Source organism: Hordeum vulgare, chromosome 7H (genome assembly GCF_904849725.1).
Source record: "Hordeum vulgare subsp. vulgare chromosome 7H, MorexV3_pseudomolecules_assembly, whole genome shotgun sequence".
Classification (NCBI taxonomy): domain Eukaryota; kingdom Viridiplantae; phylum Streptophyta; class Magnoliopsida; order Poales; family Poaceae; genus Hordeum; species Hordeum vulgare.
In genome coordinates this window covers 278,631,273-278,703,361 of record NC_058524.1, presented here as the reverse complement: position 1 = coordinate 278,703,361, position 72,089 = coordinate 278,631,273, and positions in this window count along the sequence as shown.

The following is a 72,089-nucleotide window of genomic DNA, read 5'->3' as shown; positions in this document are numbered from 1 at the left end:
AAGTGGATTCATATACAGCCCCTCCATAAGTAGGTTTGACACGCGAAAACAAAGATTCAAGAGGAGACACACCAAGCACTTTAAGATCTTCGCGATTTGCATCACTAGAACGCACCCTTTTAAACCATTCATGTCTAGCGCGAATTTGGGCGGTTCTTTCTTTGCTCTCATTGATGGAGATACACATAGCTTTCAAAGTTTCATCCAAGTTGATCTTGGGAGGAGCGCATCTAACTTTCAAAGCATCAATATCACAAGACATCCTATCGACGCTCTTAGCCAAATTGTCTATTTTGAGTAGTTTTTCCTCTATGGACGCATTGAAAATCTTTTGAGAGTTGATAAACTCTTTGATATTACTCTCTATATCAGAGGGTAATTTGTTACGATTTCCATAAGTGCTGCCGTAGGAATTGCCATAATTGTTAGAGGAGTTACTAGGAAAAGGCCTAGGAACATAGTTTCCTCTAAAAGCATTGTTGTTTCCAAAATTGTTCCTACCAAAAAAATTCACGTCCAAACTAGCTTTGCTACTCTCAATCAAAGAAGATAGTGGCATGTCATTAGGATCTACGGTAGCATTTCTACTAGCAACCAAATTCGCCAACTCGTCCATCTTAGCACTAAGTGAGTTAATCTCTTCTATAGCGTGCACCTTTTTGCTAGCAGGCAACCTTTCAGTGTGCCACTGATAGTAGTTGGTCATGATATTGTCTAGGAGTTTTGTAGCGTCTCCTAACGTGATTTCCATGAGTGTTCCAACTGAGGTGGAGTCCAAGATATTGCGAGAAGTGAAATTCAAGCCAGCGTAAAAGATTTGTATAATCATCGACAAACTCAAGCCATGAACAGGACAATTTCTAATCATAAGCTTCATTCTCTCCCAAGATTGTGCAACGTGTTCATGATCAAGTTGCTTGAAATTCATGATATCATTACGTAAGGAGATGATCTTAGCCGGCGGAAAATACTTGGATATGTAAGCATCTTTGCACCTATTCCAAGAATCGATACTATTTTTAGGCAAAGAAGAAAACCAAGTTTTTGCGCGATCTCGCAATGAGAAAGGAAAACGTTTCAACTTAATCACATCATTATCCACATCTATTTTCTTTTGCATATCATGAAGCTCAATGAAGGTATTGAGATGGGATGCGGCATCTTCGCTAGGAAGGCCAAAGAATTGCTCTTTCGTAACAAGATTCAGCAAAGCTGCGTTGATTTCATACGATTCCGCACTAGTAGCGGGAGCAATCGGATTACTAATAAAATCATTATTATTAGTGCTCGAGAAGTCGCAAAGTTTGGTGTTTTCAGACATGATGAATTCAACAACCAAACAAGCACACAAGCAAGCAAGAAAATGGCAAAGCAAAACGGCGAAGGAGAAAGGCGAATGGAAACGGCAAAAGTGAAGTGGGGGAGAGGAAAACGAGAGGCAACTGGCAACAAAAGTAAATGCAAGAGAAGAGTTTGTGAGACCTACTTGGATAGATCTTGATTTCTCCTCCCCGGCAACGGCGCCAGAAATACTTCTGATGGCTGCTGTGTATCCCTTGCAACAGCGCCAGAAATAGTTGTGGCGACGGCACGAGGAATCCTTCAGCTGCGGCTACGCCTTAAGGGACTTCCTACGCAAGTATGCAAAGGATTTCCCCGGTGGCCTTGGAGCCTTGCGTTGGTGTTCCCTCGAAGCGGAAAGGGTGATGTAGCACAGCGACGGTAAGTATTTCCCTCAGTTTGAGAATCAAGGTATTAATCAGGTGGAAGAGTATCTCAAGATCCTGCACAAACACAAAATCTTGCATCCAACGCTATGAAGGGGTTGTCAATCCCTTCTAGATTGTTTTCCAAGTGAGAACAGAAAGCGACAAAGTAACAAAGCAAAGTAAATGCGGAGTTGTAAATGATGGATGTGAATAGATCCAGGGGCCGTAGTTTTTACTAGTGGCTTCTCTCATGAAAGCAAGTAGACGGTGGGTGAACAAATTACTGTCGAGCAATTGACAGAACTGTGCAGAGTCGTGACGATATCTATGCATTGATTATTTCTATAGGTATCACGTCCGAAACAAGTAGACCGATACTTTCTGCATCTACTACTATTACTCCACACGTCGACCGCTATCCAACATGCATCTAGAGTATTAAGTCCATAAGAATAGAGTAACGCCTTAAGCAAGATGACATGATGTAGAGGGATAATCTCAAACCAATGATAAAAACCCCTTCTTTTTACCCTTGATGGTAACTGCTTGATGTGTGCCTTGCTGCCCCTACTGTCACTGGGAAAGGTCACCACATGGCAGAACCCAAAACCAAGCACTTCTCCCATTGCAAGACTCATAGATCTAGTTAGCCAAACAAAACCCAAGACTCGGAGAGACTTACAAGGATATAAAATCATGCATATAAGAAATCAACAAAGACTCAAATATATATCATAGATAATCTGATCACAAGTCCACAATTCATCGGATCTCAACAAGAACACCGCCAAAGAAGATTACATCGGATAGATCTCCATGAAGATCATGGAGAACTTTGTATTCAAGATCCAAGAGAGAGAAGAAGCCATCTAGCTACTAACTACGGACCCGTAGGTATGAAGTGAACTACTCACGAGTCATTGGAGGGGCGATGATGATGATGAAGAAGCCCTCTAGCTCGAAAGTCCCCTCCGGCAGGGTGCCGGGAAGGGTCTCCAGATGAGATCTCGCGGAAAAGGAAGCTTGCGGCGGTTGAAAAGTATTTTCGATTTTTTGCGGAATATTTGGGAATTTATAGGCCAAAGATGTAGGTCAGGGGGCGGCCAGGGAGGCCACAAGCCTGCCCATTGCCGCCTCCCCCTGGTGGCGGAGTGTGGGCTTGTGGGATCCCTGGAGCCCACCTGGCTTGGCCCAAAAGCCCCCTCGACTTCTTCCTTTCGGGAAAAAATCATTTTGGGGTTTTTCTTCTGTTTGGACTCCGTTCCAAAATCAGATCTGAAAAGAGTCAAAAACACACAAAAAACAGGAACTAGCACTTGGCTCTGAATTAGTAAGTTAGTCCCATAAAGATATAAAAAGGTACATAAAACAGACAAAGAAGGCAAGATAACATCGTGAAACCATCAAAAATTATAGATACGTTTGAGACGTATCAGTGCCCCAAGCTGACGTTTGGGGCATACCTTTTTTATTCCTTCAATCGTGTTTTTTCTTGAGCAAACACCCCAATCCGGCTCCTCGGGCCTAGGGGCTCGCAGGCCGGTCCGAGTCCTCTCTCCACTTTGTAGCTGGCCAAGTAGTGTGGGCCAAGCAGAAACCTACCACCCTGCCTAGCTATAGACTGGCTCCTGGCTGTCCGGCTAGCGGGACTGAGGGACGAAAAAACTTGCCACACACCAACACCGACTACGAAGGAGTAGTCGACTCGGGGTAGTCGAACCCTCTGCGGTTATTTTCAACCGGCCTCTGTCGCATTCGCCCCAATTTGAATTGTTCTCGCGGCTCCAAAGTTCCACGACCAACCCCACGAAGGCAGAATCCCCGTCCCTGCACAGGCCGGCTCCCGGCTGTCGGGCTGGCGGGGCGGAAGCCGGAGGAGCGCAAGGTCTTTGGTAAACACAAGCTATTGGAACAAAAAACCAAAGATGAGTTGGCAAGCACGGTTCCGCCATAGTTCCGGGTGCTCACTGATCTGCCTCGGAGACACCTATCGAAGACCCCGGGGCTCCGGCTCCCCCGGTCCCTCAGCTCAAGCCGGCTCTGGGTCCAATCTCAGCCCCAACTTGTGCCAAATCCATCGTCGCCTATCTCATAATTAGCAAGATCCCTCCAAACAAGGCCGGAGCCCGACAGATCCAGCGCCGATCCACAACCTACACCATCGTTAACCGCGACCTGATTTTTTGCAGCACGACTTGTGTTTTTATGTGCTGCATCGAATCAGAGAAGGGACATGAGATCATCAGGGACATCCACCAAGGCGAGTGCGGGCACCATGCCGTCTCGAGAACCCTGGTGGCCATGGCCTTTCGCCGCGGTTTCTACTTGACAACAGTCTTGGAACAGGCAAAGCAGCTCATCGACGACTGCAAGGGCTGCCAACGCTTTAGCACGGAGAGCCCCCTGCCGGCTATGACCCTTAAGACCATTCCCCTCTCATGGCCTTTTGCCGTTTGGGGGCTCGACATGGTGGGGCCATTCAAGATCGTCAGAGGCGGCATGACACAACTCTTGGTAGCCATCGACAAGTTCACAAAGTGGATGGAGGCAAGACCAATCAAGAAGCTGGACAGACCCACGGGCGTCTAAATTATCAAGGACATCATCGTCCGCAATGGGGTCCCCATAGCATCATCACCGAAAACGACACCAACTTAGCCAAGGCTGCGATGGCACTTTTCTGCTCCAAGGAAGGCATCCGTCTCGACCTCGCATCAATGGCCTATCCATAGTCGATTGGCTAGGATGAAAGAGCAAACGGCTTAATCCTAGCCGGGATCAAGCCGTGGATCGTGACGCCACTGGTCCGGTCGGCCGGTTGCTGGATTAAAGAGTCATCAGCCGTCGTGTGGAGTCTTCGCACCACGCCCAATCGATCAACTGGTTTCACTCCGTTCTTCCTTGTGTATGGGTCCGAGGCGGTCATCCCCACAAACATCGAATTTGACTCGCCTCGGGTCACCCTGCATATAGAGATGGAAGCAAAAGAAGCAAGAGAAGACGGTGTCGACCTGCTCAAGGAAGCACGTGAGCTAGCTCTGAGCCGGACGGTCATCTACGAGCAGAAGCTTCGCCACTACCACGACAAGCGCATTTGACCCCTTTCCTTCCGTGAAGGGGAACTGGTACTCATGCGAATCAAAAGAACCACAAGCCAGCACAAGATGTCCTCCCCATGGGAAGGGCCCTTCATCATCAGCAAGGCGCTGCAAAACATCGCATACTACCTAATAGATGCCCAAAAGCCGTAGAAGCGCAAGCGAGACGCCTATAGCGAGGAGTTAGAGTGTCCATGGAACGCAACACTGCTTCGCCAGTTCTACTGCAAAGAGAGAAAGAACAAGTGTACATATGTACCCCCTACAGTTTTGGGCTTAATGAACACAACAGGTTCCCCAAGCCGATGTTTGGGGCATACCTTTTTGATTCCTTCAATCGTGTTGTTTCAGGAGAAAACACCCTGGTTCGGCTCCTCGGACCCGAGGGCTCGCTGGTCGGTACAAGTCCTCTCTCCACTTCATAGTCGGCCAAGTAGTGCGGGCCAAGCAAAAACCTACCACCCTACCTAGATATATCATGGCTCCCGGCTGTCCGGCTAGCGGGAATCTAGGACGGAAAAGCTTGCCACACACCAACACAGACTACAAAGGAGCAGCCGACTCGGGCTAGTCAAACCGTGTGCGGTTATTTTCACCCGGCCTCTTCTGCACTCGCCCCAATTTGAATTGTTCCTACGGCTCCAAAGATCCACGACGAACCCCCCAAAAGCAGAAGCCCCGTAGGTCGAATTTTGGGCTCTCTAAAACCCTAAGGATTCGAACCCATGGGCGTGTACGAAGATCTCTCGTGGGATCGCCTCACCTAACTCACTACTCGACGGGGATGGCAAAGAACTCACTCGATGATGAGGAAGAAACAGAACACGGCAGTTTACCCAGGTTTGTGCCGCTGAGAAGCGTAATAACCTACTCCTGCTTTGGTGGATTGCTTCTAGTGGAGGTTGGTGGATGAACTAGTACATCGTTCAGGAGCCTCCGGAGGCTGGATGGCCTTTGCGTGGCGCAGGTGGGTGAATGAATGCATCTCTCCTCCCCTATGGAGAAACCTATCCTCTATATGTAGTGGCGGCCCCGGTCCTTTCCCCTTATCATTTCGGCAGGAAGCTATACCACAACCACTACTAAGAAACACCTTATAGGCAGGACCTCAGTAATAGCGCTGGAAAAAATAAAACGCTGCTGCTAATTAGCAATAGCGCTGATCCAGTTAATCGCTACTACTAACACCTTAGCAGTAGCACTGCTTATTAAAAACACGCTACTACTATGTGGGACCAGATAATGCCACCGACGGTAGCTGTAGTAGCAGTGTTGCCCAAAACCCAGCGCTACTGCTAAGTGTTTAGCGGTAGCGCTTTGTTTTGTAGCACCGCTGCTGCTAGTTGGCCCCACTTAGTAGTAGCGCTCGCTAGTATGCAGCGCTACTACTAATAGCATAGCAGCACTCTCTGGTATCCAGCGCTACTGCTAGTTGCGGCTGCTACCTTTTTACCCCTTCCCCCTCCTCTCCCCCACTTTGACCTCTCTCCCCTTCCTCTCCCCTCTCCACACTCTCCACACCATTGCTGCTCTTCTTCTCTCTTCCTCCTACTTTCTTCTCTCCTCATTAATGTCCCCCTCCACCATAACTCTCCTTCATAAATGGCTTCTCTCACATCTCTCTTTTTCCTACCTCGCTTCCTCTCTCCATTATATTAATTCCCCCTCCACCATAACTCCCTATCTATTAGTTAGATAGCTTGATTTACCTCTCCTCCCCAACACCTAGATCTAGCTAGCTATTTATTCATCCATGCGTGTTCTTTTGATCGGTCTCTCTTATTGAAAGTGCATTATATCGGCTAGAGGGGGTGAATAGGAGATTCTTAGAATTTCATCACTGAGGAAATTCCTATTGAGGAAATTCCTCACTTATGACTAACTTACATCGGAAACAGTAAAGGTTCAGGAGTGCAAAGTTTCACTACAGCAGTTTTTCAGGATGAAGAATATGAAAACAGTTTGCACAGTATGCAGGCACGCGGAAAACAGATGAGGATTAACTTGTGTGAAGAATTTGGGGTTAAGGAATTTCAGAGAAAGTCTTCAGCAAATTCTTCAAACAGTGACAGTGAAAATCATCAACACACAATGTGAGGAATACAAAGAGCTGAGGAAATAGAACCCGTTTCACAGTGAAGACAGTGGTTGATGACCCAGTTCCAATTGATGTGACAGTTGTACATCCGGTTTGGAGCGGCTTGGTATTGAAACCAAAGGACACAGAGTCCCTACCGTATTCTCCTTGGACTAAGAACACACAGTCCTCGCCCAACACTCGTGGTAAGTCTTCAGGGCAGACTTCCAAACCTGGATTGGTCACCTGGCGATCCACAATTGACTGCTGGATTGCTCTAGACCATGACGCCTAACCGGCTGGAGGATGCACAGTCCTCAAAGGTAAAACGCTTCAATCCCACACAGGAACAACTTCTTCAGTGATGTTCAATCACTTGGTTTCGGTGTGTGGTTTGGTGTTTGGGGTATTTCCTCACTGATGAATTACTCTCGAAGACTTTGAGGAATTTGGGTTGCTCTTATGACAAGTGCCAGTTTCTAACGGAGCAGCCAACCAGCTAATGGTTGTGGGGGCGGCTATTTATAGCCTCGGAGCTTCCCGACATGATTTGACATTAATGCCCTTAAATAATGTGACCGTTGGTGTGGATAAGACCAATGATGTGGCGTGGCGATCGATAACGGTCGGGACCCTCAACTGTGAGAGTCCTCTTGTCTCTCATATTCCTCACTTGAGGCTTTTGGTAGGATTAGGCTTGGGTTGAGCATCATGAGGAAATTCATTCCAATGTGTTACCTCGACCCCCTTTAACAGTACGGTGTTCCTATTACTCAATTTTCAAGAAAACAAAATAGAAAGAATAAATCTTCATGCTTCAAAGTCTTCAGATTGATTTTCTTCAGGACACACCGAATTCCTCAATTTCAATATCTTCATGAGGAATATCAATTTCAACGAAAATTCATCGCGATTCAAATCTTCAGCTTCAGACCAATTTCTTCAACCGAAGATATACATTTTTAGGGGTCGATATTCATCGAATATTTCAAACTCCTCAGCGACTTATAGATCCTGTGTACACGCAAGAACACATTAGATACTTAACCTATATGTCTTCAAACCACCAAAACCACTAAGGGGAACTAGATGCACTTACAATCTCCCCCTTTTTGGTGGTTGATGACATTTAGGTTAAGTCTTCAATGGGAATAAACATATGAAGTGTAAATACTCATTTGAGGAATTTGAAATCAAGATTCGGAGAGACCCCCCTGAAGATGTGCATATCTTGAGGATTTTGCTTTTCAAAGCAAATGCACATTGATGATTTATATCATGGAGTTCTCCCCCAGATTCTTGTAAATCATGCATACATACGACATATAGTATGAAGAAATTGAGGATGCATGATGACAAATAGTATCTGACGAATTCCAGCATGCACGCATTAAAATTTTGAGGAATAAGCATGCGAAGAAAAACGTTCAAAAGCATCAGAGTACAATCGGGCTTAAGTTACAACTCATTACATAAAACACTTCAGAAGAGCAAAGAGTTTGTAACTTAAATAAAGCTTATAAGCCCCCAGAATATCCCGCGTGGAGACTAACTCTCAAGTTTCTCCCCCTTTGTCATCAAGTGATAAAAAAGGACAAACTGAGGACTAACGCCCGTGAAGACTTTCACTCCCTGGCAGTTGATGAAGACGCGTGAGGATTCTTGGGAGCAGTCTTCCTTCATGGACCGGTGGAAGTGTCTTGTTGTTCTTCATCAGATTCGGCAGTGCGGAATGAAGGAAACGAACTGTCCTCAAGGTCTGGGACTGGGATTGGCCTGAATTTCTTCTTTGGTGGCCACGACCAGACGAAGTCGTGCGCAAACTCCAATTATTCAAGTTTTGTCGGAGTCTTCAGATGAGCTAGTGTAGCCCTGGTGCGATCAAAAACCTCATGAAGTTAATAATGGTTAAGCTTCACAGCATTCTGCGTTTCATTGAGGGTTTTCACAATGGCGCCGAACTAGCGTTTGACCCACTTGTGATTCCGATCCACCTTCTAGTGAAGACTGAGAAGAAGCTCTCTGGTATTCATCACCCGAGGAGCAACAGGACTTGGAGGATGGGTCTCAGTGTCATCCCATGAAGAATAAGCTTCGGGCTCTCTAAACTGGCCATCTAGGGGCCGACTGCCTTCATCAATGACGGACTTGCCTTTTCCTTCAACGGGCTCGAAAGTCCTCTTGTTGACCCTTATAGGAGGCATATAACCGACATGGTTGTTGAAATCAGCGTGATAATTGATGCCTGACCTTGTTCTGATGAATCTTATGATCCATGGAGCATATATTTTGTGGTCAAAAGGAGACATTGCATTCTCGGCCAATGTACTCAAGAAGAAATCATGAATGTTGATGGGAATACAATGTATGATGTTGAAGAGGATATTCTTCATGATGCCTACGACATCTTCTTCATCATCATGGCCCTTGATTGGCGTAAGAACGCTGCAGAGGATTCTGTAAACCGTCCTGGGTTCATATTTGAGCTCATGGATCAGGGAGGTTGTTCTTGGTGGTTGCCCCTTAGCCAAAGGCTTCATGAGGACATCCATCAGCTTGTTAGGCATCTCACGTTCATTATAAAACTTCACGGCCTGCTCTGAGGGAATTGATACTGGTAGTTCACGCAGTAGCTCAATGGCAGGAGCCTTGAAGTGTGTGGTTTGCGTCATCCAGTCTAGCACCCATGTTTTGATGTCTCTTAGATCTCCTCAGATGTGAAGAGTTGCATAAAATTGAAGAATAAGCTCACTCTTCCAATCACAGATATTCGAGCACATTGCGAGACGTCCAGCTTCAAAAAGGACGTTGAGGACTGGAGCAAAGCATGGTATTACTTCAAGCTCAACGTGAGGAATATGCTTGTGCTGGAAAATCTTGTTTCTTCCACACACCACAGAGGCATAGTAGTTGAGCTGTGTCCTTGTACAAAACTTCAGATGCCTGATGCGAGGCTTGTCACAGGGATTTTCTCCTATGAAGAACATGCGTTCTTCAAAGAAGGACTCCTTTTGAAACTTCGGCCGCTTGGAGAACGGCTGACGCTACATTGGCTGAAGATTTTGCGGCTGGACTTGAGGGGAGACAACTATTGCAGACTCTAGGTTGAGTACGACGAAGGCATTGTCTAGGTCTGGTGCATTTTCCTCATCATGGTCCCCAGGGTGAGGGATTTCATCAGTTTGAGCTTCAGGCTGAGGAACATGCTCTGGTTGAGCTTCAGGCGGAGGAACATGCTCTGGTTGAGCTTCAGGCTGAGGAATGTCGTCAACCGGAGCATCCTGTTGGGGGTTTTGCTCAGGAGGAGGAATAGGTTCATCCTGAGCCTCAGCTTGAGGGTTTTGCTCAGGAGGAGGGGGAGTTTGGTTAGCCTGATCCTCAGGTTGAGGATTTTGCTTAGGAATGTGGTTTTCATCAGGCTGAGGATTTTCACTTTGTTCTTACTCAGCTTGCTTGATGATGGAGCCTGATTCATCAGGTGGTGCAGCTGATCCTTGTGCAGTTTCTTCATGAGGAATGGAGGGCTCAGGACTGTTATCAATGCGAATTTTCTCATCAGTATGCTCCTCAGATTCAGCATTCTTCATTTCCTCATCTGCCCCTTGCTTTTGGTCTTCGCTTGCGAAGGCAATCATCTCATAAGAATGATCGCTGTTAAGAGCCACAGGATCCAGAGGAGCATTTTCTTCAAGTGCTTTGAGGCGCTTGGCCTCAGTGTGTTCTTCTGCTGATGAAGCTTTTCTCTTCTTGGCTTCCTTTTCAGCAGCCCTGGTCTTTTTCACGTCTAATGGAGACGGAGTCATTTTGTTCACCTTTGAAGCTTTTGGTGAAGGTGTTTTCTCAGCAGAGACATTTTCATCAGCTGGCTTTGAGGCACCAGCTGGATCAGGGTCAGTCTCACCAGCTGTAGCAAAGTCATCAGCTGGATTTTCCTTGGTGATTTCCTCGATCGCCAGTTCATCCACATGGCTTCCTTCAGGGATTTCCTCAGCATGAGCAGCTTCATCAGCTGGTTCTTCAATCAGAGGCTGAGGAGTTGGTACAGGAGGGGCAGCCTTCTTGTTGTAGTTGTCAACAGCTTTAGTGGAAAATTTGATGAAGTTGCTTTTGAGACTCTGACGTCCAGAGAGTTTGGAGTACTTATCTATCAAAGTCTTCAACTTAGCGTGTATTGACACAAGTGCATCAGGCGTTAGGTTGAGGAGATTCTGCCTGAGGAATTTCTCCTTTTTGAGGTTGGCAACCTTGGCCTGTTTGGCTTGCTGCTCCTTCCACTTGGCCTCGTTGATGAATGTGGCCACCATGTGGCTGATGCCTCGGGGAAGCTTCAAATCATCAAGTGGAGTGTTGGGGTCCTCATACCATATGTTGATGTAGTCGAGGAGGACTTTTGGGTCCATGGCCAGAGGAATGGAGCTGCCAGAAGCTTGAGCTACCCTCTCTTGCTTGTTTCTGATGATGGCTTGCAGAGTATCATCATCAAATTCATCACTACCTTCTGATGCAGAAGGGACCTTGATGATTTTGCTAAGGCTTGGTCTTGTTCCTCTCCCAGCACTCACTTTAGTCTTCAGAGGAGTTGGTGAAGACTTTGTCTCCGAGCTTGTTGCAGATGGGACTGATGAGCAGGAGACAGCGGGCAGTGGCTTCACTATCGGCTTCTGGTCAGGCTTTGAAGCCTTTGGAGCTGAGGGTTTTGGTGTTGAAGGTTTTGGTGCTGATGCTGGTGCAGTTTTCTCTTGAGGCTTTGAAGCCTTTGGTTTTGGTGGCACAGACATCAGTTGAGGAATTGCCGTACCAGAAGTCTCAGCTGCAGAGGAAGTAGCGGCCGTTGCAGCAGCACCAGATTCTTCACTGAACTTCCTCACAGCAGCCTCTGCTTGCTTCTGAAGCTTTGACAAGTGTTTAGACTTTTCCTCAGGATAGTCATCAATTGTCTTGAGGGTTGAGGGATGTGCTTCATGATAGTCCTCAATTGGAATCCGTTTGCCCGGAGGCTTCAGAGCGAATTTCTTCGCGTATTTGGGACTGATGAATCCGTACTCCTTCCACTCCTTAGCCCATTGGCATTCTATCTTTTGAAACCTGATCTTTCTCTTGGGCATAGTTTCATGTTCATCAGGAGTGCAGTAATCCAGGTATATATCCTCTGGGATATCTGCGGCAGTGTTCTGCTCAAGTTTCTTGTCTCCCTTTTGCTTCCTTTCATCCTCCATTTTCTTCAGCTGAGGCTTTTGCTGATGAGATTGAACTCTTGATGATTCTGATGAGACTTGCAGATTTTCTTCAAGAAATGCTGCAAATGAGTTAATTTGATGAGAACTGAGAGATTCATCAGCTGACATGTGTGTACGTGTGAACAGAGTATAGTTGCGAGGAATTTGGAGAGGTCATATGCGTTCTCAGATTTGATGAAATGAAAAAATTTGACAGTTGAGGAATTGGACTAGTGGTTGAGGAATTCGTCTAAGCATACTATTCTTGGGTGCAGAGTTGTACAGATCCGAAAATTCGCACAACTGAGGAATCTCGTGAAATTCATAGATGCTTAGTGAAGTTCATCAATAGTTTGGTGATAGGCAATGTTTGAGGAAAAGAAACTGATGGATTGTTGAGGAAAAATAGATTTCACATCTCAAAGGTAAAATAGTAGATCAAACTGGCTGTAAAAACAGGGTTTTTATTTACCCTAGATGGTGCGCACGAAGAACAACGAAGAGCTAGCAGTAGATGCTATTTCGGTGCCAGTCCAATGCGCCCTAACTCGACAGCAGAGGACGGCTACGACGGCGGCAGACGAAGATGGTCCGGTTCCGGCGTGGTTTCGACGACGCAGAGGTTAAGGCAGTCAAGCTCTTCTTCGCCGGCGTCGAGACTTCTAGCGGTGGCGCTAGGGCTTGGACCTTTGCTATAGCAGGAGGGCGATGGAACGAAGAAGATTTTACCGAGGGAGATGGGGACATATTTATAGCCAGGTGGTAACTGTTGGCGTGAAAATTTCGGACCAAATAGCCCCTGTCTCTACGTCTCCGCAGGACACGTGTAGCTCACGAGAGAAGCGGTGGGGTTCGTGGAGATCGTGGTTATCCGAACGAGGAAAGTGTGGTTCAGTTACTGTGTAATTTTTGTTTTGAAGATTTGAGGATTTTGTTACAAAATCATCAGCTGACAAGGACGCAGTGAGGATTTCAAACAAAGTTTCAAGTAGAACGCATATGAAGAATTGAATAGACTGGGTCAGAGTAGCATAGAGGGAAAGTAGGATCCGATCACATTCACTTAGATGAAATATCAAATTGAAGAAATAGCTATAAGTGAATGATGTTGAGGACTTGAAATCACAGTCTATCTAGGTAATTGAAAATCATCAAGTGTTTTTGAAGATTTGAATGACTTGAGGATTTTGTGATAAAGCGTCATGATGATGAATTTCAGTTTTGAAGAAAAACTATTTTGAAGAGCAACTGTTTTGAAGAAAATCAAATTTTGAAGAAATGCAACTTTCAAGAAATTCAACTTGAGGAATTTCACGTTGGGCGGTGGCGTGACCCACCATATAAGAATGTTGATTATATACGCCGCGTACAATTGTCGTAGGATCCTGAGAATCAATTTCTTCGTTGATTTCTTCACACTCAGAGTGATATTCTTCATTAGTTGAAGAAAATTGAATCATCGTGTGTTGCACATCTAAGTCATCAATTTTGTATAAGTGTTAGGATGTGTGCATGTTTTTACAAAACATTTTAAGATTCTAAGATATTTAGCTCACACCACAACTTGCAAAACCTTTTCTCGTCCAAGGGCTTGGTGAAGATATCCACCAGTTGATCATCAGTCTTCACATGGTCGATGAGGATATTGCCCTTGAGGACATGGTCCCGAAGAAAATGATGATGAATCCGGATGTGCTTGGTCTTGGAGTGATGTACTGGGTTGTATGCAATCTTGATTGCACTCTCATTGTCAAAGTAGAGAGGCACATTCTTCATGTTGATGTCGTAGTCCTTGAGGGTTTGCTTCATCCATAGTAACTGAGCACAACACGAACTAGCAGTAATGTACTCAGCTTCGGCAGTGGAGAGTGATACGCAGTTCGGCTTCTTGGAGGACCAACAGATTAGTGATCTTCCGAGGATATGACATGTGCCAGTTGTTGACTTGTGATCCACACGGTCACCAGCATAGTCAGAATCAGAATATCCCACAAGATGAAGATTTGAGCCCTTGGGGTACCATAATCTTAGTGTTGGTGTGTGAGCAAAGTATCGAAGAATATGCTTCACAACCTTATGGTGTGATTCCTTCGGTTTTGCTTGAAAACGTGCACACATGCAAACAGTAAGCATTATATCTGGCCTAGATGCACATAAATACAATAAAGAGCCAATCATCGAACGATATACCTGCTAATTGAATTCTTTACCATTTTCGTCAGTGCAGAGGTGGTCGTTGGTAGGCATTGGAGTCTTGGCACCTTTACATTCACGCATGTCGAATTTCCTCAGAACATCCTTGAGGTATTTCTCCTATGATATGAAGATTCCATTACGTTGTTCCCGAATTTGAAGACCTAAGAAGAATTTCAGCTCCCCCATCATAGACATCTGATATTTTTCACTCATCATGTAAGCAAATTCATCACTGTATCGTTTATCAGTACAGCCAAATATGATGTCATCGACATATATCTGGCACACAAATAGTTCATTATCATAGGATTTATTGAAAAGAGTCGGATCGAGTGAACCAGGTTTGCAGCCTTTCTTCATGAGGAATTCCTTCAATGTATCATACCATGCCCGAGGGGCTTGCTTGAGACCATAGATCGCCTTTTTGAGTCTGAAGACTTTGTCTGGATTCTTTGGATCCTCAAAACCTGGGGGCTGAGCAACATATAGTTCTTCCTCAAGCTTACCATTGAGGAATGCACTTTTCACATTCATTTGATATAAGATGATGTTATGATGATTAGCATAAGCAAGTAGTATTCGAATAGCTTCAAGTCTAGCAACAGGTGCAAAAGTTTCATCGAAATCTATTCCTTCAACCTGTGTGTAGCCTTGGACTACAAGTCGTGCCTTATTCCTCACCACTTGACCATCCTCATCTTGCTTGTTTCGGAAAATCCACTTGGTTCTGATGATATTGTGCTTGCGAGGATTTGGTCGTTTGACGAGCTCCCAGACGTCATTCAGCTTGAATCGAAGAAGTTCGTCTTGCATAGCTTGGATCCACTCCGGTTCCAGGAAAGCCTCAGCAACTTTTGAAGGTTCTGTGATAGATACAAAGGAGATATTCCCACAAAAGATAACTAAGTGTGAAACTTTTGAGCGAGTGAGAGGACCTAGCTCGTTGATGTCATTGAGGATTTTGTCAAGTTCCACTTCATTTGCAATTCTCGGATGAGCTGGTTGAGGATTTCGTCTGGGCTGAGGAATTGGTTCTGGAACAATTTCCTCAGGAGCATCTTCTTGATTTTCATCAGTGATGGGAATGATTTCTTCATCAATTTCCTCAGTGGGAACAATGTCTTCAATAGCTTTGAGCTTTATTGCTTCCTCGGGAGACAACTTATCTAGATCAGAAGGAAATTGCTCTCTTTGCGACCCATTAGTTTCATCGAACCGCACATCTACAGTCTCAACAACCTTGTTTTCATAGTTGTTGAAGACTTTGTAGGTGTGCGGGTCTGTTCCATAACCGAGCATAAAACCCTCATGTGGCTTAGGTGCAAATTTTGAGCTATGGTGAGGATCTCTAATCCAACATTTTGCACCGGAGATTTTGAAATAACTTACATTGGGTTTCTTGTTAGTCAGGAGTTCATATGAGGTTTACTGGAGGAATTTGTGAAGATATACCCTGTTGATGATATTGCATGCAGTGTTGATTGCTTCAGGCCAAAAGCGACGAGGAGTCTGATATTCTTCAAGCATGGTTCTTGCCATCTCAACCAGAGTCCTGTTCTTCCTTTCGACAACACCATTCTGTTGAGGAGTATAAGGAACATACAATTCGTGAGTAATACCAAGATCAACAAGATAATTATCAAGTCCAGTGTTTTTGAACTATGTTCCATTATCACTCCCGGTGTGTTTGATCTTGATGCTGAAGTTCGTCGAGGCCCTTGAAGAAAATCGTTTGAAGACTTCCTGCACTTCAGTTTTATAAAAGATGATATGCACCCATGCATATATGGAATAATCATCAACTATGATGAAGCCATATAAAGATGCTGCATTTGTTAGTTTGGCATAATGAGTAGGTCCAAATAGATCCATGTGAAGCAATTCAAATGGACGAGTAGTGGTCATGATAGTCTTCGAGGGATGCTTGGATCTGGTCATTTTCCCAGATTCACAGGCACCCCAGAGATGATCCCTGAGGAATTTGACTGATTCGATGCCAATGACATGCTTCTTCTTCGCGAGCGTGTGCAAGTTCCTCATGGCTGCATGACTGAGTCTTCGATGCCACAGCCACCCTTCTGAGGTTTTTGCTAGTAAGCAAGTGGTTGGTTGAGGACCTGTGGAGAAATCAACAATGTACAAATCCCCTCTTTTGACACCTTCAAAGACTTTGGATCTGTCAGATTCAATGACGACAACACATCTATATCTACCAAAGATAACAATCATATCAAGATCACAAAGCATCAAGACTGACATGAGGTTAAATCCAAGGGACTCAACAAGCATCACTTTGTCCATATGCCTATCCTTGGAAATAGCGAGTTTGCCAAGTCCCAATACCTTGCTTTTACCTTTGTCACCATATGTGATTTGCTTCAGGGGTGATGGAGTTAGTGGCATATTCATCAGCAAGTTTTTATCACTAGTCATGTGATGTGTGCAGCCACTATCAAGAACCCACTCAGTACTCTTGGGTTTGTCATATTGTAGATGAATTAGTACAACTTACCATCTCATATGCTTCAGACTTGAAGAATATGATATCAATTTCATCAGATAGGAATTTCATCATAACAGAATTATAAGGACGTGTGGAATATTTATATTTCTTCAATATTAGCTTGCGTCTTATCAAGAATTTTCCTTAGGTCTCCAGCAAATTCTTCAGCTGATGATTTTCATCTAGAGACCTGACCTGCAGAAGTGATTAGTTCAATTTCTTCACCATCCACATTTGAAGGGGTGGTAAAGCATTCATCATCCTGCGAGCACCATATGAGAAAGGGGGCATTGAAGCTAATGCACTTCTCTTAACAGTAGGGTGTTAAAGTACTCATATGAATATGCAGAGAACTGGTTTGAGGATTTGTGAACATAATGATTTGAAGAATAACGCTCATATTCATATTCCTTGTAGTTTCCCTGCATGTTAGAAGCATTAGCACGAGTACGAGCATAGTTTTGACAAGTTGAGGATTTTGATCCTCTTGAAGACTTTGGTCCTCGTGAGGAATTTGATCTGGGGTTCAAATTCTTCATCGGTGGTTTCATGAGGACATTCACGTGACGATTATCAAGACAACTTTTGGGAACCCAGATTTTCCTCAGGGGAGGGCCATTCGTGCAGTTAGTTCCAACATATCGAGCAAATACTTCACCAGATTGATTTTTGAACAGTTTATAGTTGGATTCAAATGACTCATCTGAGGAATAAGATAATTCACATGAAAAGCATGTTAGATTGGATGGATCAAAAGGAGTCCCAGTAGCACCAACCCATGAGGTTTTGGGATACTGCTCAAGTTTCCAATAAGATCCATCAGCATTCAATTTCCGCTCAAAGGCAATTCCTTCTTTCCTCGGGTTCCCATTCAAGATCTGCTTTTTGAGCACATCACAAAGGGTTTGATGTCCTTTGAGACTTTTGTATATTTCTGTCACATACAATTCCTTCAGGCCTACGTTTTCATCAGTGACATTTGTGTTTTCCTCAAGTGAGGAATTTGACACTACAGGAGCAGTTGAAGAATTTGTAGCAATTGAAGCATTTGATGATTCTGGTGAAGAATTAGCAGTTTCACGTTCAATGCATTTAAGGCATGGAGGAATGAATTCAGCTTGAGCAGCGCTGATCTGTTGAGCTAGTAATGAGTCATTCTTCATACAAAGATCATCATGAGAAATCCTCAACTTCTCTATATCAAGCTTCCTTTGAAGAAATTCATAGGAAAGTTTCTCATGATCAGTGAGGAGTGTATCATGACGATCTTGAAGATTATCAAATCTATACTAAAGACTTTTCATATCTTTAGTGAGGATTTGGGTAAGATTCATTTCATCATTCTACAGATCATCGCTTCTATCTAGCAGTTTCTGAAGCTTTTCCAAGGCAGTTTGTTATTTATTTGCAATGAGAGCAAGTTTACTGTAACTGAGTTTTTTATAATCATCAGGTTCACAGTCACTTGAATAGGAGGAGGAAGCATCATTCGGTACCTTTGAACCTTTTGCCATGAAGCAATAGGTTGGAGCGAAGTCATTAACATAGTCATCAGTGTGGATGGTGTTATCATTTTCTTCAAGGTTCAAGATTGACTTGCTGAGGAATGTGGTTGCAAGCACAAGACTAGCTTGTCCGGATTCTGAGTATTCATCAGAACCCTCCTCTTCATCACATTCCTCAGATTCTGCCTCGGAATCCATTTCTTTGCCAATAAGTGCCCGAGCCTTTCTGAAACTAGTCTTCTTGTGCGATGAGGACTTTGATGATGAGGATTTTGAAGGTTTCTTCTTTTTCTTTGAGTCATCAGAACTTTCATCCTTGTATTTCATCTTCTTTGATTCCTTTCCCCAACGAGGACAATTAGCAAAGTAGTGACCTGACTTCTTGCATTTGTGGCAGGTGCTTTTCTTGTAGTCCTCAGATGAAGATTCTGATTTCCTCATATCTCTTCTTGAAGATTTACCGAACTGGCCACGTCGTGTAAACCTGTGGAATTTCCTCATGAGCATTGCAAGCTCCTATCCAAATTCTTCAGAATCACCAATGTTACCATCCGAGTATTCTTCTTCAGATGAGGAAATTGCTTTGGCCTTGAGTGCACGTGGTCTAGAATAGCTTGGTCCATATAGATCTCTCTTTTCTTCTTGTTGGAATCCATGAGTATTGAGTCTTTCAAGTATATCAGCTGGATCAAGCATCTTGTAGTATGGTCTTTCTTGAATCATCAGAACTAAAGTATCAAATGAAGAATCCAAACATCTTAGCAGTTTCTTCACAACTTCGTGATCTGTAATGTCTCGACCTCCTAGTGCTTGTAGTTCATTTGATATGTCAGTTAGGCGATCAAAGGGATCTTGGCAGCTTTCATTTTCAAACCTCTTGGAGCGATTGAAGAGATTGCGAAGAACATCATAATGAGAATCACGCTGGGTTGATACTCCTTCATGAACTTTGGACAGCCTTTGCCAGATAAGTTTCGCTGAGCCCAAAGCACTCACTCTGCCATACTGGCCTTTGCTCAGATGGCCAGAGATGATATTCTTTGCTTGAGAATCAAGTTGCTTGAATTTCTTCACATCAGCAGCAGAGATGGAAGCAGAGATGATGGGGACGCCATGTTCCACAATATACCAGATGTCATTGTCAATAGCTTGTAGATGCATCTGCATCTTGGTCTTCCCAAAGGGAAAGTCCTTTCCTTCGAAAGTAGGACATGTTGCAGTAAGCTTAATCATGCCTGCAGTCGACATAACTAAAACTCCAGGTGGTTAAGCCAAAATCACACAGAACAAGGGAGTACCTCACTCTGATACCAATTGAAAGTGCGTTATATCGACTAGAGGGGGGGGGTGAATAGGAGATTTTTAGAATTTCATCACTGAGGAAATTCCTATTGAGGAAATTCCTCACTTATGAATAACTTACACCGGAAACAGTAAAGGATCAGGAGTGCAAAGTTTCACTATAGCAGTTTTTCAGGATGAAGAATATGAAAACAGTTTGCATAGTATGCAGGCACGCGGAAATCAGATGAGGATTAACTTGTGTGAAGAATTTGGGCTTGAGGAATTTCAGAGAAAGTCTTCAGCAAATTCTTCAAACAGTGACAGTTAAAATCATCAACACACAATTTGAGGAATATAAAGAGTTGAGGAAATAGAACCCGTTTCACAGTGAAGACAGTGGTTGATGACCCAGTTCCAATTGCCGTGACAGTTGTACATCTCGTTTGGAGCGGCTTGGTATTGAAACCAAAGGACACACAGTCCCTGGACACACAGTCCCTATCATATTCTCCTTGGACTAAGAACACACAGTCCTCGCCCAACACTCATGGTAAGTCTTTAGGGCAGACTTCGAAACCCTCACAAACATGGTCACCTGGCGATCCACAATTGATTGCTGGATTGCTCTAGACCATGACGCCTAACCTTCTGGAGGACGCAAAGTCCTCAAAGGTAAAAGGCTTCAGTCCCACACAGGAACAACTACTTCAGTGATGCTCAATTACTTGGTTTTGGTTTGTGGTTTGGTGTTTGGGGAATTTCCTCACTGATGAATTACTCTCGAAGACTATGAGGAATTTGGGCTGCTCTTATGACAAGTGTTAGTTTCTAACGGAGCAACCAACCAGCTAATGGTTGTGGGGGGGGCTATTTATAGCCTGAGAGCATCCCGACATGATTTGATATTAATGCCCTTAAATAATGTTACCGTTGGTGTGGATAAGACCAATGATGTGGCGTGGCTATCGATAACGGTCGGGACCCTCAACTGTGAGAGTCCTCATGTCTCTCATATTCCTCACTTGAAGCTTTTGGTAGGATTAGGATTGGGTTGAGCATCATGAGGAAATTCATTCCAATGTGTTACCTCGACCCCCTTTAATAGTACGGTGTTCCTATTAATCAAGTGTGAAGAAAACAAAACAGAAAGAATATATCTTCATGCTTCAGAGTCTTCAGATTGATTTTATTCGGGACACACCGAATTCCTCGATTTCAATATCTTCATGAGGAATATCAATTTCAACGCAAATTCTTCGCGATTCAAATCTTCAGCTTCAGACCAATTTCTTCAACCGGAGATATACATTTTTAGGGGTCGATATTCATCGAATATTTCAAACTCCTCAGCGACTTATAGATCCTCTGTACACTCAAGAACACATTAGATACTTAACCTATAAGTCTTCAAACCACCAAAATCTCTAAGGGGCACTAGATGCACTTACACTTATCATCTCTCCCGATCGGTCTCTCTCGGGAGATATATAGGTGAGTAAAAAGTTGTTCATTTGAAGAATGAGAATATGTGTGTGAATGAGAATATGTGTGTTTGGGATATATATGGAGATATTTGTGCGAGTGTGACATGCCCTCCGATCGAGTTGCTTATGTTTTGCCAAAATGTCAATTTATTTCCGTTTCGGTGAATTATGAGCAAACTCAATATGTCATATTCATAGGTAAGGTCATGCCAAAATTTTATATGACTTTGAAGCATGCATGCATTATTTATTTTATAACCCTTTTGCTTGATATACCGTGCAACCGGTCATGAAGGTGAGTTTATGGAAGGTGGAGCGGTACATGCAATCTGCGGTGATGGACATGCATGCAAATAATCGGACTAATATTAGATGTCCATGCGCAAGATGCAAGGTAGGAGTCCTTTTGGACCCTTTTGATCGTGGTACTTTGATGGCGCACCTGCTGATGAATGGTTTCATGAATGGCTATACTCGGTGGATAAATGAAGAAGATGATGATGATGAGGACTTCCAAATGGCGGGGAATAACGACATGGGACTAGACGAAGAGATGACCGACCGACACGAAGATGATGGTGCCGGACATGGCGGCGGGGAAGAGTCCAGAAATGACGGCGGCAGAGAAGATTCCTGCACGGCGAAGAAGAGTCCAGACATGGCGGAGAAGAGGCGGTGGTCACGCCGCTGTCTTTGATGCTACTAAGTGCAGTCATGCAAGACCCTCAAGTTCAAGTGCATAGGTACCCGGGTGCACAGGTACCCGGGTGCTAGCCACAGAGGGTTCAACACAAGAGCCGAAGCGGAAAGTAGTTACTTGAGGTGGATACTCCAGTATGAGCTGGGGCGGGACCGCCGGTACTACATAGTCGCGCTCTTCCTCATGTTGATCGCTCTTGTCTTGTACATCATGTTGTAGATAGAGATGATGAAATTTGTGGGTGTGCCATGACCATGCAGTTGCACTTATTCGAGACATGACATGATCACACTTATGTATCTCTCTTTTCGAGATAATGTGATGATATGTTGTGTTGAATGATGATGATGATGGTATGACGAGACTATTGTATGTCTATGATATGTGAGAATGGTGTATGTTTAATATCATGTGCGGAAACTATTGTATAGAATCTGTATAAATAAATCACAAATACGTCGAGGGTGCAAATTTGTGAAAGCAGTAAAAGTTAGCAGTAGCGCTGGTAAATACTTACCAGTAGCCCTACTTAGCAGCAACGCTTACTATGGGAAAGTGCTACTACTATAGTTACAAGTAGCACTTGGCAGTGAAGCGCTGCTGCTAATACTACTTACAAGTAGCGCTGCCCATACCAGTGCTACTACTAGGGTTTAGTTGTAGCGCAATAGTAGTAAAACTTGGCCCAGCGCTACTGGTACGCATATTTCGAGCGCTACTACTAGGGTTTTCCCTAGTAGTGAACAACCAGTTTTGAAGGGGAACAAGGGAACATGCTCCCCTCCCAAAGATGGTCTTTACATGCAAAGTGGCTCCCAACGCTGCAGGGACGGGCCCAGGGATGAAGTTTGTCCTGCTGGCGGGCTGCGATGGCCTGGTTGCACTAGAATGGAAACCTTTGGAAGACGCCTTGGGAACCCCCGGTACGTCCTTGCCCCCTTTGCACTAAAGGGAAAACTGCTCCGCCCTGCTGTCCACTGCTTGCCTATCCTTCCCCTGCGTCATCCTTGACTTGTGAGGCCGGGCCTCGCCTCGGAATATCCGCCGCTTTGGAGGGGTCCTGAGGAGGTCGCCTGCGGGTCTTGATGCTGTTCTTCCTCGTGAGGCTTGGCCGCTCGCGAGGGCCTTGCCTTGAGTGGTGCCGCGCTCGGTTGTGTTCGCTTGATGAAGTGGGCCAGCCCTGGGCCACAGGCAGGCACGTCTAGTTACCCTCGGGGGGCGGCCTGAGTCGTTGCGGGCACTAAATGCCTGCGGGCCAGGCCTGTGCGCGTAATGCGGCTATTGTTGGGTCTTCCTTGTCTTCTGTCTTTACCCGAGTTATTAGGAGCCTTGCTTGTTGCGTCGGTGCATTACTGCTTTCCCTTCTCCCACACTCGCTCTTCCTCCTCGATCTCCTACTCCAACTGGCGTCTCCCAGATCCAGCGCCGCGCCGCTCCCTTCCCAGTCCCGCCGGAAGGCGCAAGGTCATGCCCTGTCTCCTCCGCTCTTGGAGTGCCCCCTTTCCAAGGATGTGGATCTCGTTCCCGTGCTTCCATGGAATGCGGCCGAGTCCAACGAGCACGGGCGGACCCCAATCTGGCCTGGAACCCTAGAAAAGCGGCCCGCATCGAAGGCGGTATACCCCATCTTCCTCCACAGCGTCTTCGCCAGGCAGGTGCCTCCTTTCTCCCGGTTCTTCACCCCCATCTTGAACCACTATGGGATCTTGGATCTTCACCTCTAGCCCAACTCTGTCTTGCTCATGTCTGTCTTTGCTTTCTACTGCGAGTCCTTTGTAGGCGTGCAACCTCTAGTAGCCCTCTTGCACCATTTCTTCAGCCAACGCGTGCATGACAGCGCCCATTTGTCGGCATGTGTTTCCTTCATGGCGGCCCAGAGTGACAATCTGCTCCTTAAGGCTGGAAAGAAGGTGGAAAACTTCAGGCACCGTTGGGTTTTCATGAGCCTCAAGGACCCCAACCCTCGGCTGGGGGAGCCGAAGGGGTTGCCGGAGAAGACTTCCGCATGGAGCTCAGCGAAGCTCTCCGAACCTCGGCCTATGCCCATATTGGAGCGCTTCTCCTGCGACATCAGCGCCAAGAAGATGACCGGTGGGATGATAGTGAAGGAATTCGTGGCGCAGCGCCTGGCGCCCCTTCAGGCCCATTCGAGGCCCGTGTGGGACTGCTGGGCTTGTGACGATGAGCTCAGGCTCCGGTCCCTGGACCTGCCCGCCGAGGAGCTGAGCAGGATCGTGGCGATCCTGCTGGGCGGCGACCCTGATGACCTTCGCGAGCCTGTGGGCCCATTGTACCGTCTTGACGACTGGCCAACCTGGTTGCCGCGATGTCTGTCTTCGATGAGCCGGGGCTCCTCCCGGCCGATGGCTCCGGTCCGGTAGAGGTGTCATGTGGCGACACCTCCGGTGAGGGGGAGTCGGAGAACACAGTCGACGATTGCCTAGCGAGTGAGCCTATCCCGTCACAGGTTGTCCTCCTACATGAGCTTGAAGATGATGATGCCACTGGCAAGGCCTCCGCGGGGATCCCCTCGCGCCCGACCAGGACCTTTAGGGGATCCTCGTCGACCCCATGCAATTTGCGGTGTGTGTGCATGCTCGCCTCCATGAAGCTCGGGGTGGAGCCGTCCCCGGCGCGTCCCGCCTTTGCCGGTGGAAACTCCGAGGCGCCGGGCTCGCCCCCCTCCGTGGGGGTCCCGTTGCCTCTGCCATCGCCGGGGCAGAGAGGAAGAAGAGATGGTGCGATGTCGAAGAGTAAGTTACTTGTCTTGGAACGCCTTGCGCGTCCATCGTCCACGCTCGGCTGATTCCCTTTTTTGCCTGATGTCCAAGTGCATCATCTTGCCGGGGGCGAATGGGAAGAAGACACGCATCAAGCCAAAGGCAACTCCTCATGCACGGCCGGCCCTCTCCAACACGTCGCAGCCTGACGATGGAGAAGGGGAGGCTTGCGGGGCGACCTCTAAGGCCTTGGTCGCCGAGCCCCCTGAGCCCCCGGAGAGTCTTGAGGAGGTTGTGGTGGCGCTATTGCCCGAGGGGCAGGCTCTTGAGGGATCTCGGCCCGCCGATGCGCTAATGCTCGGAACCTCCGGGAAGCAATCGGAGCCCTCGTCCTTCGCGAGGATGCCGCCCTAATGGCACCGCCCACCATAGCGCTAGGGGCTTCTGAGGAGGAGATCCTGAAGACTTCGGTATTCACCCAAGGCGTCCTGACCGGGGCCTTCCGTGCTCTGGGCAAGGTCGAGGTCGCGATAGCGAACGGCGAGAAGGAGGCCAAGGCCGGTCGTGCCGAGTGCGAGGAGGCGATGGAAGGAGCCGCTACGGCCACCAAACGCTGCAAAGAGGCGGAGACTGGCCTGATGACCCTCCAAGAAGAACAAGCCAAGCTAGCCGAGCAACATCGCCTGCGGGAGGAAGAACTCACGGCCCGTGAGGCCAAGATCGCCGCCTGGGAAGAAGAGCTATCCCAGGAGGAGAATCGCCTGGGCGCCAAGCAGGCGCGCTTGGAAGATCAGGAGAAGGAGGTCGCCTCGAGTAAGGCCCTCCTCGATGACAAGGGGTAAGTCCTCGCGAGGGCCGAAAGGAAGAAGGCCACGGAGCTGGTCGGCTTCCCTAATGTCGAGCTCAGGCATCACACAACGCTCCGCTCCCTCTACAGGGACGGGTTTGACGAGCCTCTGGCCACCCAAGAGAGCGGCTTTGCCGCGCTCGCGGCGGAGCTTGCGGTGGCGTTGGAGAACACCATCATCCAGGTGGATAAGATCTTGGACAATGACTGCCACAACCTCTTCTTTGAGGCCACGACACGCGTCTTTAGTCACCTTCATCTTCGCGAGCCGGGATTCGACTTCTGCTCCGTGATCCTGCCGGTCCCCACCGAGGCCCGCCACAGTGCAGCGGAGGTGGTGAAGGGCTCCGTAGAGGCGTTGGTGAAGAGGTTGCCCGCGTCGCAGCTCCTTCATCTCCGTATGCCGCTGAAGACGATGACGTGGAAGACGATGCTTCTAACACCGATGACAAGCCCCCTACAGATGGGGCGACCGACGACGGAGCCTCCTCCTGATTTCTCCCCCCCCCCTGTTTTTTTCTGCAATGCACATCATGCCTCGTGGAGGCGTCAAACTTATTTGCGTTTTCAAGGACTTACTAAGGCTTCTAATAACCGGTTGACTGCTTGAATGGTTTCTTCGCCTTGTTTCTTTCATGTTTGTTGTGATACTCCACGTCGACGGGGCCCAACTCACGCGTAACTCCGCCGCCGGTGAACCGACCGGAAACCAGGACAACCCAAAGGGGGGAGGGGCTACGAGCACAGTTAGGCCCGTGAGTCGCGAGACTAAGGGGTCCCCTTTTACGTGCGAGAAACCCTCATGAGGGAACGCGGTGAGGATTTTGAAACTTCAGAACACTTTTAGTACTCTGCTTTGGCAGGGCCCGCACCACGCATACCTCCCCGCATTTGAACCGACCGAAAACCAAGGACGACCCAAAGGGGCAAGGGGCTACGAGCATAGTTTGGCCCCTGAGTCGCGATGCTCAAGAGTCCCCCTTGACATGCGAGTGAGTCCAATGTACCTCCTAAGAAGCTGACAATTTGAGAATCCCGAACCCCTTCAGCACTATGCGTCGGCAGGGCCCGCCCCACGCGTATCTCCGCCGCGATTGGACGGACCGGAAACCAAGGACGACCCCAGAGGGGAAGGGGCTACGGGTGCAGTTCAGGCTCCTGAGTCAAGATGCTCAGCAGTCCCGCTTGACGTATGAGTGACTCTAGCATTCTCCCTAAGAGATTTGAAGTGGCTTGTCAAGCGCACTAGGCTTTGCGTCGACAGGGCCCGCCCCACGAGCACCTCCCCATGATTGAACCGACCAGAAACCATGGACAGCCCAAAGGGGGAAGGGGCTACGGGCACAGTTAGGCCCCTTAGTCGTGATGCTAAGGGGCCCCCTTGACGTACGAGTGGCTCCGTACCTCTAGTTGTGTGTCCCCTGCACTGGGCATGGGCGTAGTCATAGGTGGACTGGGTTTATTTCCATGCCAGTTGCGGGCGTAGTCATTGGTGGAGTGTGTTGATTTCCTGGCCAGCTGTGGGCTTAGTCATTGGTGGACTGTGTTTATTGCCTTCATATTCTCCCCGACGCGGAGCGTAGAGCTGCCACTAGGCATGGGATGGACCCCTCCGCGTGCTAGGGGGCCCCTAGGCGTATACAGCCTCGGCTCGTTATTACGTAAGAGTGTCACAGTGGGGGTGTATCTGGGAGGTCGCAAGGACGCTTTGGCCTCGCGAGTGTCCCTACCCCCGAGGCATTACGTGCCTGATTCGGGAAGTCATTGGTGGACTGTGTTGGTTACCTCCGTCCTCTCCCCAGCACGGAGCGTAGGGCTTCCACTAGGCGTGGGATAGACCCCTCTGCGTCCTAGGGGGGCCTTGGGCATATACAGCGTCGGCTCGTTATTACGTGAGAGTGTCACGGTGGGGGTTTATATGGGAGGTCGCGAGGACGCTTTGGCCTCATGAGTGTCCCTACCCCCGAGTCATTGGTGGACTGAGTTGGTTTCGTTCAGGTTGTTGGCAAACCCTGCTAACTTGTTCTTCTTCGGTAGGGAGGCAGAGTATTTGTTGCCTCAGAAGGCCTGCAACGATAAGCTTCGATCAGAGCCCCAAGCGGGGGGCCAGCCGCCCAAAAATACAAGCAAGGTAGAACGTTAGGGTTTGAAATGGGTGAGATAGAAACAACTGAAGGATGCATAAATGAAAGTAGCGGCTCGGGACTGCCCTGAGCTCCTGGAGGCCGCATGGCCTTGGGGGTGCCCTCGAACAGGGTGAGCCAAAGAGTTACCTAGCAGCAGCCAACAAAAAGTCACTTGGCGGCCATGCCGCTGAAGTGCCGAAGGCGCCGTCCTCGCCCGATCTCCTTCCTCCACGGTAGTGACCCTCACGGCTCCGCCGTCTCTTGAGGCTTGGGGCCTTCGCTCGGCCCGAGTATCTCCTCCTCTTCCTCGCCACGCCCCAGCAAGCAAGGCATGAGCATGGCCCGCTGGAGCCGCTGGTAGGTGGCAGCCGCGTTCCCCAACCCGAAGGGCGTGAGGGCGCCGGTGCCCGGGCACACCCACCGATGGTTAGTTAGCGTAGGCCAGAAGGGGCCTTGTAATGGCCGAGAGTGTAACTTGCCTTATTTGGAACCTTCTTGTATGTGGGTCGATCATGTCATTGAGATGAGAGTTTTATTTCATGTGGTATTTCATGTGCTTGTCTTGTTTCCCTTTGCATTCATGCATCCATTCATCCATGACTTTTTTGTATTGGTTGTTGTTGTTGTGGTTCCATGGGCGTGACATGTCATGATGAGATGTGATGTGATGAAGTGGTGCATTTGAAGTGGGGTGCAACTTGTAAGTTTTCTAATAGGTTTCAAAACTCCCCCCTCTCTATTTACCTCAAGCTCTAGTTTTACTTGCTCTATCCCTGATTCAAAAATGTAGTTCAATTAGAGTATTTTGTATTGGATGTGGTGCTAGGGTTATTGCGTTTTTAAACTTTGTTTAAGTGGGGTAAATATTCACAAAAGAGTAATTTTAATTCTATTTTGTAAATATTTAATTGCTCTCCAAAAATTTCCTTTTAATTTTATTTAAATAGGTCATAATTCCTTATGACCAAGGGCATTTTTGTTTTACTTTTAGGGTCAATAGTGTTGCCTCTCTATTTGTTTTTGTCTCTATTTATTTTAATTAGAAAACCCCCACTTCAGAGCAGGTTTTTCTTTTTCTTATCTGGCGCTCAGAGTGGGCATCCTCCCCCCTGGCTGGCACAACTACCTCCCTCCTCGCGCGCAGCCGACCTCCTTCCCTCTCCTGTAGACGCCTTCTCCCTCCTCTCGCCTTTCTGTCAGTTTTGTTCAGAGACAGGGCGTCAAAGAGCGACGCCGTGCTCACGGACTTCGAGGCCTATAAAGCCCCCTCGGCATCCGGGCCTCTAGGGTTCCTCCCTAGCCCCCGCCCCTTCTTTCCCCATCTTCCTCCTCCCTCTCACTCGTCGACAGCAGGTAAGCGAGCCCCTCCTTCGCCATGGCCGAACCTTGAGGAGCTCCTCGCCATCGTTGTCGTGCCACTACATCCTTTCCAAGCCTTCAGCGAGCACGCGGGATGACAGGAGGTTCCATTCCCACAGCCAATCGACGCCGAACGCCACTGCTTCGCCTACATCCTTGTCGCCCCCTTCCGCTCCGACGACCTTCTCCGCCACGGCTACTTCCTCAACTTACCGGCTTCCTCTCCGATGGGCGTGGTCTTCCTCAACCAGTGGGTGAGCAGCATCACCCCTTCCCTTCCCCTATCGGAATATCCAGGGTAGAACCTGTAGCCGCGCCGCCGTTCTTCTCACTGTCGCCGGCACCGCCGTGCTCGTTGCATCAGTAGTGGTAGGGCTTCTCACGCCGTGCATAGTGCTGAAATGGAACCAGGGATGTCCCTCTTCCTCCCAGCGACGAGCCCGTGCTTGATTTGAAGTAGATCGCTGGCGGTGAGCCTCCCCTGTTCCGGCCACCGTCGGGCGTAGTAGATACAGAGGGGGTTGCTCAAAAGAGCAGAGCCCCCCTCTCTGTTAAGATCATTAGCAGCAGCACAGTGGTACATGGTGTTTTGCGCAGCGTTTGATCCTGGGTTCGAAACCCAGCGGGTCCATTTTGTTTTGTTGGTTTTCGGGCACAATAGCATCAGTAGAAGGCTTACCTTGTTTAGCTCCTCTGTTCTGTCGAGTGAATGGCAGCATTGCAGTGGTTTGCTCATGTGTGTTAATCCAGCAGGTTGAGGTTTGAATCCCCTCTGCCCCTTTTATTTTCTTATTTCTTTTTGCTGTTCTATATCTTGTTGCTTGTTGTTATATAGATAGGAGGCTGATTACATTGCTTGAGAATCAATATGTTGTGCCTAGGATCTCAAACCAGTAGGTTTTCATCTATGTTTTAGTTAGTGAGCACTTGATGCTTATGTATGTGATTGTGCTAGTGCATGTGTGTAGGATATATATGTGTGTGCAAGCATCTATGTGCATGTGTGCTTTTGTGGTGCAAGCACCCAAGATCATGTGTAGGTGCATGTGGTGTATGTGTGTGTGCTTTTGCATGTGTGCACTAGTGCATGTGCATGGGGTGTGTGCTTGAGAGTGTGCAAGCACCCATGTGTATGTGAGTGTGTATGTGTCCTTGTGGTGCATGTGTGTGTGTGACACCCACATGCCCAAGGCATGGCTTTGCCTTAGGGGCACTTGTGTGCAAGCTTGTATGTGTGTGTGTAGTGATTGGGGTGTGAGTGTAAGCATGTGTGTGTGTGGAAACTAGCATGTGTAGGTGCTTGATGTGTGTGGGTGTGTATGGTGATGTGCTATGGCACACATACATGAGGTCTAAACGCTCATGTCACCATTGGAGTTGGGAGAGTGTGCAAGTGCATGTGTAGGTGATGAACTAGTGTGCAACACATGTGATATGGCACTATTTACCTCTATGTGATTCCATGTAGATTTTCATCTTAGCTTTGTGCCCATTTGTTCTATGCAAGTACCTAGGTATTATATATGTTTTTGGGGTAGAATCATCCCAGGAATCCATTGGTGGAATCAGATATCCACTTTGGAACACTTTCTGGGAATGTCATTTTTCTGTTTTGTTCTATGTTTAGAGCTTGGTTCCATTGGTTGTGACGAGCCTAAGAGGATGATTCCTAGTTTTGGCAGTAGAGGGTGAACACCTGTACATGATGGTGGTTTTGTTTTATGCTTAGAGAGTTGGAGCTTTTGTGTTTGTCTAGCTCTCTGGCAATTTTCATTCCATTTCACTTCCTGTAGATATTGTTTTGGGTGCTGTCAAAATGCTTCAGAGCATAAATAGCTGGTGAAAGTCTGAGAATTCCACTAAGTCCCTGAAAACTCATATTTTTGCACAAGTTAGCAGCTGTAGATCTTTCTGTGTGAAACTCCTTTGTATTATGTTTTCTCTCATGCTTGTAGAAATTTTTAATAAGTTTTGCCACATATCTTGTTTGGCACATTTGAGTGGCTGTAGGTGCCTTGTATGTTGCTCTCAAACTGCCGTGTTGCTGTTTAGGACAAAATGTATAGTTTTGTTGTTTTGATGCTTGTGAGTGCATAGTTGATAGTGTGGCGAGTTTCTTTGCACCACCCCATCTATACTTGTTTGTTTGGTGATGTGGCAACCTGGGAATACCAGAAGTATGCCATTGGAGAGTGCTTGTGGTAGATTTGATCCGTAGAACTCCGTATCTTGTTTCGTAGTTTCCGCTTGATCCGTAGCTCCGATCGTAATGTTCTTTATATGGTTTTGCGTCGTTTTCTCGTGATGCATATGTTCATGTCATCTTCATGCATATCAAGGTAGCTTAGAGTGAAGTTCTGTCCAGAAGTTTGTCTTTTCTTCTCATGCATATGCAAGTGACTAGATTAGAAGATGCATGTTCATTCTTATCTCATGCACCATGTGTTTGATGCATCATGTTGTGCTGTTGTTCATTGGATGCTATTTTTATGTTGCGTAGCAGCGGGATCGGAAAGCGAGTACGTGGACTCGGGAGAGTACGTGTAGGACGAACAAGAACAGTTCCAAGTGAAGACATCACATTTAAGATGACGTGACCTTGATACCATCTCTAGTCTTGTTGTGCCTAGATTCACGTTTCCTTCGTCATATGCTCGCTGCCTGCCACTGAATTAATTGCCTCCTGATATTTCTATGAAACCCAAACACTTTCCCCTCCTAGTTAATATTGAATGGCTAAGTAGGCTTGGTCAGCTTCTAATGTTAGCGTTGCTAGTTGCAGGTGCATTTGTCTCATGTGATAACATGAGTTTTGATATCATTATGTTGAATCTGTTATTTAATTAATGCACCTATATACTTAGTGAATGACGGGAGTCCTAGCCTTTTGCCGGATGTTTTGTTCTGTTATTGCCGCCATAGTTTCCGGCTACCGGTGTTTGATTCCATAACTGATCGCTCCTAACACGTTCGGGGTTGTTATGGGGACCCCCTTGATAAATCGTGTAGTGTTAAGGCTTGTCCGGCAGGACCCAACATTGTTTTTAATTTGCTAATCACTTAATAATAATCTGCATAGGGAATAGCTACCCCGAGGAATTAATCAACAACCCTAGCCAATGCTCCTCCTGAGTGTTGGTCCAAACCTAAGCACTGTTCGGGGCCAACTCAGGGCAACTTGAGTGATTTCTATCAGGCCATCGTGCGCGTAGCTCATCCGTCGTGTCCTGAGACTGAGATACACGAATCTTATCGGGATCGTCGACACGACGGGAGGTCCTGCTAGTCTTGTCTTACCTTAGCGACATATCTTGCGTATAGGAATCCTGGTGAATCTTCGGTTCTCCCCAGAGTTGAGGTTTTCCTCTAAGGAATCCAACGAGATCACGAGATTCGTGATAGAAGATTACTTTGCGGCCCTTGACCGTTTGTGATGGACTAGTTGGAGCACCCCTGCAGGGTTTAATCTTTCGGAGAGCCGTGCCCGCGGTTATGTGGCAACTTGGAATATTTGTCAACATCCGGTTCTAGATAACTTGAACTTAATCTAATAAAACTGCCTACCGTGTGCGTAACCGTGACTGTCCCATTCGAAGACCTCTCTTCGATCGGGAACACGGTGGGGTTATGTTTGACATTAGTAGGTGTTCAGGATCACTTAGTGATCAGCTAGTCTTCGCCCGCTAGTGTAGACCACCACATCAATAACTTGTTCTACGTAAGTTAGCCACCATAAAAGCTTAGGATGCTGCAACCTAAACACTGAACCTTCCTCAGCTAATAACTTGACTAGTTTCGGTACCGAGGTCATAGATTGCTGAGTCCCTGTGGCTCACAGATTACTTCAACACCCAACAGGTACAGGTACGCCCGACACAGGTGATACCGATGGCACGCAGCTGGCTTGGCAGTATGATGAGGAGAACGACCGCATGTACATGAACTATCCAGAAGACTGAGGCGTGGTCGTGATCGTGGGCAAGCATGCGGGATATCATAGCCTTTTCTCATGTTTTGTAGTCCGTAACGGAACTACCTTGTCTGAACAAATGTCTGATATAAACTCTGATATTATCTATGAGATGGCAAACGATTCCCTATTTGTCATTCTTTTATTTTGTATGTGCTATGTTTATCTTGCTTGCGAAATGCTTAGATTCGCTTCTTTCCATTTTGGGGCCTCGTTCCCTAAATCGGAAAGGACTGCATCTTAGTCGTTACATGCCTTGAGCCGCGCCTTTGTCGGTTGCGACCGCCTTGATGCATATGAGGCGCCGGTGGACCGTGCCAACAACAGCGACTGCGATTGGTGGTGCAGGGCAGTACCCGCCTTGTACGGCCTGGGCATCTCGAAGTTCTTGTATTGCTCTGATGACGGACTCATGGGAGCTGGGGGTACGTGTGCCGGAGGTCGCCCTCGGGTTGTGCTCGAGCGCCACCCTCGCCTCATTGGTCAGGCCTGAAACCTTCCCGATGGGAGGTCCCATCCCTGACCAAAGGGGGGCACCGAGCATGCCTTCCTATGCGATGGGAGGCATGGCCCCATCCCCCGGCATGGAGCCCGAAGCCCCAAGGCACTCCGTGGGGAGGAGCTCCTTCTTCTTCTTGCATGGGTCCTAGCGAGGCGGCTCGTCTTCTTCGTCGTCCGAGCGCTCGGCGGCCGATGCGTGGTAGGCGTGCTCGAGTGTACAGACGGCATCCATCTCATCGCAGGCGATGGTGATGACGCCGCCGCTTCGTGGCATCTTGAGGACGTTTTAGCCATGGTGGGTCACTGCCATGAACTTGGCGAGAGCCGGGCACCCAAGTATCGCGTTGTACGGCAAGTGGATGTGCTCGACGTCGAAGACGATGATCTTAGTGTGGTAGTTCTTGCGCTCGCCGAAGGTGACTGGCAGATGCACTTCCCGATGGGCACGGTGGACCCATCCGTCACTACTGAGAAGGGCTTGGTTGGCATCAGTTGTTCGTGCGGTAGATGGAGATTTTTAATGGTCTCGACCGAGAGGACGTTGAGCCCAAGTCCACTATGGATAAGGGTCTTGGTGACGAGGACATTGCTAATTGTCAGGGTGCACATCATTCGGAGTTTGCCGGCCATGAACGAACACCTGAGCTGGTCATTTGGGTCAAAGGTGACGGTGTTTTGTGACCAGTTGAGGGGGCGCATCGCACCAGGCTTCGGGAGGGCGACACTCACCTCCCATGCTAACTTCTGGAAGGAGCGGTTGGAGGCTGGGGTCTAGGCCCTGCCCAGGATGGAGGCCACTTCCCTGACCTCCTAGAAGCCCCAAAACCATCGTCCTGCCTATCTTCGTCCCTCCTTGTGGGTCGCGGAGGCAGCCCAGCCTCATGAGGGCGAGCCTCACGTGGCTGACCGCGTCGTTGCCCCTCTTGAGGGTTGTCGCGCCAGCAGTTGTCTCGAGTTTCGTGGCGAAAGGTGTCCTCCTGAGGTTGCCCGCGTCAACGGTCTTTATGAGGGTGTTCACACCACCCCTGAGCAGCTCTCGGTCATCCGAGCGGCCTCCAGTCCGGCCACCACCGGGCGCGGGGCCTTTGTCGACCCGTCCGGCGGCCCTACTGAAGTGCTCGACACGGACAAAGCGAAGCTCTTGGCACTCGGAGGTATCATGGGCGCTGGTGCCATGGAAGATGCACCTTGGCCCCCTCCTAATGGATGATCTGCCCCTCGGCCGTACTTCACCTCAGGCTCGGCTGCGATCACTGTAGGAGCCTTGTGCTTCACATCCTTGGCCTTGGCCTTCTTCTCTTCTGGTTCCACCCCTGAGGCCCGAGGAGTGACATGTGACCTTCTTTAGCCCTCGCGCACTTGTTTGCCAGGTTGAACATATCTGGTGCGATGCATATTTCACCACTCATGGCGAGCTCCTCCTTCATCTTGAGGTTGGTGACTTCGTCGGAGAAGGCCGAGATGATGGCCACGTCCGACGCCTTGGCGATCTTGAGGCGCATGACCGTGAAGCGCTGTAATGAACTTGTGTAGGGTCTCCCCCTCCTACTGCTTGATGCGCCACAGGTCGTTCACGGTGGGGGCGCGGACGCGAGTGCCCTAGAAGTTGGCAACGAAGCGTTGCCGTAGGCTATCCCGAGAGGTGATGGACGGCTTTGGGAGGTTGAGGCGCCAAGAGAGTGTGCCGCCCTTGAGCGCCATGGGGAACCAGCACACCATGACCTTGTCGCGTCCTCCTTCCGCCCTGATGCTCACCGTGTAGAGTTGCAGGAACACGGACGGGTCCAGGGTGCCGTCATAGCACGGGAAAAGGTCGGCCTTGAACTTGCAGGGCCACACAGTTGGGTAGAGCTCAGGGGCGACGGCGAGGCATACCACCGGTCCGATGGGTGTAGCGCGCGCGGGGGCGACCTATTCCTGTTGCTCCAACTGGTCTGCTTCGGGCGGGGAGCACGCGCGCGTTGGTGCATGGTTGAGGAAGCACTAGACAACTTGCTTCATCTCCTGGCCTCGCCCTAGGCTCGCAAGGTCGGTCCTGGGGACGCGCTTCTTGCCTGGGCTCGGGACGCACGTCACGCCACGGTGGTGGGGTGGCGCATCTTTCTCCTCGTCGTTTGCTTGGGACAACTGGGGTCGAAATGAATGGGAGAGCGCTGCGGAGTCACTGGTGGTGGCGAGGAGGTCCTCGATGCGCTGGAGGCAATGATTGTGGCTATCAGGGGTGGGCCGGTAGCGGGGCAGCTCAGTGGCCATGGCAAGCACGCGCCGGCCGTAAGGCATCTCCGGCCGGGTGTGCGAGGCTGACCTGGAAGCCCGAACGAGCGACGGAGTGTTGGTGTGGCTGTTGTGGTGCTCGGTAGACGCCTGGGAGGAACCTTGTTGTTCTTGAGCGCCGAGGCCGGTGGTGGCGTTCACCACGGACGATGGTGACCGGCGGGCGCCGGCGGGTCCTACGGGCGCAGTCTAAGTGATGCGGGTGGTGCGCGTTTGGCGCGAGCGCGACGAGCGTTAGCCATCGGAGCGATGAAGCTTGGTGAGAGTGCCGTGTCCCTTCCTGCTGCTCCAAGGACTGGCGGTGTGCCGTGTCCCGCTTCTCTTGCTCCATGAGTTGGGCCGCCTCGCGGTCCTTCTTCTCCTTCTGGAGAAGATCCGCCTCCTGGCAATGCTGGACACACTCCTCCTACACAGCGTCATGCTGCTGGCTGACTTGGACCAGCCGGCTACGGAGATCGGCCAACTGGCTCTCCGCCTCCTTGTGCCAGCCCAGCAGTGCGTTGTGGACGGTCACCCGACAGTCATGATAATCCTGCAAAGGAAAAAAAGAAAGGTTCCGGTGCAAACAAGATTTGACCCGATTCGTTCCAAGCCGGCCCGACTCTCGGGGGCTACACCCAGTGGGTGCGCTCGCACACCCCTACTGAAAGCAAAAGACAAATGCTCGCTACAAGTAGGACTCGACCCGACTGATTCCCAGCTGGCCCGAGTCCCGTGGGCTACACCAATTGTATGTGCTAGCGTGCCCCACCTTAGAAAAAAGTAGAAGAAATTACCAACAAGAAAACTCAAAAGGAAGAGAACGTACCCCGACAGACTTCTCAAGGTGAAGCAGCCGCTCCCACGTCGTCTCGGCCACCTGTTCCACGTAGTTGCGGCACTGGCCGAACTCGGCAATCAGCGCGGAGACCCTGCTCACCGGTGCACCAGGGGCTCCCCTCACAAGGCGACCGCTGGCTACGCCCCAGGTCTCCAACGGCCGGCTCTCAGCGCTAGAAATGGACCTGCAGCTGGCTAGGCTGCGCCCCGACACGACCATGGAACGACTCCCATTTCCGCACCCCTGGCCGGCTCCGCACCCCCGGCCGACTCCGTCAACGAGTCGGCCTGGCGAGGCTCCTCCGCCATAAGGACCTCAAATCCCGGGGCATTGCCTCCCTCCTTTGCCACCGGATCCCCTGCGGCATCTCCCTCGCTACCTAGGGCCTCCGTCCTTGGCGGCAGGACATCAACCTCCGGCGGCTCCGGCGCGATGTCCGTTGTGACCTCAGGACCTCCAGCGTGGGTTCGACCTCCGACAGGGCCACTTCCGAGCTTTCCGGTGCAATAACAGACTTCTTCGAGTCCACTTTGGGCGCCTCCGGAGCATTGGCAGACCCTCGCTCGGGTCCTCTGGCGGTCTCTGACGCGCATGTATCCGGGTGCTCCACCTCCTACTCCCATGCGGGGTCGTGCGACCGCTTGGATCACATCTCCCTAGACGGAGGCTCGGTGGTGAAGCCATCCGGGTGCTGCTCCATGCGGCTCGCCGTGCCTGCCATATTCCGGGCCCGCCTCCTCCCAAGGGCGCCACTCCTACTTGATTATCACCTGCTGCGCCGCCTCCATTTCGGCCCAGCCAAGGCGCACCCTCTCGGAGCTTCCCCTGTCCTCCGTTGTCGACGTTCGGGCCAACTTTGCCAGGGCACCAGGGGCCCTGCTCGTCGCCTTCATATGAGCACTACGGACTTTTAATGAAAAACAAAGGGGAATGGGCTGAATAGGAAACTTACCCGATGCTGACAGGAACCGACCGTCTTGAAGGCCCAGACGGCACAATCCGCCGTTTCTTCACGCCGCCTCCGCGACCACCAGCTTGAGGCCTACCCGCTTGTTGGATTTCGGGCTCCGCAAAACCTGAAGGATTCAAACACTAGGCATGTACGAAGGTGTCTCCCTACTCAGCCTCGCCTAGCCCACTACTCGACGGAAACAACGAAGAACTCACTCGATGGCAAGGGTAGCACAGGACACAACAGTTTACCTAGGTTTGGGCCGCTGCAAAGCGTAAAACCCTACTTATTCTTTTGGTGGGTTGCCTCTCGCGGAGGTGGTGGATGAACTAGTACATTGCTCTCGAGCCTCCGGTGGCCAAGTGGCTAGGTGTCTTGTTCTACCGTTCGAATGAACCCCCTCCCTCAAGTATCCAACCTTCTCTATTTATAGTGGAGGCCCGGATCCTCTTCCCTCATAGATTCAGCGGGAAGGGATCCCACAATGGCCAATTTTGAAGGGAAACAGGGGAGGATGCTCCCCGGCCCAAAGGTGGTCTTCGCCTGCAAAGTAATTGTCCGCGCATCAGGGGTGGGCCCGAGGATGACGTTTGCCCTACTAGCGGGCGGCGGCGGTGGCTTCGTTGCACCAGAAGGGAAACCTTTGGAGGATGCCTTTGGAACCCCTGGACGCTCCTGCCTCCTTTGCACCAAAGGGGAAATTGCATTGTCCCGCGGCCTCTTCTCTTGTAGTCCGCGGGGCCCGGTCCTCCAAGCCTCATGTACGTGAACCCCCCGCAGTTTTCTTTGTTGGAGGCCTCCGATGCTTCGGGGGGATGCCTCTCCCCTCGCCTATGGCCCCTCCTGGGGCGTGCCACACCTTCCCCTTGGACCCCTCCAGCATGGCGATGAGGGGCCTGAGAGGCTGCTCAATGTGGACGAAACGGCCGCACGGGAGCCCCCAGCCCCCCGGCATGGAATCGGGTCGGGTGTTCTCTCTCTAGAGCCTGTTGCGGGTTCGTCCACCGCACCATGGGGCTTGGTTCACACCGTCGCGGGCGCGCTTCAACATCTGGGGGTGGGGCTTGCCAGTTATGAAGCCCACCGGGAAGGTGAGCGCTAGTACCTTGCGTCGGGGTGGCGCCAGCTTGAGGTTGCCGTGAGCCTCAGCCGTCTGCAGCGAAAGTGCGCTCGCACGGAGGACCGCCACAAGGAGATTTACGCCCTCATTGCCCGTCTTGAAGAGCAAGCTCTGCTGGGGACCTCTCTAGGGGGCCCGTTGGTGGAGTCCTCCCTCGTCGGTCCTCGAGCATTTGCCGACTCGCTGGTACTTGTAGAGGTGGAGTAATGCTTGGAGCAGGAGCGTCTGGAGACACGGGAGCACCAGCTGTCACTTGCTGAGGAACCCCTTGCCTCTCACCAAGTGAAGCTTCACGACGAGATAGACAAGGGGGTGGCGGAGGCACGACGTTCCCTTCTTCTTAGTTACCGTGCGAAGTTGAGACTCCAGGCGTCCCGCTTCCTCAAGCACCGTGGTTTCCTACAAAATGAGGCCAGTGCCCTCCGGAGGAGGCTGGATCAGGAAGTGGAAAGCCGACAGGCCACGCTGGATGCACATGCCACTTCCGAGGGTAACCTGTCTAATATGTGCAAACAAGTGAAAGGCGAGGCTTCCCTATTTGGAGAGTCTTTCGAAGAGACTACCCGCACTCGCAGCCTCCAACTTGACCGCTCTAGGATGTTCCGGTCCCTCGACCGGACGGCTCCCCGTGCTATGAGCAACATCTTTGGAGAAGGCGTCTCCGGTCCCATGATTCCTGACGACTCCAGGTACTTGGGATTTTTCTACAGCGTCATGGAGCATCTCGAGGAGAGCGCCGAGAAGGCCCTTGTGCTTGCGGAGGAGAAGAACAGCGACCTTTTGGGTCAGGCCGCCTCAGACGTCTTCAGTCACCTTATTCGCCCCGACCTCGACTTTGATTTTCCTTCAGTGCTGTGTCCGGTACCGGAGACCATCCGTGCCGCCCTGGCCGAATGGGTCGAGGTTCACGTGGAATACCTGGGCACAAGGCTGGCTCCAGAGGGCCGCGGCATGGACCCCGAGGACAAGGCGTCCTCATGATCTACAACCTCGTCATCCTGATGGATTCATGTGTTAAGTTTAACAACAGCTTGGTCGTGTCTGGTGGGTACCTTTTAACGTGTTCCCTGATGGCAGCATGCTAATGATTTGTCCTGCGAGCGTGTGCTCGTTCGTGCTGTCTCCTTCCTGCTTCTCGGGCGGTTTGAAGACCCTTTCGGCACACTGTGTCTGTAGGTCCCGGTCCCACCCGTAACCAAGGTTCCTGCGGCAGAGGTGTGCTGCTCTGGATCCCCTTTGACACTCAAGCCGCTCTACGTCGTCAGGCCCTAGTCCCGCACATTTCCGTGCTGCCACAGAGCTATCGCTTCACAGGGCGGGGGCCCATCACTCCCGGCGAAGGCCGGATCTCTCGGACATCGCCAACAGTGGCGACTGGCATTATGACCGTTAAGGCTCGTGAGGCGGAGCCCAGGAGCCCCGTTTCTGGCGCTCGAGCGATTCCGCACTCCACCCCTTTTTGCGATTTCCTCAAGGAGAACCGGAGACCTCCTGAGGTTCCAGAAACACACCAATCCGAGCAAAGGGGGAAAAGGAACACGAGTTCGGCAAAAAAATAGAACATAGAAACAAAATTCCCACCCTTCTTTCCTTATCAAAACATCAAGTAAGGAAACCTGCAAGCCCTTTACGGCTCAAGATACAGCAGATAGGGAAAGTCCCTAGAGGGCCCCAACTTAAAACGCAATGAGGAAATGAGAAAAAGCCGCGTCCGGCATCCTAGCTATTTAGAGCCTCTGTCTCCCCCAGCGCTGAGCATATGGCTTCCACTAGGTGTGGGGTGGACTCCTTCCGCGTCCTCGGGGGGCCCTGGGCGTATACAGCCTCGGCTTGTTATTACGTGAGACTGTCATGGTGGGGGTGTATATGGGAGGTCGCGAGGACGCTTTGGCCTTGCGAGTGTCCCTACTCCCAAGGAATTAGGCGCCTGATTCTAGAAGTCATTGGGGGACTGTGTTGATTCCTCCGTCTTCTACACTAGGCGTGGTGTGGACCCCTTCCGCGTCCTCGAGGGGCCTTGGGTGTGTACTGCCTCGGCTCGTTATTACGTGAGAGTGTCACATGATGAAGTACGTTCTTTGAAGAATTGAAGGATGATGCAGGGTCGATGCGGGGGTGGCACCAGGGCGTCGCGAGGGGGGGTGCACTGAGGTGTTACGGGGTAATACGGGGCCCGGGATGCTTTGAGGGCTCCATGCCCCATGTGCTGAGCGAGCCCTCGAGCGAGTGGGGAGCCCCCTACGCCTACCGGCCGGAAGGCTCGCCTAGGTGGCAGGTGCGGAACCCCTGGGGTGATGCCCGAGCGCACCATGCTAGGCCCCCCGGGTTCCCTGACTGGTACCCTTGGCCGCACCCCTAGGCCGGTCTGGCCCAACCTACGGGCAGCGACGGGTACCCGAACACGTGCTGGTAACCGAACGAAGCCTGCACTGGGTGACATGGGTGTGTGTTCCACCCTTTGAACCCAAGTAAGTGTCGCGCGTCCTAGGGGCAAGGGCGGGTATACCACACCAACCCCCAGGTTGGGATAGTCTCGCCCGAGAACATGGGCGTATGTTCCACCCTCAGACCCGAGGCTGGGGCCCCTTGACCTGGACATGAAGATGTGTCCACCCTGTCCAGGGCGAGAGGTCCCCGGTCCCCAGACCCAGATATCAGCCTGGGGCAGTTCCCAACCAGCAGGTGTGCCCCGCGAGTGCACCCACGCTGGGCGTCCTCGCGAAGCCACCCTCGAGATCACCCCACGACGTTGTTCATACCTGTTCGCGTGGGGGCTGACTGTGGGGTCGCGCTCGTGCCTCCTGCTGTAATGATGGTTGATGACCCACAAGTGTAGGGGATCTATCATAGCCTTTTTGATAAGTAAGAGTGTCGAACCCAACGAGGAGCAGAAGGTATTGACAAGCGATCTTGAGCAAGGAATGACTGCAAGCACTGAAAGGTAACTTTTTACGGGTTTTCAGGTATATGCAACAAGGAAATAAATGTAGGGAAAGTAAAGGGCGCTGAGGTGCAGCAAGTGGCCCCATCCTTTTGAACACAAAGGATAAGCCGGGGGACTGAACCTATAAAGACTAAGGCGTTCCTGAGAACACACGGGAGAGATGGTCAAGTGCTTTCGCCATATTCCGTCTAGTACTATGTTTTGTGTTGATAAGTGTTATGTGGCTGGATATTTTCTAGTGCAACGTCTAGGCTAAGACAAGTACACTCTTATGGTTAAACCCCTTGCAAGCATTGGAAGATACAAGGGAGAAATTAAGGCAAAGCCTAACTATAGCAATAAACTTTAGGATCCAACACTCCCTCGTGCAAAAGTATGTGAACTGGGATTCAGGTTTCTGTCACTCCGGCAACCCACCATAAGCATTCTTTATACACGATGCATTCTCCTAGGTCCTTAAAAAGGCGAAGTAATCAACACCGGTAGAGTAAAATGGATGAATAGTGCAAGGTACAACTCAGATTGCAATGGTAAAGTGAGATGGGGTGAAGATGGAGATAGTGCTGGTGATGAGGATGATGGTGATGATGATCACGATGATGCCCGTGATGATGGTGATGACAATGAGGACGACCTCCCCCTCCGGGAGGAGCTTTCCCCGACAGGATCTGCTTGGCAGAAAAGTCTTTTCTTCTCTGTAGGTTTCCACCTCGGAGCGGCGATGGAACTCCGGAAACTCTTCTCTCCTCAGGGTTTGTAGGTCACGAGGGTCATATAGGCCAAGGGGGGCACTGCAGGTGGGACCCATTGCCTAGGCGGCCACCTGGCACATCCTAGGGGGGCCTTGCCACCAGGGCGCCTGGGTGCCTGGTGGCCCCCTCCGGCCCTTCTTCGGCCTATCTTCATGATTTCTTCGAAAACTTATTCCCTGTAAATTTCAGCTTATTTGGAGATGTTTTGATATGGCATCTCTTCATGCTCTTTTGTCAGCTGAATCCTGCGCATGCTGTTTCGTCACCGAAAATTTGTAAACTGTGTAAAATAAGCCAAAACACTATAAGAACAACATCATATTGTGAAATATATGAATGAATAGAGACAAATTGTGATACAAAATAGTGATGCATTTTGGACATATAAACTCCCCAAAGATTAGACCTCGGTTGTCCCCAAGCGAATACTGAGCTCGGTAAACCTGTCCACAAGTTTAGAGAGTGAAGTGTCGATAAATAAGAATACAGACAAGAAGCATCGTAATTTCTCTACTAAACTCAACCATCCTCAACAACAATCTCAACTCATAAGGCCCATATGAAAGAGTAATATCAATTACATTCAAAAGTAGGGCTAAGGAAACTCATCATACCATGGCAAACATGTCCTTGGTCAAAGAACAACTAATAACTTTTAACTTTTGCTCTTCTTCTTATATTTTTATGAGATCAAGTGAAGATTTTGAAAGAACATGTTATTAGTCAAGAAGTGAAAATTCTAACACAAAGGAAGATGTTTGCTTCAGCTAGGCTTAACAAACAACTTACTTATCTTAATGATAATGTCAACAAAGTTATGGTTTGGCAATTCTCAACGAAATAATATAAATGCATGCATCTTTGTCAACATAAGGTGTTTGCTCTTTTACAGGATAGAAAGAAGTAGGTTTACTGACTCAACATAAAAGTAAAGGCTTAGCCATTCGTAGAGGCAAGTAGGGAAAACTCATGTGCTAGATCTTTTAGAGATTTTTAAATCAATAAGATTGTAAAACAAGCTTTTGGGAGGTGCATAATTCGTCAACAAATGCTAGCAGATAGCCCAATACTTCTCATGCTGGACAAGTTTCAAGGAATGGCTCCCAAAGTGGGGAAGATCACATCCCCTTAGTTTTCTTTGTTTATCACTACCAAAGTTTTGTGATTTCTCATGAACAAAGAGTGAAGGAGGTTGTGTTTGTTGATATTATCTTTTACGAGCTGGGCACACACGTGGCAGTCCCTCCTCGTATTAGGGGTTCGCAGATTAGACATGCAAACCCAAGATAAAGCTTTTCCAGTATGAGAAGATCATTAATTATCTACTTCTCCCTCATGAGCTAAAACAGAGGCACAAAACAGGGAATAATATTTTGAAGGTTTAATGATAACACATGAGTAATATACTTTAGGAGTGGCGGTGAAATGCCACATATAGGGATGGTATGGTGGACTCTTGGGAAGGTTGAGCTTTCAAGGTATGGGTGCACAAGCAGTATTCCCGCTTAGTACAAGGGTTGTCTAGCAAAGGCTTTTGAAAGCAGACAAATGATGTTGACTCGGATGCAAAACAATATAAACTTTAACATGAAAAAATGGCATGCAACATCAAGTTGTCTTCCTTGTCAGCATAACACTTCAAGCATAAGGGCATAAAGGTTTTGGCTATGTCACTACTAGAAAAACTCATGCTTGTTGTTATGACCAATGCTATGTTTGCCAAGATTGAATAAAGTTTTCAAAGCCATAACTGATATATAAGATCAATACTCCCATAAGAATGAGTGTATAAGGTCGATTGCATGAAGAGAATACAAGGTGCAGCAAAGAAACCAATAGACTTCTCATTAATATTCCATCATAGACAACTGCGCACTCACAGATACAAGACTCTCCACAAAGGAGTGATAGACCTCAATGCAAACGCCTAGTTCATAAGATAATTTCCCTAGACATGATATGACACTAGACTTGAACATAAAAGATAAAAGATAAAGAACAATATACCGGGCACTCCCCCAAGCTTGGAACAAGCTAAGGAGATGCCATTACCCATGAAGGTCTCATTCTACATCCTACATGTTGTTCTCCAAGTCCGCTATTATGCGCCGAAGTGTTTGGTTTTCAGCTTCCAATATGGCCACCAGTACCTTAAGCACACAGAAGTCTACACATAATTTGTTAGTGATTCTGTGAGCTTCGGATATAGAAGATGACACATGTGGAGCTTCCAGTGGAGGATACGTTTGTGAAAGGTTTAGAGTAAGATCATGTTGAGGGTTAATAAACCCCGCAAAGACGGGGTTGTTGGAGCTGGATCCTCGTGATGAAGGATCTCCTTCTTGCTGGATGGTGACCATCTTGAGTTCCTCTCTCATGGAGCGCTCCATCTTTGCTTGTCTTGCGGCAATTTCTTCATTAGTAGCCCATCTATTGACCTTCCCTTGGTTGATATCTTGCTGGACATGGGAGATGCGACGACCCGTGCAGTCTTCCCCCGCTTGAGTCGCAAGAGACATCTCGAACAATAGCTTCTTAGCCTGGCAGAAAAAGATCAAAAGAAAATGCACGGAATCGCAAGATACAGAACCGGGACGATCTGGGAAATTATAAAGCAAAAAGTTGTGCACCGAAAGGAATGTAACAAGCCAAAGTGGGGTCGGAGACAGACTACTAGTAGTCTAGGTGGCCTCCTGGCGTGGTCAGAAGGCAGGCCACGCCACCAGGGCGCCTGGAGCCTCGAGAGCTCCTCTCCGGCTCCACTTCGGCTTGGAATTTTCCTAATTTTACAAAAACACATAATACGGAACTTTTACTGATGTTCGTGAAGTTTCCTTACTGTATTACATACCTATTCTTATTCTGCTTCTGCTGGTGTCTGACACAGTATTGCAATATGGTCTTCATGAGTAGCTATCCATATCACATCCACCTCTACATTGATGGGTCCCCTGCCATGTAATGCTTGAGTCTTTGCCCATTCACAATTTGTGGTTTGGTGCCTTCAAAATTGTTAATCTTGATTGCACCAGAGAGGTAGACATCTTCGATATGGTACGGTCCTTCCCACTTGGAAAGTAATTTAACTGGAGATAACCTAAAACGAGATCTATACAACAAAACTTTATCCCCAACATTAAATTCACGTTTGAAAATTCTCTTGTCATGCCATTTCTTTACCTTTTCTTTGAACATTTTTGCGCTCTCGTAAGCTTCACTTCTCCACTCATCTAGAGAAGTCAAGTTCACGAGACACTTTTCACAAGCAAGCTTTGGGTCAGCATTAAGCTCTCTAACAGCCGAGAAAGCTTTGTGCTCTAACACTAAAGGTAGATGGCATGCCTTTCCACAGACCATCTTATACGGAGACATTCCCATGGAATTTTTGTAAGCAGTTCTGTACTCCCAGAAAGCATCTCCTAACTTTTTGGAGTATTCCTTTCTAGAACTGTTCACTGTCTTTTGGGTCAGCATTAAGCTCTCTAACTTGATCTCTCTATTTGTGAGCTCAACTTTCCCACTTGTTTGAGGGTGGTAAGGTGAGCAATTCTATGATTAACATCATATTTGCCTAGAGATTTTCTAAAAGCACCATGTTTAAAATGTGATCCTCCGTCGATCATGAGGTACCTTGGTACACCAAACCTAGGGAAGATTACATCCTTGAGCATTTTCAAAGATGTCTTGTGATTAACACTTTCAGTGGGGATTGTTTCAACCCACTTGGTCACATAATCAACAACCACTAAGATGTGAGTTTACTTGTGTGAAGGAGGAAAAGTACCCATAAACTCAAAACCCCAGATATCAAAAGGCTCAATGACTAGAGAATCATTCATAGGCATCTCATTTCTCCTACTAATATTACCAACTCTGTGACACTTATCACAAGATAAAACATAATTTCTAGCATCTTTAAAGAGAGTAGGCCAATAAAAAACTGACTGGAGAACCTTGTGTGCTGTCCTCTCACCGGCATGATGTCCTCCATAAGGACTGTCATGACATTGTCTCAAGATATCCTTCTGCTCATGCTCCGGTATGCATCTCCTCATGACCCCATCCGCACCTTCTCTAAAAAGATGCGGGTCATACCAAAAGTAATACCTCAAGTCGTGGAAGAATTTCTTCCTTTGCTGGAATGTTAAACCTGGAGGCAAAAACTTTGCAACAATTAAGCTAGCATAATCTGCAAACCATGGATTGGAATTAGATTGTACCATCAAAACAGCTAATTGTTCATTAGGAAAGCTATAGTTTACCGAAATAGGATCATGTGGTATGTCCTCCATCCTGGAAAGGTTGTCTGCTACAGGGTTGTCTGCTCCCTTCCTATCAACAATATGCAAATCAAATTATTCAAGAAGAAGGACCCATCTGATAAGCCTAGGTTTGGCATCCTTCTTTTCCATAAGATACTTAATAGCAGCATGATCAGTATGAATGATGACTTTGGAATAAAAAAATGTAAGGCCTAAACTTATCACAAGCAAACACTGCTGCTAAAAACTCTTTTTCAGTAGTAACATAATTCTTTTGAGCACTATCAAGTGTTTTGCTAGCATAATGTATAACATTCAATTTTTTATTAACCCTTTGTCCTAACACAGCTCCAACAGCAAAATCACTAGCATCTCACATGATTTCAAAAGGCAAATTTCAATTAGGTGGTTGGACTATACGGGTGGTTATCAAAGCTTTCTTAAGAACTTCGAAGGCTTCCTTACAATCTTTATCAAACAAAAAAGGAATATCCTTCTGGAGAAGATTTGTGAGGGATCTCTAAGTCTTGGAAAAGTCTTCAATAAATCTTCTATAGAAACCAGTATGACCAAGGAAACTACGAATACCTCTAATGTCCTTTGGATAAGGCATCCTCTCAATTGCTTCGACCTTTGCCCTGTCCACCTCGATTCCCCTTTCAGAAATCTTGTAGCCAAGAACAATTCCCTCATTGACCATGAAGTGGCACTTCTCCGAGTTGAGTACAAAGTTCGTCTCTTCACATCTTTGCAAAACTTTATTAAGGTTGTGGAGACAATGGTCAAAAGAGGTTCCATAGACGGAGAAATCATCAATGAAAACCTCCACAATTTCCTCACAAAGACCATGAAAGATAGCAGGCATACACCTTTGAAAAGTAGCAGGAGCATTGCATAAACCACAAGGCATACCTCTATAAGGAGAAGTACCATAGGGACAAGTAAAAGTGGTCTTCTCTTGATCGGCAGTGTTACCACGAATTTGAGAGAAGCCAGAATACCCATCAGGATAACAAAAGTTAGTGTTTTTGGATAACCTTTGAAGCATTTGGTCTATGAACAACATCAGGTAGTGGTCCTTCCTGGTTGCTTTGTTCAGATTCCTGTAATCAATACACATTCTGTATCCAATAATAATTCTTTGAGGTATTAGTTCATTCTTATCATTAGGATCCACAGTCGTACCTCCTTTCTTGGGAAAACAATGTACCGAACTTACCCACTTACTATCAGCTATATGGTAGATAATACCTGCGGCTAGAAGCTTGAGGATTTTGGTCCTCACAACATCCTTCAACTTCGGGTTGAATCGTCGTTGATGATCAATAACCAGTTTAGCATCAGGCTCAAGATTGATAGTATGCTGACAAATAGATGGACTAATACCCTTAAGATCATCAAGGGTACAGCCAATAACGCCTCAATGTTTGTGAAGGACTTACAATAATCGCTCTTCTTTATATCCTGAAAGGTTAGCATTGATAATAATAGGATATACTTTCTTTTCATCTAAATAAGAATACTTGAGCGTATTGGGAAGAGGTTTAATATCAAACACTGGGTCTTCTTTTGGTTTCGATAAAATTCCCAAAGGCTCAACCGAAAGGTTGTGCTTCAGATAGCAGGTTGTCTCAACAATATGTCATCTAGCTCATTCCTTTACTGCATATGCATATCATTCTCGTGGTCCTCCATAAATTGCTGCAAAGGATCGTTAGGAGGAATAGCAATAGAACCAATATCTTCAATAATTTTATCATTACTAGGCAAATGAGTACCACGAGTTTTCTTTGAGAATTTAGAAACGTTAAATTCATATGGCTCACCAGTAAAATCAACAGATAATTTTCCTTTCCTGCAATCTATAATAGCTCCACATGTTTTGAGAAAAGGCCTACCAAAGATAATAGGGCAAAAACTACCTTGCGCTGAACCGAGTATTATAAAGTCGGAAGGATATTTTACCTTTCCACATAGGACTTCGACATCTCGCACAATTCCAATAGGAGAGATAGTTTCTTTGTTTGCAAGATGAATAGTAACATCAACGCCTTCAATTTCACATGGTAGAACCTCAATCATGATATTTTGATAAAGTAAAAAAGGAATTGCACTAGAAGTGGATCCGAAATCACACAGCCGTAATAATTATGATCTCCTATTTGAACAGATACAACCGGAGTACCTGAAATTGGGCCTTTTTCTTGGCTGTAACAAGGTTAGTAGAAACAAGACAAAAATTTATATTGGAATCCTCAATATTACTAGTAACAAGATCCTTGACTAATGCAACTTGAGGATTGACCTTAATCAGGTCCCCATGCTCATCAGTCGTTCTTTCACTTTTATTCAGTATGCGTGTGACAAAAGAATGCTCCCTCATCCTTGCGGGAAAAGGGGGCTTTTCATATAAAATTGCAGGCAAGATAGGGTCAGCAATATTGAAATCAACTGGTAATTCCTTAAAAAAATTATGGTGCTGATCCTCCTTCTTCTTAGAGGAATCAATATGAGAGGCAAAGTCTTTGCAAAAATCAATTAGAAGCTGGGAATCAAGACCAATCTTAGCACAAAAAGTATTGAAGTAATTAGTTTTCACATAGCTCTCTATGTAATCATGCTCATAATTTATAACGGGTTTAATACCTTTATCAATCTCCCAATCTTCAGTGTTCTTCTGGATCCTTTCAATAATATCCCACCTAGCTTTAGTACTTTTGTTGGAGAATTCCCCACTAGAAGAGGCATCAAGCATCTCTTTGTCTTGACGAGAAAGCCTTACATAAAAGTTTGTAAGACTGATTTCCTTGGGAAGCTCATGATTGGGACATTTGAGCATTAGGGACTTCAATCTCCCCCAAGCTTGAGCGATGCTTTCTATATCACGAGAACAAAAGTTATAAATATAGTTCTTGTCTGAATGTATTTCATGAAGAGGATAAAACATTGCATAAAAGAGAGGCATAAGATCTTGCCAATTTAGCAAATGAGAGTTATATAGAAGCATATACCAATACAGAGCATTATCTTTTAACGATAGAGAGAATATCTTTCTCATAACTAAATCCATCGATATACCTACAAGCTTAAATAAGGAGCATAGTTTTGAAAGATATAACAAGTGTTCGCCTGGATGTCTATCTCCTGCATATCGATTAGCCAAGACACAATCAATAATACCATTTGGTATTTTAAAGGGCACAATTTACGTAGGTAGGGGAGGCTTCTCCACCACAATAGCGGTGGAGCGGTTCCCCACAAGCAACAAACCAAGAGCAGAGTTGTCCATAGGGACAAAAAGCGGAAACATCAAAATAAAAACAAAACGTACAGCGTAAAGGTTTCCTTACCAATTTCACATACCAATAGCGCTACACTCTCCGGCAACGGCGCCAGAAAATGGTCTTGATGACCCACAAGTGTAGGGGATCTATCGTAGCCTTTCCTAAAAGTAAGAGTGTCGAACCCAACGAGGAGCAGAAGGTACCGACAAGCGATCTTGAGCAAGGAATGACTACAAGCACTGAAAGGTAACTTTTAATGGGTTTTTTGGTATAAGCAACAAGGATATAAATGCTGGGAAAGTAAAGGGTGCTGAGGTGCTGCAAGTGGCATGATCCTTTTGAACACAAAGGATAAGCTGGGGGACTAAACTTATAAGGACTAAGGCGTTCCTGAGGATAAACGGGAGAGATAGTCAAGTGCTTTCGCCACATTCCGTCTAGTACTATGTTTTGTGTTGATAAGTGTTATGTGGGTGGATCTTTGCTAGTGCACCGTTTAGGCTAAGAAAAGTACACTCTTATGGTTAAACCCCTTGCAAGCATCCGCAAATACAAGATAGAAATTAAGACAAAGCCTAACCATAACAATAAACTTTTGGATCCAACACTCCCTCGTGCAAAAGTATTCAAACTGGGGTTCAGGTTTCTGTCACTCCGGCAACCCACCATAAGCATTCTTTATACACGACGCATTCTGCTAGGTCCTTAAAAAGGCGAAGTGTTATGTAGTCGATGTTCACATAACACCACTAGAAGAATAACACCACAACGTAAATATCAATCAACACATATTACTTCAACATCATAGGACTACTATCAACTAGACTTCTCCCCTGTCCTCAAGAACTAAAGGAACTACTCACAAGACATAAAAGAGAACATGATCAAAGGGTATGAAAATATGATGAACAATCTAGTAATAACAATAATTCTCCAAAAAATCACAGTAGCATTCAACACAAAAGAGTAATCAACACCGGTAGAGTAAGGGGGGTGAATAGTGCAAGGTACAACACAGACTGCAATAGTAAAGTGAGATCGGGTGAAGATAGAGATGGTGCTGGTTATGAGGATGATGCTGATGATGATCTTGATGATGCCCGTGATGATGGTGATGGCGATGAGGACGATCTCCCCCTCCGGGAGGAGTTCTGCCTTGCAGGATCTGCCCGCTGGAAAGGTCTTCTCTTCTTTGTGGTTTTCTGCCGTGGAGCGGCGGCGGAACTCCGGATACTCTTCTCTCCTCGGGGTTTTTTGGACACGAGGGTCATATAGGACAAGGGGGTCACCAAAGGTGGAACCCACTGCCCAGGCGGCCACATGGTGCGGCCTAGGGGGGCCCGCGCCACCAGGGCACATGGGTGCCTGGTGGCCCCCCTCCAACCCTTCTTCGGCATGTCTTCGTGATTTCTTCGGAAACTTATTCCCCATAAATTTCAGGTTATTTGGAGATGTTGTGATATGGGAACTCTTCATGCTCTTTTCTTCGCTGAATCCTACGTCTCTTGTTTCGACACCAGAAAGTTGTAAACTATGTAAAATAAGCCAAAACACTATAAGAAGAACATCATATTGTGAAATATATCAATGACTGGAGACAAATTATGATACAAAATAGTGATGCATTTTGGACGCATCAGCGGTTTGCGTGATTTCCTCTGTGGCCCGCAAGTTTGCCGATATGGTTGTTGTCGGACCGTGTGAGCCCCCGAGGTTTGCTGTAGTCGAGCCTCCGGTACTCTCTCCCTGCTCCGTGAAGTGTGTCGGGCAACATTGGGTGACGCACTCCCAGCGGGGCCAAGACTTGCACCCACATATGCTCCCGCCGGATCTCGAGTACGGGTGAACACTGATGGAGGTTTGGGGCGCGCCTGCGCGGTCCTTCCGTTGCAAGTCCTGGCGATGCGGGATGACAGACACGGCACGCGCGGGACCGAGGTCGGGCTTCAAAAGCGGCGAAGAGCCTAGGGTGGCGGCGGTGACATGCAGTGCGCTGGCGCCTGAGCTCGTACGCTACCAGCATCGTGACATGCATGTGCGTCGGGTGCTGACAAGCTCTGAGAAGGGAAGAGGCCAGCGGGACGCGCGGAAGGCTCGGGGCGGTGCGGGGATGCTGCACGGTTGGTGAAGATGACAACCCCCGGCCCTTGCCGGAAACCTGTCCACCATGGACGTCGGTTGTCAAGGTGGTGGGATGCAGCTCGGCGCCGTGACCCGCCCACGCTGTTCCCGCCATGCGAGCAGCCCGCCTCTCCGCGCGGACTAGTCGTTTCCCCGCCATGGGCGCGGTAATTTATGAGTGAGCCGAACCTTGGGAGGGACCCTGACACGCCCCCTACCTGGCGCCAAATGTCGGACTTTGGGCTCTGCAATACCCTAAGGATCGAACACTTGGGCATGTACGAAGCTCTCTCCCTGCTCAGCCTCGCCTAGCCCACTACTCAACGGAAACGATGAAGAACTCACTGGATGGTGAGGGTAGCACAGGGCACAACAGTTTACCCAGGTTCGGGCCGCTGCAAAGCGTAAACCCAACTCCTGCTTTTGGTGGGTTGCCTCTCATGGAGGTGGTACATGAACTAATGCAATGCTCTTGAGCCTCCGGAGGCCAAGTGGCTAGGTGTCTTGTTCTACCTTTTGAATGAACCCCCTCTCTCAAGTATCCTACGCGCCCTATTTATAGCTAAGGCCCGGGTCCTCTTCCCTCATAGCTTCGGCGGGAAGGGATCCCACAGTGACCAATTTTGAAGGAGAACAGGGAACATGCTCCCCTGCCCAAAAGTGGTCTTCGCCTGCAAAGTAACGATCTGCGCTGCAGGGTCGGGCCTGAGGATGACATTTCCCTACTGGAGGCGGCGGCGGCTTCGTTCCACCACAAGGGAAACCTTTGGAGGATGCCTTTGGAACCCCTGCACGCTCGTGCCTCCTTTGCACCAAAGGGGAAACTGCCCCGTCCAGCCATCTGCTGCTTGCCTCTCCTTTCCTGGCGTCACCCTTGACTCCTGAAGCCCGGCCTTGCCTCGGAATATCCGCCGCTCCGAAGGGGTCCTGAGGAGGTCCCTTCCGGGTCTTGATGTCACTCTTCCTTGCGAGGCTTGGACCCTCACGAGGGCCTTGTCCAGGGTGGTGCTGTTGCAGTTGATGTTGCGTCGGTGAGGTGGGTCGGCCTTGGGCTGTAGGCAGGCAGGTCTAGGTACCCCCATTCACAGAACGCCGACACTGCTCCTCACTTAGGAGTCGGACGGTTCCCCACCGACAGCTTGCCTCGCCTCTTGGCCTCCGCTGCATCTCCTGACAAAACACGACCTTCTCGACGCACTGGCCTTCTTGGCACGCTAGGGGCATGTACCGGCAACTCTGAATCTTCTGCGGTGGCTACATCGGGCCAACCCAACAACACAGACTTAAGGGAGTCACCAGCCGGCTCGGATCGATCCAATTCCACCGTGTCACCCTCCAACATCTCGTCTCCGGCGCAGTCCGCCACCCTCGGCTCCACCTCGTCGGCGTCCTCGATCTCCTCCGGATCCAACTCCGGGAAGTCGACGGCCGGTGGGTCATAGACCTGGAGCCGGGGAAACAGCTACCACCGCATTTGGTATCCGTCGTCAAACGCAAACCACAACAAAGACATTAAGGCAAAGGGGAGCCGACCGTCACTTACCATGCAGCCAGATGGTCCCGGTGGTAGGGCATCTTGCCCCAGCTCTAGTCGTTCTCGTCCATTGGGTTGTCGAAGATCAGGTTCACCCATTAGGCCACATAACACGCCTGCAGTTCCTTCGTCGAGAGCCGGCACTGGTCGTTCCAGCCACTCATCTGGCAGATGAGGTGTGGCCTGTGCCGCAGCGGCTGGATTCAGCGTGACACCATGGTCGCTAGCAGATCCACCGCCGTGTGGCCCTCCACGTCGAACATATGCTCCAGTCAGGTGCAGAGTGCTCCCAGCTCCTCAGCCGCAGGCGACAGCTAAGCCTTGAAGTTCAGCTTCTCAAATAGCGGCCCGTCAAAGAAGGCGGGCAAGTTGACGTGGTCGCGCGCCGGGTCGCGGTTCTTCACGTAGAAGAAGCCCCTCTACCAGTTCTTCACTGAATCTTGTAGGGAGCTGCGTGAATCCGGAGTGGTGATACACGAGTGTCGCCCCGCAAGAAGTGATTCACATCTCGCTGGTGGCCTGGTCCTTCACCGACATTTTCTTTAACAAGAAAAGCAGGCACCACAGGTCCAGGAGCGGCTCGATCGTTAGGAAACCCTCGCAGAGGGTGACGAACCCAACCAGCTATAGGACAATGTTAGGGGTGAGGTGATGCGGCTGCAGGTCGTAATGCATCAGCAAGCCGAAGAGAAATGGCTCGCCGATAGACCAAGTCCTCAAGCGAAATGCTCTACGAACACCACTACCTCGCCTTCCGACGATGGTAGATGACCTCGATGCGCGTGGCCCGGGATGAGCTCAATCGACGGCAGCTTGCAACGATGATGGAGGACCTCGATATGCTCCTCGACGATGTTGCTGCCATCCGACGCTTCGCGGGTCGACGAAGCGCATCGGGTGAATGGCGGTGATAGGCTTGCTACCGGCGTCTCTCTCTGTCAGGCGGGGAGGGAGGCAACGGAGAAGACAAGGGGCGAGGACGGAGAGCAAATGGCTCCCTCGGGCTCTACTCCTGCCCATTTAAACCCCATGCTGGGTAGTGGGGAGAGGACCCGACACGCACCCCCACTACCACCGCGCCGCTTGGGTGGCATAATTGCGCCTCAGGAGCGCCAACCGACGCCCCTGGATCCACAAAAGATCCGCGCGCGTGGGCCGAGGTGGCCAACGAGCGGGCCCTGCTACATGGCCAAGTCTTGTCACGCGCGTGGCCTCTCAGGAGCGTCAGACGTGGGATCCTCCCTCTACGCATTGAAGAGATCGAGGTGGATCACACGTCGGCCGGATACGGCCCAGGCCGGCTCCGGGTGCCACCCCGCGTCGCACAAGAATAAAAAACTAAGCCGACGAGGTCTGCCACCCTCGGCTAGCGGGCCACCCCTGCTTCAGGGACTATTGACGGGGGTATAACCCCAAGGTAGGCCAAACGCAAGGACTCCTCCAGCCACCTTTTGAAACACATACGCAGGACAGCCCGCTCCTCGTGGAGGCTGACTGCGCTTGGCCGGCTTTACAGTCGAGATGGCTCGGGCAAGGTTCCCCCCTCCCCGAATCCGGTGGGTCAGCTCGAGTCACATCACCCTGACAAACCACGTCAGGGGCATCGTCATCGAAGGTATGGCTACATCATTGTAGGTACCACTTAACAGACCGAGCGAGTCTACAGTGGAGGGGACATGCCACTGCCCGTCGCCGACTGCCCCGGTGTGGGTAATAGAGCAGCGAGCCGTACGATGACCAAACCGGCTACGCAAGGCCACGCGCATAACGTTGTGCACGCCAGTGCATAACAAGCACGCACCAATGGAGAAACCCGGCCGGAGGGCCCCAGCACCAGGCGTGACCCAGTAGCCGATGGGACCGCACTTGCGACAAGACTTCTCGAGCCTTTGGGATCCTTGGCCGGTTCCAGAGGCTACCAGCAGGGTCCCACCCGGTACCTTCTATTCCTATTGTAAGCCACAGGGTTGGCCTATAAAACCCCCTGGAACACCCCATGCAGGGGTCGACCGATCACACACACACACACATACGAGGGGAAAAGAGAGCTCTCAGATCTTTCTTTTTCCTCCAGCATACCGCTCTAGGAGCATATGGTGTCTCCAGCCGGATCATCAACCAACTCAAGCAGGACTAGGGGTGTTACCTCCCACGGAGGGCCCCGAACCTGGGTACTTCATGTCTCTTGCACCGCTCGTTCCCAATCCCGTTTATGGAGCCTGACGGTGTCCTTTCGGTCCCAAAAATGTACGGTTAGCCACACCATGGCATTTTTCATGAGAAAATAACGACACCGACAACTTATTTAGGGGCAGTATTCTCGTCTTCCTCTCTGAAAGAGCCACTTTCTCCGGATTCCTCCTCTCCTTCGTCCCCGGAGCCTGTTCCCTTGGCGGCCCTGACCTGTTTATCCTCCACGACTCGGGCAGCGATATAAGCCCTCTCCATATCCCTGGTGGGTGCAGTCAGGTTGTCATTTTTCTTGGAGTCCCTTTCCTCCAAGCTAGAGAGCCACGCCATCTCATGTTCCATGGAGGTCAAATCCAAGTCGGGCTTGACCCCAGAAGTATCGCAATCTGGCATCCAATGCAGAATCTGGTTCCTAGCAGAGTCAATGTGCAAGGGGACGACCCATGCCGGTAGATGGAACGGCCCCATGGCACCAAACAACTCATCGCACAACCAACGATGGCAATAGATCGTGTGGTTGTTGCCAGCGCGTGGGTACAACCGCATCCAGTCGCAGGTCCGTTGAACTCCCAGGCAAACCTGTCCCTCTTCTGTAGTGGTGCAATGCAGCGTCGAAGGATGTCAACCCCTACGTGCTGAATGGTAATGCCGACAGCTTTGAGGCGGGTGACCCTATTCAACACTGGGGGAAGCTTGTTATCGGAAATGCACAACCTACTCCAGTCATTTCCACGTGAGACACAAGCAGTCCATGCGGAACAAAACTCGGGGGCTTTGGCGTTCTTGATCCAGAACTAATTGCCCCTCCACTCTTCCCACTCCCCGTGATATTTGCCATTGAGATAACCCTAATCCTCCTTCTTGGCCCGAGGAATCCATCTAACATTCCCCAAGCGGTGATTCTTGTCCTCTATCCGAGGGATGATGAAGTGCGTGAATAAATCTACATTAGGGGCGACTCCGACGAAGTTCTCGCTCAGGTGGGCAAAGATCACCTTGCACGCCATTGCATTTATCGGCGTTCTGGGAATGGGGATACCCAGACCTGCCTGCATCTGGTCTAGGGCCGACTCACTTCATCAGGCAAACCACCGGGCTTGGCACCATCCAATGCAAGGCCCTCATGAGGGGCCAAGCCTCACGAGGAGGAACAACATCAAGACACGCAAGGGGCCTCCTCAGGACCCCTCCGGAGCGGCGAATATTTTGAGGGGAGGCCCAGCCTCGGGAGTCAAGGATGATGCAAGGGAAGGACATGCAAGCAGCAGACATCAGAGCCAAGGAATTTCCCCTTTAGTGCAAAGGGGGGCAAGGAGGAACAAGGGTTCCAAAGGCATCTTCCAAAGGTTTCCCTTCTGGTGCAACAAGGTCGTCGCTGCCCACCAGCAGGATAGACGTCATCCCCGTGCCCATCCTTGCAGCGCGGGCAGCCACTTTGCACGCGAAGACCACCTTTGGGCACGGGAGAAAGTTCCCCTGTCCCCCTTCAAAATTGGCCAATGTGGGATCCCTTCCCGCCAAAACGATAAGGGAAGAGGACCGGGGCCGCCACTATATATAGGGGATAGGTTGCTTCGTAGAGGGCCCCGAACCATTCATTCACCCATCATCACACCACTAATGCCACCTAGCCTCACGAGGCCAAAGAACCCTGTACTAGTTCATCCACCAGCCCTAGGAGAGGCTATCCGCGAAAGCAGGAGTAGGGTTTTACACTTAGCAGCGGCCTAAACCTAGGCAAACTGTTTTGTTCAGTGTTTCCCTCAACTTCGAGTGAGTTTCCTACCATCCGAAGTGAGTAATGAGATAGGTGAAGCGAACTAGTGAGAAATCTTCGTACACGCCCCTGAGTTCGGATCTTTAGGGTTTTGTGGAGCCCGAAATCCGACATTTCGTGCGCCAGGTAGGGGGCATGTCAAGGTCTTCTCCAGGTTCCGCCTTCACCAATCTTCGTCGCTCCGATGGCTGACGCTCCCCGGGCTCGCGGCGAACGTCGTGCCGCCCGCATGGCTTAGACGGCTCCCGCTGGCCCCGCCAGCGTAGGCCGGTCATCATCGCCTTTGATGAACGCCGCCACGGGTCCCGATGCTCAAAAACAACAGGGCTCTTCCAGGCCGGCTATAGAGCACCACGACGGCCGCACCGCCACTTCGTTGCTCGTCCGGGAATCCGGGGCGATCTCGCATGCCCGGCCGGAGAAGCCACATGGCCGACGTGCGCTCGCCATGGCCACTGAGCTGCTCCGCTACCGGCCCGCACCTGCCGCCACCACGACTGGCTCCAGCACATCAAGGAGCTCGTTGCTACCGCTGGCAACTCCGCAGCACTCTCCTGTTCGTTTCGGCCCCAACCGTCCCAAGAAAACGACGAGGAACAAGATGCGCCACCCCCACCACCACGGAGAGACCTGCGTCCCGAGCCCACACAAGAAGCGCGTCCCCGAGACCAACCTCACAAGCCCAGGACGGGGCCAGGAAATGAAACCAGGTGTCAGGTGGTTCCTTGGCCCTGCGCTGATGCGCGCGCACCCCCGATCGCGAGCATGCCCCGCTTGAAGCAGACCCGTTGGGGCAACAAGACTCGGCCGCTCCCGCGCGCACCACACCTGTCGGACCAGTGGGATGCCTCGCCATCGCCCCTAAACTCTACCCAGCTACGTGGCCTTGCAAGTTCAATCCCGACCTATCCCCGCGCTACGATGGCACCCTGGACCCGGTAGAGTTCCTACAACTTTACATGCTGAGCATCAGTGCGGCAGGAGGAGGCGACAAGGTCATGGCGTGTTGGTTCCCCATGGCGCTCAAGGGGGGGGCGCTCTCTTGGCTCTTGAACTTTCCGAAGGCGTCCATCACCTCGTGGGATAGCCTGCGCGAGCGCTTCGTCGCCAACTTCCATGGCACTCGCGGCCGTGGCCCACTTTGAATGACCTGTGGCGCATCAAGCAGCGGGAGGGGGAGACCCTGCACAAGTTCATACATCGCTTCACGGTCATGCGCCCCAAGATCCCTAAGGCGTCAGACGAAGCCTTCATCTCGTCCTTCTCCAACAGAGTCACCGCCCTCAAGATGAAGGAGGAGCTCGCCATGAGTGACGAAATGAGCACCGCACTGGAGATGTTCAACCTGGCAAACAAAAGCGCCAGGGCTGAGGAAGGTCGCGTGTCTCTCCTCGGGCCTCAGGCCGCGAAACAAGAAGAGAAGAAGGCTAAGGTCAACGAGGTGAAGCGCAAGGCTCCTTCGGTGCTTGTAGCCGAGCCTGAGGCGAAGTACGGCAGAGGAGGAGAGCGTCCGTCTGGAGGGAGGCAAATGTGCATCTTCCATGGCACCAACGACCATGATAGCTCTGAGTACCAAGAGCTCCAACTGGCCCTTGCCGAGAATTTCAGCAGGCGCCCTGGACGGGAACGCAGAAGCCCCGCCCACGGCGGAGGCCACTGGGATGACCGAGAGCCGCGTCATGGGTGGCGCGAGCAGCCACATGAAGACCGTTGGCGTGGCCAGCCTCAAGGGGATTGCTGGCGCGGTCAGGCTCAGGAGGATCACCGGTGTGACGACCCTCAAGAGGGGCAACGACGCGGTCAACCTCGTGAGGTCCGCCCTCGTGAGGCTAGACTGCATCCTCTGCCTCCACCACCCAGGAGGAGGGATGAAGACAGGAAGGACGATGGGGCCAGGGGCTTTCAGGAGGTCAGGGCGGGTGCCTCCATCTTGGGCGGCGCCGAGCCTCCAGCCTCCAACCGCGCCTTCAAGCAGTTCGCATGGGAGGTCAATGTCGCTCTCCCGAAGTCTGAAGCGATGCGCCCCCTCAGCTGGTCCCAGACCACCATCGCCTTCGACCCAAGTGATCAACTCAGGTGCTCGTTCATGGCCGGCAAGCTCCCCATGATGTGCACCCCGACCATCAGCAACGTCCTCGTCACCACAACCCTTATCGATAGTGGAGCAAGGCTCAACGTCTTCTCGGTCGAGACCTTCGAGAAACACCAGTTGCCGTACACATAGATCTTGCTGACCAAGCCCTTCTCAGGAGTCATGTAGGGCTCCACCGTGATCATCGGGCATGTGCATCTGCAAGTCACCTTCGGCGAGCGAAGAACTACCACACTGAGATCATCGTCTTCGACATCACACTCATCCACCTGCGTACAATGCGATCCTTGGGTACCCGGCTCTCACCAAGTTCATGGCAGTGACCCACCATGGCTACAACGTCCTCAAGATGCCAGGGAGGGGCGGCATCATCACCATCGCCTGCGACGAGAAGGATGTCGTCTGCACCCTCGAGCGGGCCTACCGCGAGGCGACGGCCGAACACTCGGACGACTAATGAGACGAGGCATTTCACAAGGACCCACACAAGAAGAAGAAGCAGCTCCTCCTCACAGAGCGCCCTGGGACTTCAGGCCCTGAGCCCGGGGACGGGGCCATGCTTCCCATCGCATAGGAAGCGCGCCCCCTAGGACCAGGCCTGGGAGCTCCCACCAGGGAGATCCCCGGCCTAATCGGTGAGGAAAGCGTGGTGCTCTAGCACAACTCGAGGGCGAGCTCCGGCGCGCGCCTGGTCAGCTCTCGTGAGTCCGTCATCAGATCAATCCGAGAACTTCGAGAGACCCAAGCCATGGGAGGCGGGGGCTGCTCTTCACCACCAAGCGCAGCCGCCGCCGTCGGCACGGTCGACCGGCCACGCATCTGCATCAACGCGCTCACAATTGACAAATCCGTGACCCGAGGCCCTTTCTGGTCCGCGCCAACTGAGCACCGGCAGGTGTACCCATGCGCCGATGCCCACATACCCTTCTAGCTGGGGAACGCGGCTGCCACCTATCAGCAGCTGCAGCGGGCCATGCTCATGCCCGGCCTACTGGGGAGTGGCGTGGAAGAGGAGGAGATGCTCGGGCCGAGCGAAGGCCCCGAGCATCGGGCGACGACGGACCCGTGAGGGTCGCGACCATGGAGGTAGGAGATCGGACAACAACGACGATTTCGGCTCTTCAGCGGCATGGACCCCAGGTGACTTTTTGTTGGCTGCTGCCAGGTAACTTTTTGTCTGACCTTGTCCATGGGCGTCCACGGGTCCATACGGTTGTGGGGACCCTGACTTACGAGTTGAGATCGCCGTGCTCCATGATCCCAGAGACCCATGCTCACCGAACACAGATACTGAATAAAAGAGTCTTACATCCAAGTACCGATTTATTACAACACACGACTGAATGGTCAAGTTCACAAGGCAGGGCCTAAGGCCAAATCATACTGATACAACTAATAGCGGAAATCATAGGGGCTAAGCGGGTGCCCATGCCATCAAGCCTATACCGACTGGCATTCTGACTTGGAAGCGTCCTAGTTCGCACGGGCGTCTCCGAAGACGTACTCATCTCCAAACTCCGGTCCTTCCATGTATGGTCAATAATATAACCAGTGGCAAGCCATGAGTACTTTTGAATGTACTCGCAAACAGCCCATGATATGAACGATGAAAGTGAAGGATAACAATAACATGCATCTTTGGTGGATGTCTCTTGATGGTAAATAAACATGATCACTCGTGTGCATCAAGTTAAAGAATTACATTTGAAGAAGAGGTTACAGATATCAATATATCTGTCGAGGGTTGAACCATCCGGGTGCACCCTATATTTCAAGTCACCAAACTTGGTCATATCATTACTTTCATAATAAATCCTTTTTCAACACATCTCACATACACCTGGTTTATGCGAAAACAATTGGACGTAGCTTAAACAGGATTACCCAACTGTCCTTGACCATGGACATGACTATTCGAATAGTTTTACACTCTGCAGAGGTAGTACGCTCGACCCACGAGATCCGGGAAACTGACGCAGAGTCTGATAGTCCTATCCTTCTTAGGCATGAAAAGAACAGGTGATCCCCAAGGTGACGCAATCGGATGAATAAACCCTTTCCTGAGTTGCTCATCCAAATGCTTCTTCAAATCTCCTAGCTCTTCGGATCCCATCTTGTAAGGCTTCTTATAGATAGGCCTGGATCCAGGCATGAGCTCAATTATGAACTCGATGTCTCGGTCAGGAGGCATTCCACGTAGCTCATCAGGAAAGACATCCGGGTACTCGCAGACTATTGGTACTCGTTCAAGTTCTACCTCTGACAGGCTGTTAACCCATGGTACTCGAGCGGGTAATGGCCCTGTTGGCACAGTCCAAGATGCTTTGATGCTTGGCCAGCCAATCCATGCCGAGAATTACCTCTAGGCCTTGTGACTTAAGCACAATGATATAAGCTGAGGAACTCGTCCCATTAATAACTATCCCGACCTTCCTACATCCTTGGTTGGTCCTCAATACTGCTCCCGGGGTTTGAATTGCCATTTACACGCGAAGCAGGGTAGGTTTTAAACCACATTTTTTTCACGAATCTTTGTGCAACAAAGGAATGCGAAGCACCACAATCAAACAATACTGTTGCTGGGGTGGAGTTGATGAGGAACGTACCCAGAATGCAGTCCGGGTCTTCATGTGCCTCTTATGTGGAGATATGATTAATCCGGCCCTTGCTGTGATACTGCTGATTGCGGGGAGCCTGATTCCTGCCGGGTGCTCCTTGGCCTTGATGTCGCGCATTGGGGCGCGGTGCGTCGGGCTTCTTATTGGGGCACTACCAGGAATAATAGTGCCCTATTTGTTCACATCCAAAACAGGTAACTTGCGCTGGAAGATTGGTCTTGACTCCACTGTTGTTCGGTGGGTTGATTGCTGGCTTGGTGTTGACTTGCTGCTCAGGCTAGTAGTTCTGGCGAAATGTTGGAGTCTTGTACTGCTGCTGCTGATAGATGGGTCTTGCCGGAGCTGACTGCCATGGGCGTGGCTTCGGGATACTCGGTCATCCACTACCCATTAGCTTGCGCTTGCGGGTGTCATGCATAGAACGACGCTTATCCTCCAACATAAAGGCCTTATTAACCAAATCGATGAAGGTCCGGCATTCAAAAACAACCAGTTGATACTGGAGTGACTGTTGCAGTCCTTCCACAAAGCGTTCCACTTTGGCGGCCTCAGTGTCAACGTCTTCAGGCGCGTGCCTTGACAGGAGGTTGATCTTCTACAGATACTCCTCAACGGATCCACTGCCTTGCCTTAAGGCTCGGAATTCCCGCTTCTTAATGGTCATCATTCCGGGAGGAATGTGAGAAGTGCGGAATGCATCTTTGAACACGGCCCAAGTGATGACTTGCCGCGCTCGCATGATCTGAAATCCATCCCACCAAGCTCTAGCTATGCCTCCGAGATAGTGAGAAGCATAGAGGACTTTCTCACGATCATCAGTGCATTTTACCAATGCGAGGAGGTCTTCGATAGTTTGGATCCAGTCATCGGCATCCAATGGTTCAGTCGTCTCCGTGAATATGGGTGGCGTAGTTCGCATGAACTCATAGAGAGTAGAGCGACCATTGCCATTCCTGTTCTACGGCGGGTTGTTCACCAAGGTTTGAGCCAGCTGCTGAATAGCGGCATTGTTGGCTTGACATTCCTCTCGAAGAGCTTGAAGGAACTGAGCCATAGTCAAGCTTTTAGAAGAAGGCGGTGCCGGTGGAACATCGTCTTGCTGCTCGTGGTGATCTCCAGCTTGAGCTTCCCCTCCGGTTCCTTGCTGCTGCCCTGAGGAGGCAGAGTCGGGGTTGCCGAAGGTGGTGTTGCGAGTTGCATTCACCATCCTGTCAGGGGAGTAGACAGGTCAATTTGCTGAACTGGCTGAAATCATAAGGGATGATGTTCTAGTAAAGAGGGGGTTTGGTGTTGTGCTAGTGTGAAAACTTTAAACCAATGGTTTTGAAAGAGCTAATGCATTAGATTTAAAACAAGAGATGTAGTCGCTTACAAGCTGCCTAAAGCAGAATGCGACTTGCATCCAACATGCTCACACAACACTGATGGTTCATACGAACCGATACATGAATTCCTACACTCGGGGAGTAACTCCTAATTGCCTACGTCACTAATTATAAGCGGCATACTACGTGGTGTCATAAGCGGGTTCTACGGGATCTTCGTCTTCATCTTCATCTTCATCTTCATCTTCATCACTGCTTCCCTTCTTTGAAGGAGTAGGGGAAGGAAGCGGAACATCACGACGTCTCTTGGTTGGTGAGGTAGCGGAAAGTTCGGTGTACTCTTGCGCGGTCAGGCGACAGCTTTGAAGAGGAGTGGCCTGAGGCGGTGGTATTCATCCTCGGAAAGCAAAGCCAGGTAGTCCTACGGGTTCTTCTTCCTTCTTCATCCTGCGGTTCTTCAGCTTCTTCGTGCGAAGCTGATCCTTGACTTGATACAGCTCTGGACGAATCTTTGTTGAATCCTTGATCAAAAGGTGCGTCAAAGTGTCGGAGGAGAGACTAAAGTAGGTCTGAAACCTTAGCGGCGTCCCGTCCTCAGAAGATGGGTTGAGTGTCCAACTCCGGTCTATCCCATCCTTAATGAAGGGTAGGTGACGAGTAGCTGGCTCGTCAGCCATCTCGGGAAGGATGTCGCAGAGTCGCACGAGCACCTCTCGTGCTACGGTTTCTACTGCCAACATCAGATCCTCCATCTGTGAGCCTTCAAAGAAGCAGCTAGCCGTGGAGTTGTTAGCCTTCACTATCACATCCACATGATATTCCTTGGTGTCGGCGTTGACCCATTGCTCGTGGTAGTTGAAGATGGGCGTGCGGCATACTTGACACTTCTCGAGGCTATCACTGAAAAGTAGAGGAAAGCCCATCTCTAGAAGCATCTCAGGTACGGCGACAATCTACAAGATGTAGAGGAGATGGTTAGAAAGTTTTTAGTGGGTGCAGAATCTCAGGTTAAGGTCTATGTGCACTAGTCGTCTCGGCTATCGTCCATTATACCTAAGGCTTCCTATAGTCAGGATGGCTCTAATACCAGCTCTATGGGGACCCTGACTTACGATTCGAGATCTCCGTGCTCAGTGATCCCAGAGATCAATGCTCACCGAACACAGATACCGAATAAAAGAGTCTTACATCCAAGTACCGATTTATTACAACACATGACCGAATGGTCAAGTTCACAAGGCATGGCCTAAGGCCAAATCATACTGATATAACTAATAGCGGAAATCATAGGGCTAAGCGGGTGCCCATTCCATCAAGCCTACACCGACAGGCATTCTGACTCGGAATCGTCCTAGTTCGCACGGGCGTCTCCAAAGATGTACTCATCTCCAAACTCCGGTCCTTCCATGTGTGGTCAATAATATAATCAGTGGCAAGCCATGAGTACTTTTGAATGTACTTGCAAACAGCCCATGATATGAACAATGAAAGTGAAGGATAACAATAACATGCATCTTTGGTGGATGTCTCTTGGTGGTAAATAAACATGATCACAGGTATGCATCAAATTAAAGAATTACTTTTGAAGAACAGGTTATAGATATATCTGTCGAGGGCTGAACCATTCGGGTTCAGCCTATATGCCAAGTCACCAAACTTGGTCATATCATTACGTTCATAATAACTCCTTTTTCAACACATCCACACACACTTGGTTTATGCGAAAACAACTGGACGTAGTTAAGCAGGATTACGCAACTGTTCTTGACCATGGACACTGCTATTCGAATAGTTTTATACTCTGAAGATGTACTACACTGGACCCATGAGATCTGGGAAACTTTCGTGTCATCCATGACTCGCGGCATATAACATACCCGAGGTAAGTACCCGATCAATGACTTTCCCGTGATGATACTAGACAAAGAGGTCCACTCGATAGGTACCCAACCCACATGTTTTACGTCTTACGAGCACCGCCTCTAGACAGTATCAACCATGGAGGGACCAACGGTGTGCTTGGAACATATAAAAATTGCATAGTCATCCTACCTGGCATGACCCAATCACGAGAGTGACCACACATCACTCCCACCACTAGTAATATGGCTCTTTGCTAGCACCGACCACAGTAATCAACATAGCCCCGACCCATAAGGGGTAACGTGGTCGTACTGGTAAGGTTGGGACGGTCGACACATCATAAATCTAATCCCATTTCCGAAACCATACTCACACAAATACCGGGTGCACCACTTCACCATAAGTGGCCACCTAACTCATCATCACCCTCGGGCATTAGTGGCACCCGACGGGGTTTTCATAAATCTTTGATTATATCATCAATATGCTCCTTCTATTTATTCTGGCATTACTTGTCAAAATGATAATAGCAAGATCCTCAAAAAAGGGTGTAGGATCAAGCTCAATGCATGTGCTCCCGAGGAGCCATCGGCAACATCACCGTAGTGATTTACCAGCACCTATGATCATATGCAACGGAAATACTTGCTACCTTATCATGCAATATAACATATGCTCAGTCATGGTCAAAGGGATGCTTGCCTTGGTCAGCTAGGTATCCGGGGTCTTCGAGGTCTTCCCCTCCGATTCCCTCGCCACACGGATTTTCTATCGTCGATAAAATAATAAATAAGAAATAGCTCACTCAGAAACAGATCACAAAGTAATTTGAAAAATGTTCTTTACTACTGATAAATCTAATTTCTCATTTTGAAAAATACTTTCCTCAATTTCTCAAGAAGGAACATTTTTAAAATTAACCAAACAGAAGCAAAACTATTCCAATTTAGTCCTTTTTATTACTGTAAAACATAATAGTAGTTGAAGAATTCACTCAATGGTCTTATTAAATACTACATATTTTTAGAAGAATAATAGTGGAAAATTTATATTTTTACACCGGTTAAACATTTTTATAACAATCTTTTAAATCAGATTTTTAAAAATAAAGAAAAATGGGCTAAGTCCATGGCCTGGCTCGGCCTGGAACTGGGCTGGCCCATGGCCAGCCGACAGCCTGCCCAGGCGCACGCGCTATCAGGTTTGAACCTCACGTGTGGGGCCCTGCGGTCAGCGGCTGCAGGCAGTGTGGGGGAGGGAGCTGGGCCACCGACAGGTGGGGCACACGTGTCGGGGTCGTCTCCTACCTCTGGCCAGAGAGGAGGAGGGGCACGCCGGCGAGGCTGCTGACGTTCTCAAGCCCCTACGAGGATAGAAATGAGTTCGGCATGACGCCGCCTACCTACTGGTGGTCGGAACAGTGAAGGGAGAGGCAGGGGTTCGCCGTCGACAAGAAGGCCACGACAGAGGAGTTTTGCGAGGTGGTGGAGGAGATAGCTAGAGGCATGGAAATGCTCAGGGAAGTCGGGGGAAAGCTTCCTGAGGTCGAGGGGATCAGTTTGGTGGGTCGGGGAACGCAGGAGCCGACGAGTAGCCGGAGATCTACCGGAGCTCCGAGGTGGAGGGGCCTCGGTGGATCTCGAGCACCGGGGCTCTACTACCTTGCTGGGGTGGCTAGGGAGGTGCTAGTTGTCGTGGTAAAGTTGTCTAAGGGGTGTTGGAGCGAGGGGAGGGCTATAAATAGGCCCGAGACGGTGAGCCGATTCGGGAGCGCCGGTGACTCACCGTGGCGTGCATGGGGGTGCAGAGAGGAGCTGTGGTCGAAACCACGGTCTCAGGACATGGTTTTGGACTACCAGAACTATCTGCTATAGAGGGAGAGAGGGAGGAGTCGAGCATCCGTGGCCGCGCTACCTTGGCCGGTTCTGGTGCGCGCGGGCACGCATCGCACGCGCTCTAGCGAGGGAGCGGAGGGGCCCTGATGGTTGCTCGACATAGAGGGGTTGTCGGGGAAGAGGTTGGACACCTCGGGGGAGGCTGGAACTGACCGGGAGTGTCGCCCCCACCTCGGTGGCTTCTTGTAGCGCACCTATAGCGCAGTTTTGGCATACCACGGCATGCTGGTGCGCTCTGAGGCACTTTGGACGTGTCTAACATGTCCTAGCACTGGATGGGAGTGTGGCTAACCGCTTGTGCCTCGTGGGAGCTTCGGCTGGTCAAGGGAGACAAGAAATACTGGTGCTGTGAGTTTTGAACTGAAGCTTAAATTGGGGTTTTTGGCCTTTCCACTTTGAACCAGTGAGGGGCCTGTTGACTCGGGTTGGCTATTGATATTGGCCATCTAATCTATGAGTTTGGAGCAAAGGGGTTGGGTTTAGCTATGGCTAAGAGGGCTTTTACCCATCTGTCAGAAGGTGCTCGACAGTGGTTTGAGGGGGTTACACCCCACCACTGGTGCTACAACTTAACAGGTTTGGGTTTGGTGCACGGTCCCTTTCTTATGTATGGGGGCCACACGTTGGGGGCTGGATCTTCGCTATCGCTACACAGAACTGCCATTTATTACCGACGGTTCCCTTTTTTACTCCCCAATGGCTACTCTTTCGCGCCCCATGACTTACGGTAAATGCGCGCATTGGACGCGGGTCATGAGAGGGACAACTGTTTCTCGACAAGTGTTCGTGCATTAAGGGAGCCCAACCCAACTGTTTCTCGACACGTATGGCTCAGGCTCGGGGGCTTCTGTCGGGGTACACAAACACGGGTGTATATTTCCCCCTGACTTATTCACGGCTGACAATCCACTGACCCGGTGACCTAAGTTTGCCGAGGGATGCTAACACTCCATCAAGACATCGCCAGGGCTAGAGAAGCCGCTCTACGAGAGGTGAAGGAGGGCATCAAGAAGATCAAGACTCCGGCAGACGCGGCCCCGATGCCCGACGGCACCGGCAAGACCTACACAAGCAACCAAAGACAAGCCAAGCACCCCTAGCACCCACAGGTGGTGAAGCCATAGGCATCCTCGACAAGACGCGGCAAGACGTCTCTCCCGCAAGCGTGGGCCATCCTGCCGCCGCTCCACCTCATCGCTACATCGGTAACTTATCGATGAGGTGTCGAACTCCCAAATGGCTAGGTGGCTCTCGCTAAATATGTGGCCGTGTGCCGGAAGACAGATTTTGATGACTCGACACCCGACCAAAGGCGTGCCGAGACACCAAGCCACGACCAGCTAATAGGTGGCAGGAGCTTGCCGGGAGCGCACCCCCTCTTGCCACCTAAGGCCACATTTTGGGCGCTTTGTCTTAAGTGCCAGATTTAGGTATGGCAGCACTCTTAGCTATCTGAGCATGACTGTTTGCCACTGTGGACGGCCCTTGAGCCATAAAAGTAGGCCGAAGGCAACCTAGCAAAGGATTTGGACACTTCGAGTTTCGACACTTGGTAGATTGGTACCCCCACGGGACTAGCACCAAGTGTACTTGTAGGTACATGATAGATCTTCGCAGCAACCCTTGCTGGGGTAGAACTTTATGTGAACTTCATCTTCCTCAATCAATCCACCCAAGCAGGAGTACGGTTTTACGCTTCACAATGACCTGAACCTTGGTAAAACGCCTAAGTCTCTTCATCATGCCGCCTCGTAGTTTCCGCTCTTTGTGCCATACAACCTCCTGCCGAACCATTAAGGGGCCACAGGTCCTATAGGTAATCGGGTGCACACGTGCACCGACAACTACATGGAATGATGAAATAATCATGCAATTTTATGCCACCGCTCATTTCTATTCCGATGCAAGAATTGTTTGTAAGACAGAGGTCACCGTTATGAAGCCACTATTGATGAATGGGCCACTATCATTGGTGCTCCTAAACTACGAGAAGAAGCCTTGGATGTGTATTTACATCTCAAGATGAATCACACCTCCATGGCCAACATGTACAAGGCGGTGCCCAATGAGTTTCTATCGTCTCACAAATTTGGCTCTATCTACTATTTGCAACTAGGAATACTGACTACAAACACTATCATGAGACACACCCTGATGCCAAAATCAGGTGATGACAAGATGATTAGAGGTTATTCCATCAACATCCTGCATCATCTAGACACCCACACCCAGTTCCGAGTGATGGACTTGATAGTTGAGACTATCAAGAGGGCTGTTGCAGATCAAAAGAGATCTCGTGGACATGCTCCATACATTCACATGCTCATCAATGCCAAGATTGGCAAGCATGCGTATCTACTTGATCATCCCTGCATGCCACTTTAGCCTGATTTTGAGGACAAAGAAGTTGTGATGGACGATACCCGTCCCAACTCAGCTACTACTAGAGAGGCAGCAGAGGCAGTGTTGCAGAGGCTGCAAGGAATGCTCCAACTCAACCCCACCGCTCAAAACCATAGATGAGTATATGTCCTTCTTGGTCAGCACCATCAAAGGGATGGAGAAAAAAGTTTATGAGATTTTGCGAAAGCAGAAAGTTTATAAAGATCATGGAGACAAAATTCCATGACCTGGATGTTAAGGTGACTTAGTTGACCACCACTGTTCAGCAACTTCACCATGAAGTTGACTCAGTGAAGATTCCATGCTCCAACAGTGATGATGATGATGATGAGTCGCCTCTTCCTACTACCACTCAGTTCAGGACCCATACTAGGTCATCAGTTGTGCCAATTCCAGAAGCAAGACCATCTTCGTCAGCTCAAGCTTCAGCTCCTCCTCCTGCACCTCCAGTGTCTACACCTCCACCTCCAGCGATATATATACTTAAGCCTTCAATGATGCTCTATTGTTCACTCCACCGTCAGCTATCGGAGGAGATCGTGCTTAGAGAGACGCTTAATTCTAGATCTTTGAACTTTTTGGTAACTTGTTACAAAAGGGGGAGAAGGGTATAGATCAAATAGGGATTTGAGAAGGAAAGCTTTGCATTTTATTTGCTCTCTTTTGGTTTTTCAAAACTTTTGATCTTTTTGATGACTTTATCCGTTTAGAGGTGTGTTTGATCATACACTATGGTTGTTTGATGCTACCATGTTATTACCTTTGAGCTATCTACATGATGATCATTCACGTTCTTGTTTGGTGTTATGTGCATTACTATTCGTTCATATCATTTACGCACACCACCAAGTTGTATGTGACACGAAAGAGTAACCCATGTTCTTAATCAATTGTGCATATGCATTCAACCGAAAATTCCAAATAATGCACAAATTTAGGGGGAGTTCTTTCTTTTCACATTCTTCTCATAGCATTGATGCTAATCGTTGATTATATGTTTTGTTGAAGCTTTGATCTATATGTTGTCATCAATAACTAAAAAGGGGGAGATTGAAAGCACAATTGCTCCCTAAGCTGGTTTTGTAATTAGTCACAACATATGCATCATTGGACTAATGAGTTTATTCTAGTATGTTTCAGAAAAGTTAAAAGATGCTTTGTCTACAGGATTGTGAGGAGACACCTCTTGATGCAAGGAAGGAATAGGATTGGCTCAAGCTTCAAGCAAGAAGACTCTTCATTTTGTACTTTGTGAGAACTCACTTTGAGTCCATAGGAAAGCCAATACTATTAGAAGGGGATGTGGTATTATGATGAATTGGTTGCTCAAGTGCTTACCGGTAGCCACCAAAAATACTCAGTCGTTCTCCCACAAAATATCTGTGTCCAAAGCCAAACTAGCCAAATTGGTGCCACCAACAATTTCCACTTGGACCTACCTATTTTACACTTGACAGAAACTATGCCAAACCCTACCATCTCGGTTCAACCAACATTCCTATCGGTGCCACCGAGATTCAGTGACCAAATTTCTGTTGAGAAGATTTCAAGAATTGGAATTTCCGAGATTCCTATATCAGTCTCACCGAGAATTCAAAAGTTGCCACATTTAGTATAACTCGGTACCACCGAGATTCTTTTCGGAGTCACCGAGTTGGGAAATAATGTTGTAACGGTTGGATTTTGGGGGATGCCCATATATACCCCTCCACATATCTCTCATTCATATAGTAACCAGTCAGAACAAAGTTACACTTGCCAGATTCATTTTTCTGAGAGAGCCACCTACTCATGATTTTCTGAGAGAACCACTTGAGATCAAGAGATTCCATTCCAACAATTTGAACCTTGATTTCTAGCCTCCCCAAGATGCTTTCCACAATATAAATCTCTCCTACTCGAGCCAAATTTGAGAGAGAGTCATTGAGTGTTGAGTAGACTATCTTTAGAAGCACAAGAGCAAGGAGTTCATCGTTCTACCACATCTATTACCTTTTGGAGGGTGGTGCTTCCTAGATTGGTTAGGTGTCGCTTGGGAGCCTCCTACTTCGTGTTGTGTAGTTGAACCAAGATGTTTGTAAGGGAAAGGATATCGCCTACTTGATGAAGATCTAGCATGAGTGAGGCTAGTCCTGCGTGGACGGAAGCCATGGTGGAATAGAGAAGGCTACTTCTTTGTGGATCCCTTGTGGGTGGAGCCCGCCATGGACTCTTGCAACTGTTACCCTCCATGGGTTGAAGTATCCACTAACATGGACATACAATAGTGCCACCTATCAGAACCATCCAAAACTCATCGGGACAACCTTTGCGTTTGATCTCCTTACCTTACCAGCTACTTTACACTTGCATATTTTACTTTCCGCTTCTATACTCTTTAATTCGTAAAACTGGCCCACACTTAAAATTGGGAAAAGGCTACATTTTTGTTAAGTATTCTAATCACGCTCCTCGAGACATACTTTCGATCCTACACTAGTCCAAGAAGGATAGGAATTCAAGGAGGATATAATAAAAGCTTTTAGGTAGCTCACTAAAAAAGAACTCTAGGTTAATTATACACTTTTT